This window comes from Gracilinanus agilis, chromosome 1 (genome assembly GCF_016433145.1).
Source record: "Gracilinanus agilis isolate LMUSP501 chromosome 1, AgileGrace, whole genome shotgun sequence".
Taxonomy (NCBI): domain Eukaryota; kingdom Metazoa; phylum Chordata; class Mammalia; order Didelphimorphia; family Didelphidae; genus Gracilinanus; species Gracilinanus agilis.
The window spans coordinates 769,220,810-769,292,223 of record NC_058130.1 but is presented as its reverse complement, the minus strand read 5'-3'; the positions used below and the strand labels follow the sequence as shown (position 1 = coordinate 769,292,223).

The 71,414-nt window shown below is 44.4% G+C and overlaps 1 protein-coding gene across 1 annotated transcript; it reads left to right on the top strand.

Annotated features, from left to right (window-relative positions):
• Nucleotides 1–15,364: 15,364 nt before the first annotated feature.
• On the top strand, nucleotides 15,365–63,836 carry CORO1C (coronin 1C). The gene is made up of 10 exons (XM_044673988.1): nucleotides 15,365–15,559; nucleotides 42,256–42,378; nucleotides 51,221–51,350; nucleotides 54,259–54,440; nucleotides 57,289–57,408; nucleotides 57,859–57,963; nucleotides 58,753–58,898; nucleotides 59,975–60,032; nucleotides 60,116–60,364; nucleotides 61,625–63,836. The coding sequence occupies exons 1-10, from the start codon at nucleotides 15,365–15,367 to the stop codon at nucleotides 61,742–61,744; spliced, it is 1,428 nt and encodes a 475-aa protein (XP_044529923.1). The 3' UTR covers nucleotides 61,745–63,836.
• Nucleotides 63,837–71,414: the final 7,578 nt, after the last annotated feature.

The following is a 71,414-nucleotide window of genomic DNA, read 5'->3' as shown; positions in this document are numbered from 1 at the left end:
AAGGGAGTTTGGGGTAGGGGGCACAATAAAGTCCAAAGGAGTTCAACCAAGTGGATCCTTTTAGATTCTTTTCGGAGCTCTTCCTCCTGAAGAGGAGCTTTATTCCTTTTTATTACTAAAGTTGCTTCCCTTGATTGTAAGCCCTTTGAGGACAGATAGATTCCTGGAAGATACCTAGGAATGCCTGTTTCTAGCCCTTGCCCTTCTTCTGTCTGTTTTTTCCCTAATGCTTCATGATTGTAGTAAAAGAGGGGAGGGATGACAAGGTGGCTAGAACTGACCCCTGGATAAATTGGGATGATTGGTTGTCATCTGCTAAGACAGGAGTTTCAAAAATTAGGAAAAGGAGACCAGGAAGGAGCAGTAGAAAGGCCTGTGGTTGGAGTCTCAGAACTAGAACTACTTCTGGGCCCCTTACTTGTTGATTGGAGACAGCCATTTAATCTGGGATCCCTCCTGTCTAAACTAGATGAAGTATTGGAACTTGGATCCCAAGTGAGCAGGTTGGAGAGTCAGAGAAAAACTGAAGGAAGCTTCTCTGATTCTGTGACTTAACCAGCATGTCATTGCTGGCTCAAGAGTATGTGGTGGGGTCACTAAAGGCCCTATTTTTTGGTTTTGAAATTTATTTGGATACTTTTGGCTCTGTCCAGGATCTCTCCTTATTCCTAGATGTGAAATGAGAGTTTTGACTGAATATCTCAGTGGCTTCATTTCACTGCAGAAAAAAGACTAGCCAAGAGTCATTATGATTTCATTCAGGAAGAAACAGCTGCCTTTGAGCCAGGCAAACAAACAGTGATGAGAACTGTAAGTTCTAGTTGAGTTATACACTGTAATCTTCACTTAACTGGTGATAAGGAAAGTAGGTCATCAGTAGAGATAGAGGGTTTTCTCTCCACATTGTGGGAGAAGTCAGTGAGATTTTGGGGGTGTTCATGCCCGTGAATATTTGCTGTGAGGATTCTTTGGGTATTTGCTGGGGGTTCTGAAGAGACTTTTTTTCCCCATTAAGTAGAATTAATTAGTTGAGGCTTTGAGCAGAGATCCATGAGGGAGGAGGCAGTCCTATAAGGAGAGCACTGCCACTCACTACAGGCCCTTTCCCTTGGTTTGGCAATGTTGGTAGTTTCCCTGGAGCCATCTGGAGCAATTTTCTCCTGAGAATTCTTGAAGAAGCTTCTTTAGTGCAGAAATCGAGGGTTAGGGAATGAATTGAGGCTTCCTTGTAAAAGCATACTGCTGTTAAGTTGAAGGAGTAGCTGTTAACTTGAATTTAACATTTATTAGAGTCATACTGTATGCAAGATAACTACTTTCTATGTGCCCCCCAAAAAAACTTCCTTTCCTGCCATTTGTATGTAAATGTGTGTCAGCCCATGTATAATATTGAAGTAACTTGTTAGTATAAATATTTGTTAAATTATATTTATGAGTCAACAGATATTTATGTTGTGTACCAGCCAACTTTTTGCCAGGGTGCAAATATGCATTTTAAGAAGATAATTACAATCATTGGAGAACGTGTTTTGTTTTTTTTTTTAATTTTATTTCATTTATTTATTTTTTTTTAAACCCTTAACTTCTGTGTATTAGCTCATAGGTGGAAGAATGGTAAGGGTGGGCAATGGGGGTCAAGTGACTTGCCCAGGGTCACACAGCTGGGAAGAGAACATGTTTTCAATGCTTGGGAACAATGATTAGACTTTCTATGACGCCATTAAACTTTTTTTATTTTTAGTTGTGACCCATTGCAAGTCACTTCATTCTGTTTGTCTGCCAGTGATGTTGACCATTTTTGAGATTGCACATCCATAGTGCAACTTTAGGCTGTCTGTGAGCCCTCACATTACCCCAGACAGCAGAGGGAAGAAGGGCTCTTAAAGGGCGACTGGACAGAGGGACCAGGCATGCAAAAAGTGTCCTTGGGTGTTCTGGAGAGAGGGAATGCAGTAGCCTTCTGTGCTGCCCTGGCATCCATGTCATGGCTTTGCCAGCATGGGCCTAGACCTTGTCCTGTCTTACAGTTGTTACTGGGGCAAAAAATTGTTTATTTCTATTTTTTTTCATCTATCTCCTGCAATTTATTCTTCACTTTCTCTGATAACAAAAAATAAAGAAGAGAGGATGCAAACAGCCCAGGAAAAATGAATTCACCCCTCCCCACAGTCTTATGTGATTAAGTGCAGAACTGAGGCAAGTTGGGGTGAGAATTCTGCACCATCTGGTTTCCATTGTTTTACTGCTTTTTTTCCACTTACCTCATTGTCATTGTGGATATTTTCACTTAGGTTCTACTTATTTCACTTTGCATCAGATCAGACAAGTTTTCTCATGCTTGGCTGCATTTATCATGCATATGCCATTCCTTATTTTTTATTCTTTTTGAGAACTCTTAGTCCTATGAGTAGTTGACAACTCATCTGGCCCATTGACAATTCATCAGGACTACTTTCTCAGACTGGGGCACATTTTTCAGTTTGCCATCCTTTTCTCCTCCCTTGTTTGGAGTAGTTCCTTGCCCCACCTTTTTTTTGTTTGTTTGTTTTTTTTAAACCCTTAACTTCTTTGACTTATAGGTGGAAGATTGGTAAGGGTAGGCAATGGGGGTCAAGTGAGCCCAGGGTCACACAGCTGGGAAGTGTCTGAGGCCGGATTTGAACCTAGGACCTCCTGTCTCTAGGCCTGGCTCTCAATCCACTGAGCTACCCACCTGCCCCACCCCACCTTTTTTTAATACAGGTGAAAGAGTTAATGATTTTATGAAGTGAAACTTTTGTCTTTTAGCATTCATGTCACATTTGTTTAAATGACTGTTAGGGTGTCCAGAGTTGTTTCTTTCATGATTTCTTTGCATGTTAGCTTGGCTTCCTTCACTCAGGAATTCTGACTGTAAGATCACCATAGGGAAAGCATGCTCTTTTCCTACTCTGCCCAAAATCCTGCTATCACAGGATCCCAGATAGAGCAAGAAAGGGAAGCCAACCCAGGTCCTTTTCCTTTTTCTTTAATCTCTTTGGGATACAGACTTAGTAGTGGTATTGTTAGGTAAAAGGTTTTATAACCCAGACAGTGCATTAGTGTCCAGTTTTTCCACATCCTCTCCAGCTTTTGTCATTTTCCTTTTTCTATCTTGTCAGCTAATCTAATGGGTATGAGGTGGTACTTCAGAAGTTGTTTTAATTTGCATTTCTGTTATCAATGGAGATTTAGAACATTTTTCATATGACTATTGATAGCTTTAATTTCTTTTTTTTTTCTTTATTTTTTTAAACCCTTACCTTCGGTCTTGGAGTCAATACTGTGTATTGGCTCCAAGGCTGAAGAGTGGTAAGGGTAGGCAATGGGGGTCAAGTGACTTGCCCAGGGTCACACAACTGGGAAGTGCCTGAGGCCAGATTTGAACCTAGGACCTCCTGGCTCTAAATCCACTAAGCAAGCTGCCCAGCTGCTCCCAATTTCTTCTTCTGAAAACTGCCCCTTCATATCCTATGATGATTTGTCACTTGTGGAATGGCTTTTCTTTTATAAATTTGGCCTAATTCCCTATATATTTGATAAATGCAGCCTTCATCAGAAACTTGCTTTAAAAATTCTCACTTTCCTGTTTTTCTTCTAATTTTGGCTGAATTGGTTTTGTTTGTGCAAAACCATTTTAATTTCCTATAATCAAAATTATTCAGTATACTTTGTGATTCTCCCTATCTCGGTTTGGTTTATAAACTCTTCCTTTATCAATAGAGCTGCCCTATAAAGTCTTCACTTTGATGCTTATCTTAATATTCATCTGATATTAAGATTGAAAAAGATGAGGTAACAGTGGGATGATTGTGAGGATAGCCAGGGGATGATCCTTGTGCCTCAGAGAAAGGGAGGCAGTCCCTCAGCATAGTGAAGGTCCCTGGGGGGTAGCCCTGATCTGGAGGTCCAGGCTGCAACTTGAATTGTGGGATGAACCATTCTTCTGAGCCTTGTTTGATATCATCTTTGCATGTGGTGGGATCAATACCTTGGACTCACTCTGCTTTTATAGTGCCTAGGTCAGCTCTCACCTCTCTGATCCTCACCCAGCTACTTGTAGAATAAAATACTTTGGTTAGAAGGAAATTTTTTTTCAGCAAGAAACAAATCTAGAATCCTAATTGGAAAATGACTATCTTTGGGATGGTGATGCTCTTTGTAAAGTTTTTGGTTTTAAAATGATAAGAAAGCACTCACTATGTACTACACATTAACCCAGAAGTACCATCTGTAGACATATGCCCCATAGAGGGCAAGGAGGAAAGTGCTCAGGTCAGAATTTTTGGTCTGAAAGAATTGGAAAGCATCATTTGGTGAATGAATGACTAAACAGACTAGACCAGTGATGGCAGACCGTTTAGAGATGGAGAGCTGGGCCCCACCCCTACCCCACTCACCAGACCGAATGCCATGCCCGCCTCCCCCCAGATTTCTCCCGAACTTCTCCTTCCCCAACATGCTGGGGGTGCCCTTAGTTCACATAGGGGAGGTAGGAAGTGCTCCCATTGGGCTGCTGGGTGGAAGGGCCGGTGAAGTGAGGAGTGTCCTCAGCCCTGGTGAAGGGAGGGAGGGGAGTGGCCTCAGTGCTCTGCTCCCCTCCAGCTCTGCTGCCTGTGAGCTGCTCACCTTACCCTCTGTGTGTTCCCATTGTACTGCTGAGCAGAGGGGCGGAGGATGGGAAAAATGTCAGGTCCCCTGGAGAAGGGGAGGGGAGCAGCTCCACCCAAGGCCTTCTGCCTTTCTAGCAACAAAGAGGGGGGGCATCACTGGACTAGGCTATTACATGTGTATACAAAATGAAGAATAAAAGGGAATTCAAAGGAACTCATGTTGTGTTTAAAGGAAGTAGAGCCAGGAGAACAACAATTCCTAACCTTTTGTGTATTGTGGACTCCATTGGCAGACTGGTGGCTCATAACTAGAAATAGTTATCAAAGTATTTAAGATAAGTTCTCTGTCACCAGGTTAAGAACCGGAACCCAGATTTACCTGATGAGCACAATAATGGAGAGGAGAGCAACACTGAAAATTTCACAGCTCAAATGAATTTGACTGACTAAAGATGCTTCTAGGCCCCTCTCTAGAGATGGGGAAAGAGAGGTTCTGAAGGAAGAATACTACACTTTCAGAAATGATGGTTGCATTGATTTGCTTTGCTGGACTAGCAAGATTTATTACTAGGTAAAGGTCCTAGGTTATTGGGAAGAACCAGTAATGGTTTAAAAAAATTAAAAAAAAAGTTTTGTCACCATATGTGAATTTCTTTTCTTAAGATTGAGTCTCATGAAGTGCAGGTGACACCTCACAGGGCAGAGCAGTGGTCCCACTAATTGGCTTGAAGAACTCTGATTTTGACCTGGGTCACCCCCACAACTCCTGAGCCTCTAGCAGGGGATTACAGTCCTTCAACACCACACCCAGCAACCCTGATTAGTCTTAACATATTTAAAATTCCAACTTTGGAAATAAATGTTTCTTTGACTTTGTTGTTTACATTTAATGAACATGGTTTAAGAGATTTGCATTCTAGGCTTTATCAGCTCTTAATTTTGAATCCCTTTGCTGTCCCCTGCCTAAGTAGTCAGACATTCAGCCTCTGCTTCCACACTTCATATAGCCCAGAAGTCTGTCTGCCTGGCCCTCACTCCCTCCTGGCAGCAATGCCTCATGCTTCATTCCATTGTTGTCCAACCCTGACAGCCCTGACTGCCCCTACCTGTACCTCCTCTCTGTTCTGGGAAGACTGGTAGTCTGGACAGTGTGAGGAAAGTAACCACCATGGAAACCCCTTGAGAACAGGGTTTGTAGGGGCTTTTTTTGTCTTTAGATATCTCTCCTGTCTGTGGTTTAATTTTAAAAGTTTGCAGAATTGAAGGGTTGAAGTCGGTGTTGGATGAGAATCTGCTGAATGGTCTAGAGCTCTTTAGAGAGAACTTGAGGTACCAGAAATGCCTTTAAATATTTGGAGGACCAGGGGGTTAGATTTGTTGTTTCTCCCATCCCCTTTAAGTCCCGGCCTTCTCTTTTGACTATTTCCAGCTTGTCCTGTCTATCTCTTGTTTGTACAGAGTTGCCAGTCATCTCTTCTATTAGGTTGTGAGCTCCTTGAGGGCTGGCACTGTTTTTCTCTCTCTTGTTTTACCAGACACTTACAACGGTGTCTGGATTCACTTGGTTTGCCATCAAGATTACCATATTCTGTGTGCCTGGCACTAGGCAAAATAAGAAAAAGACCCCTCTGAACTCATGGAAAAGACTTAAGCCACACACAAAAGGGAGACTTCAAGGGAGTATTACTGATGGGAGGTGGGAATACCAAGGCTGATTGAATCTTACAAGATGATGAGATTTCCCAGTTTACTTATTTGGGGCCTACAATCAAACCAGACCTTTATACTTTCAAGCTGTGGTGAGGTGAAGTGGACTGCCCCTGGAAGCAGTGAGTGCCTCTTTCAAAGATAGTGTCATTGGATTTCTTTTTTAGCTCTACTAGATCTACTAGATCTCTGGCCCCTGAGATCTTCCAAATCTGATGTTCTGGGATTCTGTGTGATTCCTGGTTGAGTCAAAATCTGCCTTCTTGGAACTTTCAGATATTGGCTCTAGTTCTGCCCTTTGGAGCCAAGAACTCTTGGGTTTCACTGCAGTTCTGTGTGGTAGTTTATTTGAATAATGGGGATCAGGACATTGACTACCAGACTGGGTTCTCAGGCTCAAATGTGGTAATAGAGTAACAGCTCTCTCACATTTCCTTAGCAATTTAAAGTTTGTGAGGCATCTTCCATACATTAACTCACTTGAGCCTCCTTACAATCCAGTAAAGTCTGTGCCATTATTGTCCTCATTTTACCAATGAGGGGACCGGGGCATGGAAAAGTTAAAGGATGGATTTGCGTAGGGCCTGGCCATATAGATGTCTGAGGTAGAATTCAAACCAGGGCTTACTGACTATTCTCTTGTGAAAATACTCTAAAATATCACAGTATGCCACCCCAGGGTGTTCTTTGCTTCTCAACTAAATAACATCCAACTTTCAGATCAGTTTTTCAGTGTACATATGACTTATTCTGAGATGTACAAATGAGTCTTGATTTTTAACATGTTTTATAATCTGATGGTTGTCTTGCTTGCCTTTTTTTTTTTTTTTTTTTTTTAACCCTCACCTTCCGTCTTGGAGTCAATACTGTGTATTGGCTCCAAGGCAGAAGAGCGGTAAGTGCAGGCAATGTGACTTGCACAGGGTCACACAGCTGGGAAGTGTCTGAGGCTAGATTTGAACCTAGGACCTCCTATCTCTAGGTCTGGCTCTCAATCCACTGAGCTACCCAGCTGCCCCCTTGCTTGTCTTCTAAGAAGGGAATATATATGTTTCCTCTTGTTTATCTAATGTAATTATTTGGCCATGTCATTTCTTCTAGCTTTTTGCTGTGTGCTTATGAATAATTGAATCCTTGGAAGAGTCACAATAATGTCAAGCAAGATTTTGCTGTTTAGTGGAGGGGGCTTCCTGTATGTTTTCCTAGCAGGATGCATTTCCTCTACATTTCATAAATAGACTAAAAGTTCTCTAAGCCATAGAAGTAAATGCTGGAATCTTTAAATAGATAAATTTTTGTTACCAAAAAATTGGCAAAACTGGCTATTTTTCTGATGATTGATGGAAGTTAGGCAGGTGTTTTCAGTTTATTTGGTGCCATTTAAAAGAAAATAAACTAGCTCTTGTCCATATTTATTCTCATAAAGCTGTCTTAACCTCTTTTCCTGTGTCTTGAAGCCTATCTAAGAATTGTTCTTCAAGGCACAGAATAAAATACATGGGATTGCAGAGGAAATTAAATGCACTGAAATGCAATCATCAAGGTATTTAAAAAACAACAACCTAAGTTCATAGACCCCAGTATATAAGAAGGAAGGGCTCAACATCCACCTTGTCTTGGCACTGGAAAGACCAGTTTAGGAAGAAGTGGAGTCCTCCTGGTTGGGCACCATTTAGTGACTGTAGGCAGGTCTATGCCCATTGGTAGGCCTCAGGGAATTGAGATGGACACAAACCATCTCTAAGGTCTCTTAGAGTGCCACTGATATTCCATGATTGGGCAATAGGGACTGTCTTTCCTGGATCTCCTAAAGGACATGTAAGCACTGAAAACTGTGCCTGCAATTCAAAAGTCTGACCCTGAGACATTTTCTGAAATATAAATCTACTGTAAGAAGACCTTAAATCATGGATAGTAGGATCCTTTTATCCAAGATCTACTGAGGGTGACTGAAATTGCAGATTATGGGGAACATCTGCTCACTTCCATATATACTCAGCTTTTCTCCCCCTACTCTTGCCCTTCAGGTTATTGCTCCAGGGCCTCCACCCCTTCCCCCAAAGTGTCAGTGGCAGCAGAAGAGAACCCTGGCCTCCTAAGCTTTCCCACAAACCTCCAGTGCTTCAGGCTGATTGTGGATAATTGAAACCTGGGAAAGTGAAAAGAGGCCTTAATGTAGTTTTGTTTTAGTGTATGAAGGTAGAATCCTTTGTTATTTGGACATAGTGGCTATTCCCCCATGTCATAAAAAAATGGGTTAATCCTTTTCAGTCTGTTTTTGTACATAATTCCTCATCACTAAGGAGACTTGATAATTTTTTTAAAAAATTAGTTATGAGACTGGAAACTAGAGAAAGATTATCTGTTGATTTGAAATGGGTAATTCCTGAATACTCAGTACTAATCTCTTTCTTGGCTTTCAGCATCACCTTAAATAACACTCAAACTCCTTTTTAAAAGAAGACAGTTTTGTTTGAGTTATCTTGACCACCATATTAATGACCTTTCATTAATGATTTTATTAGAACTTGCTTCAAGTCTTCTTTTCTTTTTGTCTGGAGAGGAGCCAAATCAAGATGGCCTTGATCCAAAGCCAAGTATCATTCTCTTTGATATGGAAATTAGCATCAGTAAATCTCTTCAGCTGGCATTTAATGTACAGGATTCCTGTAGAGAACTGTAAGTGGGGGTAGGTGACCCTAGTGTGTACTCTGTACCATTCCTTAGATTGAATTAGGAGTCTTAATTTTAATTAATTGGCAAAATGAAGGCGATCTTTTTCAATTTCTTTTCTAAAAAGAAAACAGAAATCGACTGGAAAGACATAGAAAGAATGAGTTGGGCAATTTGAAGTTTGGGGCGGTGTCTGGAAAATTGTGCATTGGAAGTGCTATTATACTCTCCCACAACATAGGCCGAGTGGATGGAATGCATCCCCAGGTTTGTTTGCTTTCTGTCTTCAGAATTTTTTGTTTGCCATTTATAGCACATTCTTTAAAAATTAGGTTTAAGTTTGAGAAAACAAACAGGTTTTCCTAGTTCATAGCATAGCCCTGCAGGGTTAGGGGGAATTTTTAACTGGACTCTTCTGAAGCCTCCTGATAAGCTAGCCCTTGCAATTGAAGATTTCTAACTGGGTGTTTTTAAAAATGGGGGGGCTCCAATATGAGCTGCTAGATGGGGACAGCTCCCTAGGAAAGGGATTGGAGAATATTCCTTTTCTCTAAATGCTCACTCATATTGCTTTTCTTTAGCTGAGAAAGGAGTTTTCAATTTGAAATGGTTTCTTTGCTTTAAAAGTTACCAGAGGGCTGTTTTATTTTATTTTTAAAAATGAATTTATTTAGAATATTTTCATGATTACATGATTCATGTTCTTTTCCTCCCCTCTTCCCTCCCCCCTCCCGGAGCTGACAAGAACTTCTTTCATGGGGTTATACATGTATTTCCATATTATTCATATTTGCAGTAGAGTGAAATTTTAACATGAAAATCCTAATTATATCCCCATCAAACTATGTGATCGATCCTATGGTGTTTTTTTTTTTCCTGTTTCTTCTCCTTTTTTTTCTCTGGATATGGATACATTCTTTCTCATAAGTTCTGGATTTCCTGGGTCGTTGCATCTCTGCTAGTAGAGAAGTCTCTTGCATTCAGTTGTGCCACAGTGTATCTGCCTCTGTGTATAAGGTTCTCCTGGTTCTGCTCCTTTCGCTCTGCATCAATTCCTGGAGGTCATTCCAGCTCACATGTGAAATAATGTGGATATTCTGATGGTTGAAGTTGGTTGTGAAGATTAAAATTAATATGCAAAATACTAATTATGAATATTTTATTAATAGCAAATTAACAAAAGAGACTAACTAAAAGGTACTAACCAACTTGCTCCCAGGAACCAAAGAGAGAGGGAGGAGTTATAGCCAACTATAAAACAATAACATGACCATGTAAATGTGGAGGCGCAGGAGAGATTAAAGGGGATTTTGGGAAAACTAAGGGACTTAATGGGGGATGAAGTCCAAGGTTCAAAATTTCCACATACACGGTAATGGTAAGATACCAAGGTTTAGTTGGTTCCTTAGTAACCCACAGTGAAGGGTCTTCTCCCAGCGGCCAGTGTGCTCAGACAACCAGAGTTCAAAACAGGTCAGCGGTTTGATGGGGGGGAGGATTAAGGAATTAGGTTTCCTTAACTCTAAGGGGGTCTAGCTAAATTCCCACCTTCTACACCCCCTGCATGGACGTTTCTTCGTTTCCTTCAAAGCTCATTAAAATCCTTACTCTGTCTGAATTCTCCGGCTATCTGACTACACAACACTATTAATTCTCCAAATTACTTTGGCAAGATATACAGTTCTTTAGAGTAGTTTAGGGCGAACCCTTTATGGTAGGGTTCAACCCTAGCAGGGTTAGGCCTAAGATGGCTTCAGGCCTTCCCACCACAAATCTTCAGAGGTACTTCCAGATTGCAGGAACACTGATAATATCAAGTCAATGAGGTTTTTCTAGTCAGGAACAGCAGGGATCAAAGTATTCAGGCTCCAGTGGAAACCAAATCCTTCTCTTCAGAGAGATGGAGAGGAAATAGAAAGCTGCAGACTGTCTCAGAAACAGGAAGTCTTAACAGCCCCCCAGTAATTGCTGGTGTCCACCTTTATCTGTTCTCAGTGTTCCAGAATTCACATCACCAGTTCCACAGCATGCAGTCAGATCCAGCACGTTGCTCTCTGCAACCCATTTCTGTTCTTCCCTCATTACACATGGAATTCCTCTAGTTCATCATTCCTTGGAGCACAATAGTATTCCATCTCCAACAGATACCACACTTTGTTCAGCCATTCTCCAATCGAAGGGCACCCTCTCATTTTTCAATGTTTTGTTACTTCAACGAATGCGGTTATAAATATTTTTGTGCAAGTCTTTCCCCTTATCTCTTTGGGGTACAAACTCAGCAGTGGTATGGCTGTTTTTAAGAAGGGCAGGCAGTCTTTTAAAGGAGAGCTACATTTTAATGCTTAATTGCTTCAAATATGAGCCAGACCCAAAGTTTAGTGAAGGGTCCATCATGACCCAGTACACCCCCATTTCTGCGTAGACAAGCTGGTGTTGACCCATCAGCGCAGACCATTTCTCTTTTACATTTTCCCCCAATATTTCCTTTAAATGATCTAGTCACTCTGGTAGTTTTTTTTTTTCCCCTGGTAGTTCTTAATGGCCCAAGCCATCTAATTGTGCCCTCAATTATGGGCTATGCTGAATCCTTCTGAGACCACAGGGCTCTTTGAACATTAAGACATGGTGCTGGCAGATAACTGAAAACTGGCACTTGCATTTGCCTTGTTTGTCCTTGGGGAGAGGACCTGTCATTTCTGGCTTGTCATTGTGTGATGGGACAGTGCCTCTTCTTAACAGCTGTTAAGCAGCAAATAAGACAGAATGCCAGTAAAACTTGACAAAAGCTAATATTCATCGAGCATCTCAGCTCAAACATTTAGATGGCCACAAGAATCCTGGCGTGATTTAAGTTCTTTAATACCGTATCTGTTAATTCTGCCTTTGTTTTGAAAAGGACCAATTATGCCACGGTATGTTATCTAGACTCCAGTGTGAATTGGGATTTAGGAGACAGAGAGTTGCACAGACACATCAACTTCATTCTCTTTTCCAAAGTCATCCAAGTCCAGTGGCAAGACCAAAGTCGGGACTATTGGCAATGGCCCAGGATGCAGTGGATGACTTCAAGCTCTCAGTGCTCCACAGAGCCGGCTTCCATTGCCTTCTTGGCTATTGGAACAAATTGTTCTCTTCCAACCATTCCACTGGAGGAAGTCTTCACATAGTTGGGAATAGACATTTCCTCAACTCACTGATGGGTTTGAGGCCTGTTGGTTACTATCTAGTGAACGAGTTTTACCTGGGGTTTGCCTATAAATAGCTTGTTGGAGCCACAGGAGAGTTTGGTGAGCAGCCCTGAAAAGGGTTTGGCAAGCCCTTGTAATAATTAAAATTATGAGGCTAGTTGTATGCAGCTTAATAACTTTATTAAATCAAAGTAGTGGTAGTAGGAAAGAGGGAAAAATAGGAGAGAGGTAGATACTTAGCTTTCTAATCAGTGGCCGCCATTATGGGGCTCCGTACTACACTCCACCACGTGTCTAATTTGCTGCTCCACAAGTACACCCAAGACCCCCACTTCCTCCTTGGGTTGGTTTATAAACTTTTTTCTCCATCCTCTCACTTTTACAGGCCACATCTCAGGAACCAACCATAGTTTCTTAATTTGCCTGGGCCGCTCAGAGGGGCAGTGCCTGTGGCTGGCTCTTGATATTTTTTGGCTCTCATTGCTTCCTGTCTCCTTGGTTCTTAATTTCCCTTTTTCCAGTGACCCATTTATCTCAACTCACTTGCTGGTATTTTGCCTCCAGATGACTTCAGGTGAGAGACAAGAGGGAAAAAGGAGAAATTTACTTTAGACACCCTCCCACCAGAGGTGCTAGTCCTCCCTGCACATCTCATTACACCCCTGATTTGTTAATTAGCCCTTTTTGGAAGGCTTTCTGTATGTGAGAAACTTGAGGATGGTGGTGAAAGGGGAATAAAATCTGTGAGTGTCTGTGTATATAGATTATAGAATGGGAAATTAGGAGGGGACAAAAGACATCCTTCTGTCTAATGCATTTCTATATTTAGGTCTTATAGCAGCTAGAACTGACTTTTGCCCTGCTCCACCTACAGTTGAAGCACATAGATCCACCAAACTTTGGCTTCCTGGAAGCCTATTTCACTCATTTAATCATATTTTTTTATTTTTTTATTTGAAGTGATTTTTAGCCTTATTTAAGCCTACCATTTACTATTATCTCTGTTCAGTTATTTTTCAGTTGTATCCAGTGCTTTGTGACCCGACTTGGTTGTCTTTTTTCTATTTTTTAAAAGTTCATTTATTTAATTTAGATTTTATTTTTCTATGGTACCAAGATTCATGTTCTTTCCTTCCCCTCCTCCCAACCCCCTCCTGTAGCTGACCAGCAATTCCACTGGGTTTTTTTTTTTTTTTTTTAAACCCTTAACTTCTGTGTATTGACTTATAGGTGGAAGAGTGGTAAGGGTAGGCAATGGGGATCAAGTGACTTGCCCAGGGTCACACAGCTGGGAAGTGTCTGAGGCCAGATTTGAACCTAGGACCTCCTATCTCTAGGCCTGGCTCTCAATCCACTGAGCTACCCAGCTACCCCCTGCACTGGGTTTTAAAACATGCGTCATTGATCAAGACCTATTTCCATAGTATTGATATTTACACTAGGGTGATCGTTTAGAGTCTACATCCCATTTCCTTCTTTAGTTCATTTGACAGATGAAGAAACTGAGACTTACAGAATGAAATGACTTGGTGAGGATCACACAGCTAGTGTTTGAGGTCTAATTTCAATTCAGGTCTTCCTGACTCTACTACTAGTACACTATCCCACTGTGCCACCTAGCTACCCTATCATCTCTACCAAATACTTAAAATGTTTGGTCATCAAAGGCAACTGGAAAGTCCTGGCAGTGAGTCAACTGGAAAAAAAAAACAAAAAACAAACATAAAAACAGCTGTTTGGCTCCCTGCCCACATGTCTGTGGTTGTAACCCAGCCACATGCCACCTGAGCTGGAGAGGGCCTGCTTTTGCCTATGACTCTGAACCAAGGCATTGAGACTTGAGTGGAAGTGTCCACTCTCCTTTGGGGGGGGGGCGTGCGAGGGGTTCATGGCAATCAACTGAAAGATCTAGGAAGAGAATCAAAAGACCTATTTCTGTGTAAGAAGCCTGGATTGCTGGAGTGGGGAGGGAAGAAGGGAAGAAGACACATGAATCATATAATTTTGTAAAACTTATGTGTAAATTTGTTAAGATAAAATAAAGATAAAACATCTAAACGAAAAGCCTAGATTGCATGTGCATGTATGTGTGTGTGTGTGTTTTAGCCCTTACCGCCTTAGTATTGATAGAGGATCAGTAGGGGCTGGGCATTAGGGGTTAAATGATTTGCCCAAGGTTATACACTGCTAGGAAGTATCTGAGGCCACATTTGAACTCAGGACCTCTGGGTCCTTAGGCCTCGCTCTATCTACTGAGCTCTCTAATTGCCCCTTGTGTATGTTTTAAAAGTCCACCATTGTCTTTTCTTTCTCTTATTTATAGGCAAATGTTTCCCTTTGTTCCTTCATGGTGGTGAGGGAGGGATGGAAGTGACTAGATTGAGGATTTTAAATTTTATACATTTAAAAAATAGTTTCTATTTGGTTTCTCCCAAACCCAGCTCCTTTCCTCTTCATTTTAGTCTAGCCAGAAAAGGAGGAATGACTTATTTTGCACTTGATCTTAGCCAAAAGGCCAAGAAGTGATGGAATGACTTATTTTGGTCAATGGTTAGAAAAGTGAAATTCAAACTAGGTCCTTTTTAGTCAAGTCATTCACAACTTAGCTGCAGTCCTCTGGTTTCCAAAACCTTATGAGAGTATTCAAGGCCCCCAAACTTCCTAGAGCCTCCATAGCCCCATTTTGGTCTTAGTTGTATCATGCTTTAGTTGCTCTTTAGAGCAGGGAAACGACTTATGCTTGTCCTTATCCCTGAACATTTATAGTGCTCAGAAACTTGGGGGGAAGAGTCCTGGTGTTCTTTCTAGCAGTGAAGATTGCTCAGTGGGAGGGTTGTTGTTTTATAAGGATGTAATGGAAGGCAAAGCCACAAACCTCAACTTTCTTGTTTTCAGGTTCCCCAGGCTTTCTGTCCTCTCTTTGATGTTCTCTAGGGAATTGTTGCTGTTGAGGTTTTTGGATGCCGATTTAGAAGTGTTCCTTTTTAAATGACGTCCCCAGCTTATTCTTTCTCTGTTCAACTGAAGGAAGATTTGTTTGGCAAGTTGAGCAGTTTGTGAGAGTAAGCCAAGAATCAGACCTTCCCTTCTCTTTCCTCTCCTTTCCCTGGCATTCCAGGAGTGCCCACTGCCTGATGCCTGCCTTGTTCTTCCTCTGCAGACACCATGAGGCGAGTGGTACGGCAGAGCAAGTTCAGACACGTGTTTGGCCAGGCTGTGAAGAATGACCAGTGCTATGATGACATCCGGGTCTCCCGAGTCACCTGGGATAGTTCCTTTTGTGCGGTCAACCCCCGATTTGTCGCCATCATTGTGGAAGCCAGTGGGGGCGGGGCGTTCCTCGTGCTGCCCTTGCACAAGGTAGGTGCTCCTTGGGCTATCTCTCATCCTCCCTCCACAAGGTTGGTCTGGGGGATTATGTTGGAAGTTGTTTGAACACTGAGAACCCTAGGCCAGAAGCTGATGCACTTATGGTCAAGGTCCATGTACTTTTTGGCAGTTCTCTTTCCTCTGACAGAACTATTAAATGGTTTGTTAAACTCTGTTCTAGAGATGAAAACGGTCTCATTATTGAAGTAATGCTTGAGCCCTGGAAGGCTGAGGAATCCCAGATTCTGGTTTGGTTACTTCTGTTCTTGACAAATGTTTTCCTTTTGGACTTAAATCTAAAACATTTGGACATAATTAAATTGGGTCAGACTCAGACACTATAGTATCTTCTTAGGGAGTTCCACAAAGGACAAAGGATGGGATGTTTTTTGGAGAAGATGAGCCAAATCTTTAGTTTTTTAAATATTAAAACCTTTTTGGGGTTGTGGTTTTTCTCCTTGTCTGTTGCTATAAGGCAGTAAGGATCTACATTGAGCAAGAATCCCTGGTACTTCTGCTACTCCCAGTTTGCTTTGCTACTTTGCAAACTCTACCCATTCTTTTCTTTCCTAGAGCCAAGAGAGATTTAAGAAAGGGCTTACCACCTAGTTGAGTTTATTTGCCATTATTTGGCATTATTCCCAAGTCACCAACCAGTTGATAACATTTATAATAATAATAAGATTTAGTATAGCTCCCAGACTTAAACAATGAGAACATTCAAGGATGGAAGAATTAATGATGGAAAGGAGAGCCTAGAATGATCTCTTCCTGATTTTAGAGTTCTCTGGAGGAAACATGAATTTACTTTGTAGTCAGTGTGGCTTTTTTGTGCGGTTGGGCTTGAGAAATACCTACTTGTATCATGAAGTCTTAATAGTCTTCTGAAAGTGGGAAAGTGGGTTTTAATCTAGCTATCTTGGAGCTTTTGAAGGGTTGTCTGGTGAAAGAATGAAGAATTAGGCCTAGTTTTGTTTTGCTGCCGTAGGCAGAACCAGGAGCAGAGAACCAACCCTGAGTGGAAGGACCTAACTCAGAAAGAGCAGATTCCCCAGCCCTGGAGAGCCACGGCTGGGGGACCATTTGTTGGAAGTTTACAGAACAAATCCTACGTGTTCCTGGTCCTCTTCCTTCTAGCAGACAGGCTGGCTCATCTGTTGACATCTTGTGTGTCTGGTATGGCAGTTGTACTCTGTGTGACGCTGGTTCTGTCTTGTGTTAGAACCAGAAGCTACCTCAGTGCTGGCTGACTTCAGCTTTTCTAAGGTGAGAAGAGCAGAAGAAACACCTACTGTTGTGCATTTCTTCTGAGTGAAGGGTAACTAAAAGCATCTAGGGGGTAGGTGGTTACATTTGTCCTCAGTCCGTGAGCTGGTACTACTATGAGGAATGTCTGCCAGTTTAGAAGCAGGTGGGGACACTACAGTGCCCAGAGTGTCCAGTCTAGAGTCAGAAGACCCGAGTTCATATCCATCCTCAGGCACTGACTTGCTGTGTGACCTTGGGCAAGTCACTTAACCTTGTTTGCCTCAGTTTCCTCATCTCTCAAATGAGCTGGTGAAGGAAATGGCAAACCACTCCAGGATCTTTGCTGAGAAAAAATGGGAAGGGTTTGGACATGATTGAAATCACTGAACAAAACAATGATAGAGGGGAAGATAGAAAGACAAGAATAATTATTACTTCCCAGGGAGTTTCAACTTTATCATCATGTAACAGATTTTTCTCAGAGCTATGGCTTATATGTGTTACCCAATTGGGAATAGCATTTGAATGCTCGGTCTTTATTTAGCCAGTTAGCCCTTCTTTCACAGAGAAGTTTAAAACGAGATGCAGGAGTATGAGCAGAAGCCCCAGGAAGGGCCCTTTGAGATGAGTGAGAAATTAAGGACAACACTGAGATTGTGAGCTAGAGTGGTCTCCACTGTAATAGGAAGCGTAAGGAACTGGGAGTTCTGCTGGGGATGAGGTGAGTATGAGACACCTGTACAATATCCACGTGAAGTCCCAAAGTGCAGGACCAAGGCTCCCCAGAGACTAGAGCCACATTTAGAGATCTAGAAATCATCTTCATAGAGATGATGATTAACCTCATAGTAGCTGTTAGTATGAAGATAAAAGAAAACGGGGCCCAGAACAAAGTCTTCAAGAGCTGATTCGGGGAGAAGGTCCCAGTTTTGCCCTGGAAGAGTGAGACCAGGGGGAGCATTGAAAACTTGCAGCTCTCTATTTTATCTCTGAACTCTTAGAATAGCATAAATACCAAGTCCTCCAAAGAAGCCCTGAATCTTTCCTTCATGAGTGTGGCTGAACTAAGCTCAGCAGCTCTAACATCAAGTCTGGAGTCAGGTAATTGGTTGGGAAAATGGAGCAAAGAGCCTCCTGAAATGTTCTTTCACAGCAGCAGAAGTGCTCAAGGTACAAACCCAGAAGAAGAGAAAGATTCCACAATGGCTACGAGCAGAGCCTCAGAGGAAGACCCAGCTGGGGTACACAAACTCACTAGAATTCTTGGGAGGAGGAAGGAAGCAAGAATCTTTTTTAAGAGTTTAAAAATGTTTTTATAAACTGATGAGAGCCCTTGAGGAAAATTCTGGAAAAGAAATGAGAGCTATGGAAGAAAGAATTGGCGGGAGAAATGAGAGCTTGGCCCAAAACTTTGCCCAATAGAAGGCAGTGGACTTCATAAGGTAAAAGAAATGTTTAAGTCAAAAGGCTGAAAAAGTGGAGGAAAATGTGAGGTTGTCATAACAGAAAAAGATTGAGGAGACAATAAAAGCAATGGACTATCACACTATCATGATAAAATAAAAAGCCTAGATACCTACCATGTTTCAAGAAATCTCAAAAAACAAAAGCAAGAGGCAGCCAGGTGGCTCAGTGGATAGAGAGCCAGGCCTAGAGATAAGAGGTCCTGGGTTCTGATGTGATGTCAGACACTTCCTAGCTAGGCAAGTCAATTAAAGCCCATTACCTAGCCCTTACTTCTCTTCTGCCCCAGAAATGATGTTTAGTATTGATTTTACAACAGAAAGTAAACATTTCAAAAAGAGGCAACACCCCCTCAAAAAAAAAAAAAAAGAAAAAAAGAAAAAACCCTGCTTAGATCTCTTAGAACCAGAGGGCAAAGCGGATTTAGAAAGAATTCGGTCATTTCCTGAATGACATCCTAAAATGTAAACTTCTGGAAACATCATAGGCAAAATCCAAAGCTTCCAAGTCAAAGAAAGCATTGCAAGCAGATAGAAAAAATTTGAGCCTGAGAAGCCACCAACATGGATCAAGCATGATATAGTAGCCACCACCTTAAAGAAGAGGAAAGTTTGGAATAAAACCCGTACCACCTAACTTGGAATCACTACTATGTATTGGTTCTAAGGCAGAAGAGCAGTAAGGGCTAGGTAATGGGGGTTAAGTGACTTGCCCAGGGTCACACAGCTAGGAAGTGTCTGAGGCCAGATTGGAACCCAGGACCTTCTATCTTTAGGCTTGGCTCTCAATTCACTGAGCCACCCAGGGCTCCCACTCTTGGACTGTATTATTGTCCAGTGGTCACAAATACTGAAAAGTAGATAGTGGAACTGTTAGCATATTCATCTTTTAGACTTTGTAAATCATTATTGACATTTTTTCTCCCTTTCCTTCCCACCCCTCCACTCCCACCCTACCCCAAATGAGAGAAAGTGAGAGTTCAGGAGAGGCTGAATGGGTCTCATTAATGGACCCATCTGCCATGCTGCCAAATGGTGCTGGAGGAAGTCACACTCCCATGGTGACTGAGTATATCACAATTCAGGTGATACACAATTCATCTCCACTTGGCTTTCAATTTGATACAGCAGAACTATAAAATGTAATTATATAAAATATAATAACATAATAAATTATATAAAATATATAAAATAAAAAATGGCTCTTCTAAATCCTTCTCTCCACAGACTCCCAAGCATCTCTTAGCAGATGGCCTGATTGGAGAAAAAAGAAGCCATGCTCCATACCCTCCTAACCCCCAGCCTCCCTCTCCTAACCCTCTACCTTCCGATAGTAATCTTACTAGCTCTACTTAGTCCAATGCCTCCCATCTCCTCTAGGGGCTTAACATGGCACTGGCCATTCCTTTTCTGCCATCTTCAGTTTCTTTATCTAGTGGCTCTTCTCCCCCCATCTGAATTGCTCCCCCCTAAAAAGACCAGAACATCTTCATTTGATCCTACCGTTCTTTTTAGTTCTCATCTTAGATCTCTCCTTTTACTACCAAACTCCTAGGCAGAGTTGACTGCTTTTTCCTTACCATCCATTCTCTTCTCAGGCAGTTGCAGTATGACCAGTTCTGACCTGACCACTTTGCTGACCCGCCACATTACTCCCTTCACAGTAATGAGTGATCCTGTTAATGGCTAAACATTAAGACTGTCCCTCAGTGCACACTCTCCTTGAATTCTATTACTTTTGAAACTCTTGAGCACCTCTTCTGTGCAAACAACTCCCAGATGTTTATAGACTCAAGTTCAGTAATTTAACAAACATTTATGCAATGAGTAGGATACAATACAATGAAACTTCAAAAGAGTTGCCTTAGAAACAGACTGACAGATGAGCATTTCCTTTCCTTTGGCCCATCACTATCCTAAAGGATGCTAGTCATGAGTCATGAGCTACCAGCTGAGTATCCCTTCAGCATTTCAGAGTTAACTGTCCAAAACCTAATCCTTTATTTTACTCTTCTCTAACCTGCCCTTTACCCATTTCTCTTGACTTGATCACCATATTGGCACCAGAAGATCAGTAATCTTGGGGCTGGAAGAGACCTTAGAGGCTATCAAATCCAAATTTCCTCATTTTACAGATGAGGCAACTGAGGCACACAGAGAAGTGACTTGCTATATAAGTGTTTGAGGCATGATCTGAAGCGGGGTCTTCCAGACTCCCACATTCAGTCTGCTTTGTGGCTTTTCATCCTTTTATCAGTTATCTTTGACTTCTCCCACTCTCCATCTCCTCTTAGCCACTTCTTGCATCCATCCCTTTCTCTGCACCCTCTAATTGGAGCTCTTACCACTGCTTGTCTGGACTGCTATTATGACCTCAATGCCTGCATTTTTCCTGTTTGCCTTCCACATAACATCCAAAACAATCTTCCTAAGGTGTGACCCCAACTAGGTCATTTCCCTACTTGAAGATCTCCTGTGGCTTCCCTTGCCTGACACTGAAGGATCTTCCCAGTCTATTCCAAAATCAGAGATTCCCTGTCACCAACTCTTTATGAATTCTAGTATCCCATTGCCATGCAGTTAGTTCTCCATGCCTGGAAGGTACCCCTTCCTCATCTTTGCCTCCTATAAACTGTTTAGCTTTGTGGCTCAGCTTGAGTGCCTCCTTCTCTATGAAGCACTACCTCCTGGCCATAGTTGATAGTTTTCTCTGACTCAAGAATCTTCCGCGATTCCTGTTTGTCACTGTGGGAAAATACAAACCCTGGCCTGCCTTTCTAGATTGGTTTTGCATTATTGCTCTTCATACATGTTGTACATGTTGTGTTTCAGCCAAACTGGTTTACTTGCTATACCCCAGACTCCACATTCTACCTCCCATAGCCATGCTCGTTGTTAAGTGCTTCCTCATACAAATGAGCTTGTATGGACTTGTTTAGGTATTGCTTCAGTAGAGTTTAAGCTTCTTGAGGAGAGGAGGGGGCAGGTTTTTGATTATTGTATCTCCTGTACCCAGGACGACACTTTTCCAAGTTTGGGAGAGAGGAGGGGTTACTCTTGCCTTTGTGTTTGTGAAACTTTACTCATACTGACTTGCAACTTGGTCATTAACATATAACTTACTGTCTTTTAAAGTTGCCTGGCATTAAGTGACTTGTCCATAGCCATGCCACACAGGTTGTTTTCTTTTCCTTGCACATAGTAAATGTGGTAAGTAAAATGCTTGTTGAGGTAGTTTTCGGAAAAAATTAAAGCTATCTTAGTCATGTGAAAAAATGCTCTAAATCATTATTGAGAAATGCAAATTAAAACATCGCTTAGAACCACCCCCATGCCCATCAGATTGGCTAACATGAAAGATTAGGAAAACAAAAAATACCAGAGGGTATGTGGAGAAATGGGGATGGATGCTAATGTGCTGTTCCGTGGAGTATAAACTGATCCAGCCATTCTAGAGAGCAATTTGGAACTATGCCCGAAAGACTCCAAAACTGTACATAGCCTTTGACCCAGCAATACCACAGTTAGGTCTATATCCCAAAGAGATCAAAGGAAAAGGAAAAGGAACTATAAATGTTCAGAAATATTTGTAGCAGTTCTTTTTGAGGTGGCAAAGATTGGAAAATTGAGGGAACACTCATCAATGGGTAATGGCTGAACAAACTGGTTTATGATTGTGATGGAACACTTTTGTGTTGTAAAAAAATGAGTAGTTTTTAAATATAACGGGAAAATTTTTATTTTTTATTTGTTTTTTGGTTTTTATTCAATTTTTATTTTGAATATTTTCCCATAGTTAAATGTTTCATGTTCTTTCCCTCTCCCCCCCCATCTTCCCCCCCCCCTAGCCAATGCATAATTTCACTGGGTTAAAAATTTCTTTTTAATGATGAGCAGAATGATTTCAGAAAAAAACCTAGGAAGACTTACATGAACTAATGCAACGCGAAGTAAGCAGAACCAGGAGAACATTGTACAAAGTTAAAAAGTAAAAGCAACATTATAACAGTGATCAGCTGCAAGACTTAGCAGTTATTTTAATCAAGTCAACGATCCACGACGATCCCAAAGGACTGGAGGGGAAATTCTCTCCACCTCCCCAAAGGGATCGGATGAACTTTGAGTGCAAATTGAAGTATATTTTCACTTCATTCCTCCCCTCTTTTCCTCAACATGGCTAATATGATTTTCCATGTATAACTGATATCATATTGCTTGCCTCCTCAGTGAATAGGGGAGGCCTGTGAAAGGAGGAAGACTGTTTGGAACTAAAAAATGCTAAAACTTTAGAAAATAGAAATGTTAAGAACAACTTATTAAATTAATTTTTTGCCAACTGCATGTAAAAACAATTTTTAACAATTTTTAAATGACATTTTGCAATTCCTATTCTTTCCCTCCCATCTTTCTGAAGTGGTAAATAGTCTTATTGGTTATGCCAGTGCTGGCATGCAATGCATATTTCCATATTCCTCATGCTGTGAAAAACATACATGTATCACACAAAACAATAACTTGTTGGATGGAATCAATTATGATAAATCCCCCTCCCCTAGTAGAATGGCAGCTTTCTTTAAAAATATTTATTTATTTAGAAGTATTTTTCCATGGTTACATGAGTCTTGCTGTCTCTCCTCTCTTCCCTTCCCCCTCCTGGAGCTGATAAGCAATCTCACTGGGTTATACATGTGTTATCACTGGATACCCATTTCCATATTGTTAATTTTTGTAATAGAGTAATCTTTTAAAACCAAAACCCCAAGCCTTGTACTTCTATGAACAGATGATGAATCATGTTTCCCCCCCCCCCCTTTAAATTTAGAATATTTTTCCATGATTCGTGATTCCCCCTACCCTTGCTCTTTCCTCCCCCCTCCCGGGTCTGACAAGCAGTTCCACTGGGTTATACCTGTATCATTGCTCAAAACCACATTCATATCTGCAGTAGAGCTATCCTTAAACATCAAAACCCTAAGCATATCCCTATTGCACTACGTGATCATAACATTTTTCTAATGCATTTCCTTTTCCACAGTTCTTTCTCTGGATGTGGATAGCATTCTTTCTCCCTCAGAACTGTCCTGGATCATTGCATTGCTGCTAATATAGAAGTCTGTTATCTTTGATTGTACCACAGTGTATCAGTTTCTGTGTACATCGTTCTCCTGCTTCTTCTCCTTTCATTCTGCATCAATTCCTGGAGGTCATTCCAGTTCACATGGAATCCCTCCAGTTCATTATTCCTTTTTAGTATTCAATACCAACAGATGCTACAAATTGTTCAGCCATTCCCCAATCAAGGGACACTCCCTCATTTTCCAATTTTTTTTGCCACCACTAAGAGTGTGGCTATAAATATTTCTATACAAACTTTTTATTATTTTTTGGGGAGAACGTCAGCTTTTTGAACATTGGATTTTCTTTTCTTTGTCTAGGATCTGGTATAGTAACTTTAAGAGAGAATTTATTATGTTGCCAGATGCTTTCATAGGTAGTTATGGGGGCTGGAGAAGTGGTTCCTAGGCATAAAATATAAAGCAGAAGAATTTAGACAAATACACTAAATATGACAGGAGACCCAACATTGTAAATGAGCGATTCTCTACAGCTGTGGTCTTCTTGGTGTGGGTTTTCCTACCTTTGGTAAAGATCATCCCTTTCTCTTGGGTAGCTTTGGATCATGCTCATTGTTGACTCCTACCCAAAGTAATGGACCAGGCAGGCCCTTCTCTTATAGATCAGTACAGGACACCTTGTGAATGCATGAGTCTATGTGTATTTATACACATAACATACACAGCCTTGCACATTGGATTAACAAAAGATGATGCTTTCAGAGGGGAAGAAGGGATCTTAGAGGTCTAGGCTCTTAATCACTTCATAAATGTTGAATTGAGTTCCCTCCCCCATCCACTAGGGTTTTAGTAGAGAGGAGATTTTGAGAGGTCTTTGAATAAGCAAAGCGCTCAGTCATTTCTTGAGGTGGGCCTAAAGCTATCAGTAAATGATCTCTTTTTAGTAGTTGCTTGTTAGGCTTCAGCAATGAGCTGAGGGTTGCCATCTACACTTTCTTATTAAAGCTTTATCTGAAAGCGATCATAATTCTGAGCTATCAGGGTTGTTTCTTTTTCTCCTGAAATACGAATTTCTACTAAAATGGCAGAAGCCTAGTCTTCTGGAGAACAAACAGGTTTTCAGCCCCCGATGGACTCTTCCTCGTTTGACTGAAAGCATGTCTCTTCCTGTATGGAAGGTAGCCCACAGGGATGATACAGGACTGACTCATCAGTGGGGAGAACAGATAGCACGCCGATACCTCCACACCCTCACACCCAAGGAGAGGGCTGGCTGGTACTGCCTGCCCCAGAGCAGCCCCTGGGAATGCATTAGCATGGCTGGGGGGCTCCCGACACTGCTCCTCAGCATTTCCTAGGTCCCCCACCTGGGATGTGACAATAGGAGGCCCAAATGAGTTCAGATTCTTAAGCTGCATGGATAAAAATCCCTGTTAGTCATTGGGAAGACTGCTCCCTTCTGGTAATTGTGGGTGTGGTGTTGCCCCATCACATGTTCTCAGACAGATCTGTGCCAGTGTGAAGAGCAGTCTGGATCCTCATTGCCGTCGTTCCTTTTTAAGGTTGTCTGTTGGAATAATTGGAACCTGTTTTACTGGTCCCTTTCTGCTGCTCCTCAGAGATCCTCATTTCTGAGTGGGCTGGGGAGGAGAGGCTTGGAAGCGGCTTCCAGGGAGCTCCGGGAACCCCTGCCTGGGATGGGCTCTGCCTGCCACCCCTCCTTTGAAGGAACATCTTCCAGGGATGGTGTTGTAAGGAAGCAGAGGGCGCTGCTCGATGGCCTGAGAGAACCCTGTGCTCATGGGACAAGGCTGCCCCAGGATTCTCACCCTCATCTTTCACTTGGGTTTTTTAAAACCTCTGCCTTCCATCTATACTAAGTAATGGTTTCAAGGCAGAAGAGCCGCAAGTGTTTGAGGTCAAACTTGAACCCAGGATCTCCAGGCTCTGGGAATGGCTCTTATCCACTGAGCCATCTAGCTGCCCTCATGACTTGAGTTTTAAACCTTTGTTGGAAAGTTGCAGTTGTAACCATGCCTCGTTTTTTTGGGCTTACTGTTACTGTGAGTGTCACCAGGCCCTCAGTGAAGTGTTTGTTTTGTAGGTACATCCAGAAACACACATAAAATGAAAACAGAGACTGCCTTCTTTTCCCCTAGCACTGCTCTACCGGGCCCAAAGGAGAGCTTGAACTAAGTGCTTGTTGACTGTCGGCCCACATGCTGATAAATAAGGGTTCAGCACCCAGAGGGAGGAGTGCGCCTGGGATGTCTTGGGTGGGTGGTTGGGAAGCTCAGGGAATTGTCTTTTCTGGCGCTTCTCTTTGGGGTGTTGGAGGTGGAAAGGGTTGGGAGGAGTTGAAGGGTAATTGTTGTTTGACTGGTCATGAGGGTTGTGCAGGGCCCGAGCGGAGGCCCGTGTCCGCCCTGACTGGCAGAGTAAACCTCCTCTTTGGGGATCTGTTTGTCTGGCTTTGTTATAGGACCGACCGGGGCATAGTGCTTCATCACTTTAGGGTTATAACCCTGCAAGCTGGAGCTGCCCTTCTGAAGTGGGGAGCCTGAGGTCACCCTGTGGGGGTGTCTGATCTAAACCCTGTACATAGCCTGGGCCCCCTCCCCCTCCTGGTTACCCCTCAGAGGTCAGGGCAGGCAGCCCGAGGGTCATGGACCATCTGCCTCCGCTCAGTTCATTCATTTAGAGCTCCTTTTGCCTCCTGATCCTGTGAGGAAGGCAGGGGGGCGGGCTGGATGCTCTGTCTGCCCCGCTTCTGGAGGGGCTTCTTCATAGAATGGACCAACCTCGAGGGAGGCTCCTTCCATGCCACCAACACTTTGCGAGCTTTGGGAGCCTTAAAGATTAGTCCGAGACTGCTTGTGTTTACTAGTAACCGTAGAAAGCCTAACATTTGACTGCTTGAGGAAACCGAGGCAAATGGGTCAAGTGCCTTGTCTGAGGCCTCATTTCTTGGGCTCCAGCCCCTGCGCCGCAGAGCCCGTCCTGGTTTCTATGTATTTTATTTGGTGCATCCAAAAACTATTGTGAAAAGTGGCCCCTGGCCCGGCGGGGGAGGAGAAGGCACAAGGCTGGGACCCCAAGAAGCCCTTTTCCCGGCTCCTTTGTGGCGGCTCTCGCGGGGGCTGGAGAGGCCTTTGTGGGAGGGGGTTGGCCCGGAGCAGATGGCCGGCGGGGGAGGGAGGGCGCTGCCCACGTGCGCTGTGGCACCTTGAACTAGAAAATGGCTGGGGCGTGCGGGGGTGGGGGGGGCGGCCGCCAGGTGCACCTCGGGGACTGCTGAATGCGGACCCTCCGCGCCCCGCCCCCTCCCGCTGCACTGCGGCTCCGGCCTGCCCCGCCCGCCTTTCCGTGGCGCTCCGGCTTCGGCTGCGGCAGCTGCAGCTGCGTTTCCCTGATTGTCTCCCAGCCCTGCTGCGGGCTTCTGGCAGTGGTTTTTACCTTATATGGGCATCAGGGCTCCGAGGCTGTCAGCCGCCCCAGTCGGCCCCTCCCATTGCTTTGATTGGCCACTCTTGGCCGGGCCCAAAGGACGGAGATCTGGGGGGCGACTAGAAGGCAAGTGCAGGCAGCGCTTAACCCTTTCCTGCTTTGGCTCTCCGAGGAACCCATCTCGGGCTCAGAGGACCCCCTTGCACGCGCCTTTTGGCCCCACAACCAGTAGTGGAACCCCTCCACTGTGAGGGGGGGCATTTATTTCCTTCTTAGCAAGTCCACGGGAAGTTGGGCCAGAAGGCCAGGACCCCCGAGGAGAGGCGACTTCTCTTGCTCCGGGCCCAGCGCCGCCCGGCTGGGCTCCTGTTGTTGGGCACGAGGCCAGCTGTTAGTAAGAAGCAGCTGCTGCCCCACGCAGGGCCAGGAAACTGGCCTGGAATTCCTGCTGGCCGGAGTTAGCTCTGGAGTAGATGCTTGGGCCTGAGCAGCCCCAGCGCAGTCTCCTTCTCTTCTCTGTAAAGGGCTCTCCAACACCTTGAGCCAGGCTGGCTCTCTGCTGCCTTTCCCTTCCTCAAGGAGTGTGTCTAAGGCTTGTGGCTGCCAAAAGCCCGAAGGAGCTCTTCATTCACAGGGTGCTCCCAGCAAAAGCCATCCCGAGTGCTAGTGCAGTTGTAGGCCTCGCTTGGCTTTCTTTTCCTGGCTTCATAGCGAAAGCTTTGTCTTAATTTCCTGTTTTTGCTCTCCAGTCTGTAGATCTGTGGCCAAAAGTTGGCTTCAAGGGCTTTGAGAGCAGGAAGATTCTATTTTGACTAGGCTCCTACTTTTGGATTCCCTGTTTTTGTTTGGCTTTGCTACAAAGGCATTCTATGGGGGGGGGGGGTCTGTGTCTGTCTGTCTGTGTGTATGTCTGCCCAAAGAGGGTAGGCAGTATCTCTCAGTGAGAGTCGGGGGGTACTTGAGTAGGGAAAACTTAGCCTGATAGAAGGCAACCTTATAAAAGTGTTACCCACACTTAACTTTAACCACTTTGTGACCTGTCGAAGCAGTAGGAATCCTCTTTTTTCCCAGAGGAACAGCAATGCTGTTCTCAAAGTGACTCACCTGACACCTGACAATTCACACCAGTGTGCCCAGCACCACCTCCTTGCCTGCAGACTTGGGGCCTCATTTTTATATGCTGATATATTGACACTTTCTTTCCTTAGTTCTCCAAACCTCCTAGAACATGTTTCATGCCACCTCTCACCATGTAGTCCTGTGGCATGTGCCACTGCTTCCAAAGCTCCTATTCCAGGAGAGTGGGGGGGGTATGTCTTAGGGAAGTGGCATTGGATTTGTAGGCACTTACTAGCACGTAACATTGCCAGTGGGTCACTTCCCTTTCCTAGGCTTTGTTGTCCTCATAATATTGGAATCTTCTCTGATTTAATCATTGGGCACGACTCCTCCATCGATGGCAGATGGCGGCTCTTTTCTATAGGTTGATAGATGCTCTTTAGGAAGGTTCATTTTTATGTGCTTATTTTGGTATTGTACTTTCCTGAAGGTGATTAGAGCCTGGAAGATAGGCTCCTGTGTATTAGGGCCTGTGAGTGTTTGTGCTGTGACTGCAGAACCTTCAAGAATTTCAGACTCACCTGACCTGATTGCCACAAAGAGATGATGCAGCTGGATTTCAGGGCCCTCTCTCTCTCTCTCTCTCCCTCTCTACCTTTCTTCTCTCTCTCTTCTTCCCTCCTAGGACTTGGCCACCATCTTTCAAAGGCTCCCAGAGGCCTCAAATGAGGCAGCTGTAGACTGAGCATTTGTAAATTGTAGAGGCATTCACGTAGACGTCAGCTAACAGTTTGGTCTTTCTTCAGGGTCACACACTGGGCAGCCAACCTGGATTTACTCAGCTGCTAATTTGTGGGTGGAGTCTCTGGTTCCTTGAGCTGGACCAGAGATTCTGCCTTACTGCAATTGAGCTCGACCTTTGTAAGAAGAAAAAGGATGCTGGAGAAGGAGGAAAATTGACTTCAATAGACATCCTTTTGACTTCTTTGAACTTGCTACAGCGTGAATGGAGCCCTTATGCTTGAGCAGAAATTTTCTCCTTATTTCCGCAGCACATGTTGGCTTACCATTCTCTTTGCTAAGACTTGAACAATTCTATACAATTTATGGCCCCAAACTGGCAAAGGGTTTATTGTTGATGCTTAACAAAAGACCCCAGTTGGTGTATAGACTAACAAAGTTAAATTGAAATTTGGTCTGTCTCAGGGTGACTGGAACAGTCAGCTGCCCTAAGCATCAGAATTTGTACGAAAATGGATCTAATGTAGACCACCAGTTATGAGATTCTCTAAATGTAACATATTTCTGGAGTTGGATACTACAAGATGACCAGGAAGCTGTCAAACCTGAGGGAACTGGAATAACATGGAGTTTAGAAGCAGCTTTGAGAGGTTCAGGTGGCTCATAACTTGGAAAAACATTGGAAGAAGAGAGTGGAATTGTAATGGGCTATGGAAAAGGATTCCAATCTTTTGTCTACTTTGTGCTACTGAACTCTGCAGGAGACAATAAGAACAAGTGCTGAAGCACTTGAAAGCTTGAATGCTCTTGGTCTCATCAGGCTTGCCTGATTACTTTAGAAAATAGATTTTTATTGATAATTTTTATTTTTATATTGCCTAGATATCCCCTTACATCCTCCAGAATATGAAAAAAAATCAATAAAATCTCCTCTTAAAGGAATTTGTAATTGGATCAGTGTAAATGTATTCCTGAACCACAATCTGGCAATGTTTTCAAGCTGACTAGCCTGTGGATAGAGAAGAGTTACCATGTGGCTTGTCACTCAGCACCCTGGCTTCTTCTTCATCCACTTTTGGAATGATTTGCCATGCCCTCCGAGGAATACTTTCCCAGCATCTCCGTGTTCTGTCATGAAGATTGGCTTGGAACAGTGATCATTTCTGTGGCTACATGTGTAAGTTATTGAAGACCTCAGCAGTGTTTTTACAAAGCAGATCCCAGCAGACCTTCCAGCAAAAGAAACTCATGGGAAATGACAATTGCTCCATGTTTGCACATTTTGGACTTTAAAGATGAATGGTTGCTGGTTCAGCACAGGACTCAAGTACAGCTCTTCAAGCTGCTGAGGCTGTACTGATTCATGAATGTAAAAGAAAACAGCTGGAACCTTTCTTTGAAACATGGTGTTTTGAGTCTTCTACCAGTGTGACTTCTTCCTTCCTTAACTCCTGGTGCTCTGCTTCATTTCTAGCTTGTGTCCTAGGCTTGGCTAGTCCTTCCCTCACCACCAGGTGAAAGCCTGTCTTACTTTTTTTTTTAAACCCTCACCTTCTGTCTTGGAGTCAATACTGTGTATTGGTTCCAAGGCCAAAGAACAGTAAGAGCTAGGCAATGGGGGTCAAGTGACTTGCCCAGGGTCATACAGCTGGGAAGTATCTGAGGCTAGATTTGAACCTAGGACCTTCCATCTCTAGGCCCAGCTCTCAATCCACTGAGACACCCAGCTGCCCCTGTCTACTTTTACATGATCATTTCCACTGTTAAAATAATTTCTGAAGTTGAAATATGTCTATAGTTCTGAGGACTTTGGGTTAGCGAACTTTATAGGGACTGACAGCTGAAGACCTAATGTCAAGGACATAATGCCAATTTGCCTGCATACGTGGGGAAGGGAAGTAGGAAGACTGCACAGGACACATGGGGCTAGGGACAGAACTAAAGACAGACACATGAGTCTTGACATGCAGGTGGGGAGGTGGGTGGAGTGGCTAAATTCTCCTTTATGGAGTTGAGAAATCCCAAGCCAAGTCCCTGAGCCACCAGGTTGTTGATTCTTCTGTTTTCATTTGGAAGGTTTTGTGTGTCGTTCTCCCCCCTTTTCTGTGGTGGGATGGGAAGCCATGGAGCCCGAGTGAGGGGTAGGAGCAGAGAGAGAGAGAGAGAGAGAACATAGTACTATACAGTGAAGTTACAGTAACATTAACATGGGTGTGGATTATACAGGGTACTTTATTTTGGATTTCATGTGGATTTCTTTTAGAGTTCTTACACAATTGAACTTACCTGAAGTAGTGGTAGGTGCTAAGAAGGCCCAGGCTACAGCAGGTGCTGAATAGCACAAATAACCATTTAGCTGGCAGTAAGCTGGGGCTAGTGGTCCAGACTCTTCTGATGCCAGTAGTGCTGGCCATGAACTTGTAGTTCTGTCCTTGGCATTTGAACAAAGTTGTAAATACTCTCTCCTCTGGGTAGCTTCCTTCCCTTCTCCCAATTCCAAAGTAAACCCCAACTCCTGTTCACTGCTTCAGCATTGTGAGACTCTCATTTATTTTCCCCTACGCCTTGTATCAAGTTTATTCTCAAGTCTGTCTTCTTTCTCTCTTGGGTCTTCAGATTTTTAACTACTTTTTTACCTCAGATGTTAGAATTGAACAGCAGAGACCTTTCCCTCCTTCATGGACTTGGGGGTAACTGAAGAATTGGCCCCCTTTTAGGTAACATGCCATTTTTGTGGGCATTTTTTGAATGAACTTTTTTTTGGTGGGAGCTGAAGATGTTTCTGTCTTTGAAAATATCTTTCTCTGACAAAGTTGCTGAGTAAGATTTGGGTGTTTTGTTTTTGGTGCCTGGGTTTTTGAGAACTTTATTTGAATACCTAGGAGATGGCTACAAGATCTGAGGAAAGGTTTCTGCTCTTAAGGGATTGTCGGCACTAGAGTGGCCCCCACCGTTGGTCCCAGCTTCCAGCCAGCTAAGCGGTCATTTTTGTCATGCGACACCTGGCTTCACAGCTGCCAGAGCTACCAAAGACCCAGAAAATAGAATGATTGATAACCTAGTCCTTGGCGATGAGAAGTGGGTCAAATTCAGATTTCTGTCAGTGGAATTGACATTCAGGGGAGCCTCCTAGCTTGAGGTGGGAAGACTTTTGGGCTTCCTGGATATCATCCACTGTGTCTCTACCCACAGTGCTTTGCATACACTAAGCGCTTAGTAAATGCCTTTTTATTATACACTGGCATTTCCCTGGCTTTAGCTACCTGTGGTCACAGCCCTGGAGAGCTAGAAGCAATCTCCACAGCAGATTGGCTTCCTTCTTGATGGCGTGAGAGCATAAAACTGCGCTCTCTCTCTCGCTCTCTCTTTCTCTCTCTCTCTTTCTCTCCCATCCCCCTCCACATACATATATACCTATGCGACAAGGCCACTCATCCACAGTTCCACAAGTGGAACCAGTAACTGTGAGCTCTGTGTGGTTGGGCCCCTGTGTCTCCTGCATCACCAGCTATGTTCTTTGCATCTGAGATGCTGCATGATCTGACCCCCCCGAGATCAGGTTGCGCTGTTGCACCAGCTAGGCCACTGGATCTCTCTGATACTTTTTACAAGCCTGTGTGACTGACCTTATTTCCATTCAGTCTTGAACTTCTTGTAGGCAGTTCTTGACTCGGGGCCATATTTGTTTACTTCCCTCTCCCTTTCGGTGGAGTGTCTATGCGGTAAAGGCTTGAAATAACTTGAATATCTTAGTGAAGCCCCTTTTTTCCACCAAGTGTGATTTTAGCTAAGAAGTAAAGTTGAGCTTGGGCAAGTATTGCCATGCCACCTACATATCATCTATTAGTGATGCTGCTGGAAAGGGTAGCAGTTGGCTTAGATCACCTTGTAAGGCCTCTGATAGATTATGGCATTTGATTCCTATTTGGAATTAGAATCTTAAAGGTACTGTCCTGCCTATCTTTGTGAGAAACTGACTTGAGCTTCCATTCCAGGCATTTCACTTGGCATTTCATTCTCCTAAAAACAACATCGGTCATGTGGGGTTCTTTGGATCTACGACTTATCCCTTGCCTTTTTAGGTCAACGGTAAATACATGGCTGAGATGCTGAAGTCATTCGACTCCTATAATTGTTTTGTCTCCCAGGAGTCTTTACATAAACCTTGCTGTCGAAAGGACTTTGGTCAATGCAAGTATAGTTCTCCAAACCCTTCTAACACTGAGATTAATCTAAAGGCTGGATCTTGGCCTCTTTGTTACCTGACTTGTTTACATTGAATGTTCAGTTGGGAGGGAGCTTTGCTCTTGAGTAATCAGACTCACCAGATCACCAGAGATCTACCACTTAGTAGTTGGATGATCTTAGGGTTAGTCGCTGAAGTTGTAAAATGAGGATGATACATCTTCGGCTACCTCTATCAGGATCCTTTGAGAGAATTATGAAAAATAAAGCACTGTGTATAAGCAAGCTGTCATCGTGTTACTATTAATATTTAAAATAGTAAAATCATCTCTTGGCAATGGGTAAGAGTACTGGACTTGGAGTTAGAAAGACCCGAGTTCAAATCTTGTTTCTGACATGTACTGCTGCATGATACTGGGCAAGATATTTAGCTTTCTCCAGCTCTGTTTCCACATTTATAAATGGGCATGATGATGCTAGCACCTACCTCCCAGGGTGGTTGTGATAATCAGATGAGATAACATGGAAAGCATTTTCCAAAAAGAAGGTGCAATATAAACCCTAGCTGGGATTATCATGATTATTATCTAGTTGATGTAATTTAAAGAATGTTTTCTTAATAAAATTGATCCGGTTTGGAAGTACAGTACAATGGAATTACCCTGTACATAATTGACCCTAAAATAAGTTTCTTTTGGGGGGGTGACGGGGAAACAAGCCATTGTCAAGCACTCTATAAATATTCCTTATGAGCTAAATCTTAATTTGCACTTGCTATTTTTAGCCAAGCTGAGGTTTCAAGTAAATGGTATGGTTATCCCAACATATGTCCATGGCTGTTTCAGAAGATAGCCCTTCGGAATCTTGAGAATTAGTCATGGATACCTCTTTTGGTCATTACTGACGTGGGAGATAGGCAACTTCCATAGGGCCAGCTGTGTAACATCATAGAAATGATAGTGTTTCTAGGCTGTGCCCATATAGAGTGTTTTCCTTTAGCTTGAGAGCGTCCTAAGCAGCTCATTTGTCCTGTTCTATATTTTCAGTTTATTTTTGACTTCATGAAATGAAACGTGGCATGGTAGAGAGAAGTAGCAGCTACACGGGCCAGTGGGGTCCAGGAATCAGGAAGACCAGAGTCCAAATCTGACCTCAAACACTTATTAGTTATGTGACCTGAGGCAAGCCGCTTAACCCTCTGTCAGATGAACTGGAGAAGGAAATGGCAAACCGCTCCAATATCTTGGCCAAGAAAACCCTAAATGGGGTGACCAGGAGTTGGACATGACTGAAAACAACTGAGCGACAACAAAAGTAGAGAGGACAGTGATGGGTAAAAGAACATTTTACATCAAGTTAGGGAATCTAGTTCCTGACTGGACCATGTATTTATTAGAGAGAAGTAGAGTATTTGGACTTGCCAGAGTCTCAGTTTCATCATTTGTAAAATGGGAATCATAGAACTGAGTGCTGGCAGGAACCTTACTCTTTCCCCTTCCTAATTGATCTTAATTGATCTTCCCCTTTATTTGTGAGGAAACTTGAGCCCATAAAAGAGGAAATTTGAAAGAAATAACATAGGTAGAAAGTAGTAGAATGTGGATTTGAAAAACACCAGTCATGAGCTCCTAGATGTGGGGCTGGGAAGGATCACAGAGGTCATTCATTAAGTTACCCTCCTTCGTTTTCCATTGAGGACACTGAATCTGCCAAAGGACACCCCAGCTTACATCTCATAGGCAGGAGGGTACTTGGCTTCTGGTTCTCCAGCTCCTCCTCATAATACTTGCCTTATCCGTATAATAATTAGCCTTATTATTTTTGTCTTTATGATTGAGCCATTGACTACCATTTTGTGCCTTTATTTTTATCTGTAGAATGGATGGATGCTCCATTAAGAATACCACACGTAGGGGGACAACTAGGTGGTTCAGTGGATATTTCCTACCTGGGCAAGTCACTTTCTCCCCCCCCCCCCCCCCCCCCCCCCCCCACGCCTAGCCCCNTAGGTGGTTCAGTGGATATTTCCTACCTGGGCAAGTCACTTTCTCCCACCCCACTCCCCCACCCCCCCAAATTGCTTAGCCCTTACTACTCTGCAGAACCGATACAAAGAATCGATTCTAAGACTGAAGGTAAAGGTTTAAAAAAATGCCACCCATAAAAGTTGCTCCTTTATGGAAGGAACTGTGAAGTGCCATATAAAGATGAGTTCTAGCTGACATTTCTGTGGGAACTTTTCCTTGCTAGGGGAGATTGGGGACTATGAGAAATAATCAGATCAATTCATTTACTCCATCAAACCCTGCAGGCTGGTGCTGTCATTTTGCATTTCAGACTCTCCTTTGGTGTTTTTTCCCCCTCTACATGCTTTTGGAAACCTACTTGTGCGATATCCTGTTTCATTTGTTTGAAGAATTTCTGAGGATATCTTTGCAGCCAGAGGAAGCAGCCTGCTTTGGGTTTCAGATGGCTGGCTCTCTTTCCTTTCTTACCTCCCCATTTCCTGGGCTTTTTCTCCAACCCTCAGATGCCCCAGAGACTTTTCTTCCTTATACAGCCTGGTTAGACGGTCCATTCCACTTCAGAACTTGGCATTTGTCCCACTGCGCTGGTGATTAATGGGAGGAGGGGAACAGGTGTCACTTACTAAGGCCCCTAGGAACACTTCTGGAGCCCTATGACTTTTTATGGTCTCTTTTCCCAAATAATAACTCTTGTTTATAGTCCTTTATGTTTGCAAAACACTTTCAATGTATTTCAGCAGAGGAAGGAGCCTTACTGGGAGCTGGAAGACCTAAGTAAGCCCTATCATTTCCTTGCAACTCTGTGGTCTTGGGCAAATGACTTCTCTTCTTTCCATCTCAGTTTCCTTCATAAAATGAGGGATTCGAGGAAATGGCCTCTCATCATCTTTATCTGCTGCCTTTGACTCTTGCCCACCCTTTTCTATCCTCCTGTACTTTTCTGGGTTTTCCTAGTTCCCCTCTCTGTCTAACAGCTCCTGGAGCACCTTGGCTGGCTCTTCCTGCGGATGCTCCCTCAGATTGTTTGAGGTCATCTTTTCCATTCTCTTGATGAACTCCTAGGCTGCATGAGCTTAATTTTCATCGTCTACAAGAGATTCACAGATAACTATTCGGTTCCAGTCCTGCATCACCAACTCCTGAACATTGGATTGAATTGGATTTCTTGGAGTTATCTCAGACTCTTTAATTCCCCCTCCCCCCCCCCCCCCCCAACCCACTTCTCTACTGAACTCAACCTGTTTAAACTGTCTCAGTTTCCTGGGTGTGTAAACTTAACATTGTCCTCTAGCCTCCCAATGCAGCCGACTCCGTGTCACATCCAATCATTCAGCAGCTCTTGGCCATTTTAACTCCCTCATCACCTCTTAAATCTGACCCTTTCCTCTCAACTTGCACATCCCCTACCCTAGTTTTGGCTCTCATCCCCTCTTAGCTTGATTCATTGCCGAGGACTCCCAGATGGTGTTTATGCCCCATCTCTTCCATACTATTCTCCTCAGTGGAACTGACCATAACACTCTCAGTGAACTCTAGTGACTTCCAAACAAATAGAAACGTTGGCTTTTACAGCCCTTTGGGATTTGGCCCCTACCCAGCTTTCCAGCCTCCTCTTCCCACACATCATGGTCTATGTGCTTTTGCCCTGGTTGGCTGTCCACCATGTTTGCATCCTTTACGGTGCTTCCCAAGCATCAGTCATCCTTTATCCAACTGCTTCTGCCTTCTCTCACTAACTACCTGGAAGTTGTTTTGTATTTATTATGGATGTCCTTAGGTGCCTTGTCTTGTGTTGGACTTGCCAGAGCAAAATAGGACTCAGAGGGCCTAAGTGCTGGCCAGGAACTTAACCTTTCCCCTTCCTTTTATAGATGAGGAGAACAATAACTTTTTTGGTATTTGTATATCTAACACCTAGTACAGTGCCTGACTCTTATATGTTTGCTGATTGATTAACCTTAGAGATCCCTTTCCAGCAACTTGATTTTCTGATTCTCTGATTCTCTTCTTAAAACCTTGTAAAATAATTTGTCTAGATATTTCCCCCATTTTTTCGTGAGAAATGAGGGCCTTTGCTCTGCAGTTAGTGGCAGAGCCAGAACTAGCAAGCACTCTTGGGTTGTGACTCCCTGGTCAGTTCTCATCCTGTTACACTTATCTTCAAACAGTTGGCAGCACAGTGGATAGAGTGCCATGCCTGGCATCAGGAGGACCTGGGTTCAGATATGGCCCCAGGCACATCCTAGCTGTATGACCTTGGGCAAGTCACTTGACCCCAATTTCCTAAATCTTGCTGTTAGTTTTAACTAAGACCAAAGGCAAGGGTTTAAAACAAACATTTACAGTGTAACTGTTTACAGCAAACTTACTTTGGGAAATAAGTGATTTATTTTGAAACATAGTTGTCATCTAGTTTTGTGCAGTGGAAGCTGCCTGTGAACCTGCTCTCTGCTGTTGTAGTAAAAAAATGGAGCAGGTCAGCAGTGGGATCAGCTTGTTAGGGACCCCCTGCATTTCTAGCTAACTGGGAACTTATGTGAGTCTGGTAAGTGTCTGGCCTCTGACATCCTGTGTATGACCCTGGGTGAGTCACTTCACAGTTGCCTAGTTCTTATGGCTCTTCTGTCTTGGCACTGATAAAAAATAATCTTAAAAGTGGTATTTCCTCTTGTGCTGCATTTCTGCTTATTTCTAAATGAAAACACCTTATTCATGCTCCATTTGTTTAAGAAAATCAGGCAATTTCTGTTTGGCGAGAGGTTCTTGTTTTTGAGGTGCGGTTCCTCTCCCCCCCCCCCCCCCCCAGCAGATTTGCTCCTGAGGATAAATTCCCTTTTAATACCAGCCGGTCATCTTTGCCTATGTGCAGAGGCCACAGCTGGGAGTGTGGCCACCCAGAACAAACCACCTCCAGCTTAGGAATGGGGGGGCAGAGGCCTTTGCTGTGCTATTTCTGCTACTTTGAAAGATGGCCCTAGTATTGAGCCCCAAAGTCCAAGATGTACTGTTTTCTGTCTGAATAGTAGCATCCAAATATAAATGACCACCATCAAGAGGCACTTAGTAAGGCTTTGCTCCATGCCCGAGTACCATCCTGAGAAAGAGGAAAAGGTTGCTAGGTGGGGCGGACCTTGTTTGGGAGAAGGTACTAAAGAAGAGCCCAAGGAAATGGCTAAAGGGGAGAGGAGGAGAGCATCTCTGGGGAGGAGTCGCTGATGGTGTGTGTGTGTGTGTGTGTGTGTGTGTGTGTGTGTGTGTGTGTGAGACAGAGAGAGAGAGAAAGATTGAGCCAATGCCATGATAAGGGGTAGAGAACTTTCCAGTTTGGAAAGTGAGCGAGCAGTTTAGGCCATTGGGTGTCTCCCAAGAGAGTGCTGATGAGCATATTTTGAAAGGGGAGGATACCAGGGTTGCTTTTGTGCCACTAGTGACTGTCAGTGCTAAGGCCAGAGAGAATGCCTGCTCTCCCTTAGTGCTTTCAGGGGTGTTAAATAGGATTGAGGATTGGAAGGGACACAGAGGCTGTCAAGGCCAGGCACTCCTTTTATACATCAGGAAGCTGAAGAACCTGCTCCGTGTCTCAGCAGAATTAAAATGTGTCAGAATCCAGGGACTTCCCAGCACACCAGGCCATCTGGCAGTTGGAGAAATAAGGGAAGTGGTCTGAAATGAACTGAATTTCACACTGAATTGTGAAATGTTCTTTTGAGAGACAGTCCCCTTGTCATGGAAAGATCCCACTGGCTGGGGGGGCGGGGGACCAAGCCCTTGTTTTGTTCTTCTGTGAATTGAGGGCTTGTAGGAGATGAGTCCTAGATGAGTGTTCTAGGAGAATGCAAGTCATGCTTCCACTTGGGAAACTTTCCAAGCACCCATTTCAAGTGGATTCTATAGATGATGTAGTTCTTATAACTTTAAAGCTGTAGTGACTGGGGAGGGGGAGGAGTAAATAACAGTTTTAACTTTAGTTACAATTACCGGTTTGTAATCTCTAATTCCTGTTGGTTCCAATGCATCTGTAATGTTAGAAGAAGACATTGTGCCTCAGGGCCCCTTCTAGTTCTCTTCTGGACTTAAAATCTCATGGTCTTGCTTCATGGTTCACTGATCTGACCCGACAATGAATATGCAAGTTTAGGATGTATTTCCCTAAGAGGAGATGGATAGGCTAGCTGGGCCTGATCATTCCCCTTTTGAGTTAGCCACTCTACCCCCTTTTCTCAAACACTCAATTTACCTGGGCTCAAATTTACATTCCTTCACCTTCCAATTGCTCCATATGCCCTAGGTATCAGGCTCATAAGAAGGGAGAGCTTTAAGGAGATCAGTCTCGGCCTTTAAGGTGTTTAGAGTAACTTGGGCTAAGTACGGTTACAGATCTTTTTAAAAGATACAAAGAATTGTAGGGAATATTATGTCATTAACATACATAACTTAATGTGAATTCCTTTGTTAAATCTTTTACAAGGCTAAAGATAGTATTTGGGGGAGGGAGGAGAGAGAGACCCAGAAGTCTCACTGACCCAGCCATCAACATCATAAGTCTGCCCAGGCAGGCCAAAGAGAGAGATGGAATTGGGGGTAAAGTTGTCCTGGACTAGGACAGATTAGAGACAGTTGTGGCTTAGTAGCTAAGAGCACTGGGCCCGGAATCAGGAGGATCTGAGTTCAGTTTGGATCTCAGACACTTCCTAGCAGTGTGATCCTGGGCATGCCCCGTCATGTCTTTCAGGATCGTCCCAGACCACTGCATTGCTGAGAGTAGCCAAGTTTTCACAGATAATCATCATCCTGTATTGTTGTTATTGTGTACAATGTTCTCCAGGTTCTGCCTATTTCACTCTGCATCAGTTCCTGCAGATCTTTCCAATTTTTTTAAATCCTCCTGCTTATTATTTCTTATAGCACAATAGTATTCTGTCACCAACATGTACCACAGCTTGTTCTGCCATTCCCCAATGGATGGACAAGTCTTCACTTTCCAATTCCTACAAAACGAGCAGCTATAAATAGGCCAGTCCTTATAATCTGGTTTTAAAAATTAATTGCTACCAGTCTTATGATCATCCCTCTTCCATGACAGTGTTCCTATAGATGTCAGTAATTAAAACTGGAAAATCGACTTCATGTGACAAGTTGCCTTTTTGAGAATCCAGTGTTTAAATTACGTGGAAGTGGTGGAGCTCATTGTTTAGAAACAAAAGAATTTCAGTCTTGATGAAATTGGACATTAAGTAATGGAGGACATCTTAAGTAGATCACAGCTGGCATCATCTACTTAAGCTCATCTAATTGGCATTTTTACTGGTTTAATTAAGAGAATAGAATAAGACACTTTTCCACTCCTAATCTAAGCTTTGTATGTTTTTATTTTGTTTTAAAATAGCTTCAAGTGTTGTTCTTAAAAGCAAGGGCCATTGGTTTCCAGAATCTTTCAGTCTAAAATGTAATCCATTGCAGGTCCTGCTTTATAACTTGTTACTTGAACTTGTTAGTTGTTAGACTTAGAAAAGCAGTCTCTAATGGTTTAGTGTCATTGTGGCAGGAGTCTCCAGTGAGTACCTCAGGGATCTGTCCTTGATTTTGCGCCTTTTAAAACTTTTTATTAGTAATTTAAGTAAGAGCTCATCAGATTTGTGGGTGACATCAGGCTATGTGGTAGGGAAGAGGAGAGTGAGTTGGAGGCAGCAGGAGCTGGCTCAGAATCCCAGAAGATCTTGGTAGGCTTTGGCAGCAGTTCTCCATCCTCTTGGTATCAAAATCCTCAAAGACACCAAGGGCGTAACAAGGGCATAAGGGTTCTATGTCCATTGATATCTACAGTTGTGCCCACTCTTTGTGATGCCATTTGAGGGTTTTCTTGGCATAGGTACTAGAGTGGCTGGCCATTTTTTTCTTCTCTAGTTCAGTTTACAGATGAGGAAATGGAGTCAAATAGGGTGAAGTGACTTGCCCAGAATCACACAGCTAGTAAATTTCTATGGCTTGATTTGAACATAGGAAGGAGTCTTAGTCCTCCTGAGTCTAGCCTGGTGCACATCTATCCACAGAGCCAACTAGCGGCCACTGTATTCAACATCAAAAGTGATACTATTACATTTTAGCATAAAAACATTTTTATGATAAAATTTTTTCCCAAACACAAAGATGAAATGATCGGCATTGTTTTACATCTTTTTTGCAGTTTGAATGCCTGGCTTCTTAGAAGACAACAGGTTTCTCACATCTGCTTCTACTTTTGTTCTGTTGTGATATGTTGTTGATGAAAGATAGCCTTACCCAGATATGGGAGGAGGGGGGAGATATTAGTAAGCAAATAATATCTTGTCCTAGGTTCAACTCTGGCCTCAGATACTGGGCAAGTCACTTAATTCCTATTGCCTAACCCTCGTATTGATTCTAAGATGGAAGGTGAGGATTTAAAAAATAACAATAAAAATTAAAAAAAATTTTAAAGTCATCAGTCTGGAGGACTTTTTTTTTTTTTTTTTAAACTCTTGCTTTCTGTCTTAGTAACAACTCTTTTAAGACAGAAGGGCATGGTCTAGGCAAATGGGGTTAAGTGACTTTGGCCAGGGTCACATAGCTAAGACATATCTGAGGCCACATTTAAATCCATGTGCTCCCAACTCCAGGTCTGCTGCTCATTCCATTGAGTTTCTCTCTGCCCGTTGATTGGCTCATTTTTGTGTCTTATAATAAGGATTTCCTTTTGTGTGTGAGTTGGATTGGGTGACTGAAGCCCCTAGAGCAGTGGTTCCCAAACTTTTTTGGCCTACTGCCCCCTTTTCAGAAAAAATATTACTTAGCCCCCTGGAAATTAATTTTTTTTTTAAGTTTTAATAGCAATTAATAGGAAAGACATGCACCATCTCCCTGGATCACTGCAGCACCCACCAGAGTCAAATTCTGTGAATCTGATTTTTGATATGTACTTGGAATTTGTAGTTAGATTTCTTGAACTGTTGCCATTATTACCTATTATGTGAGGTATTTGGTTTAATGGTAAGTGCAGTGCCATATGGTGCACTCTGAGGACTTTGGTTGAGCCATTTGACCCAAGAAAAGTAGACCCATCCATCTTTGTAAAATAGGGCTTGATGCCACTCCCCCCCTACCCCCAGGGCACTGTTGTCCTTGGAGTGGAAACTTTGGGGACATTATTTGGGGTCTGTGACAGCCTCTGCTTTTTGTTGTCTTCATAGGAGGTCTTATGAGCTGAGGCCTTTGTGAGGGTGGCAGTAGTTACTCAGAGTGGGTTTTGGAAACACTCACCTGTTCACATTTGCCATAGCTAAATACCAACACTGCCTCAGGTGTTATCCCTGGTGTACCCCCTTTAGCTGTAATCTTGCTGGGGTGGGGACGGTGTGTGTGTGTGTGTGTGTGACAGGAATCCAGACTAGAAGGTTTAATAGAATGTTTTTTCTCTTTTTCTGTAGACTGGCCGAATCGACAAGTCCTACCCAACAGTATGTGGCCACACAGGCCCCGTGCTCGACATCGACTGGTGTCCACACAATGACCAGGTCATTGCCAGTGGTTCAGAAGATTGCACAGTGATGGTGAGTGGGAAAGCTGATTGGGGAGGGTGGTTGTGCCGGCTGAGGAAGCCCCTCAAGTATCTGTACTTCCTATTTCCATTGAGCTGAAAGACTATCTGTCTATCTTAGAATGATGCAAATGCAGTTAGGGATATGCAGGCCCTCCCAGGAACTCTCCATACTCAGTGCTGATGGCAGAGAAGGACATCCAGAGATTTCCTTTGGCTAGAAGAGAAAACTGGCCTTCAGTATCTTTTGGTTCAGTATCTCCGAGAAAGAGGAAGAAATACAGGGCTGTGGTCCCAGAGTTTCACTTAGAGAAAGAGAGGATTCAGAGATTGTTGTGCCTGGCAAAGAAAGAGATTGGATTCAGTTCAGCAAAGCAAACCTTTCTTTTGCTAGGAACAAGACCACAGTCCTCGGCACAGGAGACACAAAACCAAACCTGCTTCTTTATTGTTATTAAGCCAGGTTATTGCTTCTTTATAGCCAGTTACCCACTGTCTTGGGGTGTTGGCTGTTTTATTTGAGGGCTCTGCATGGATTTTTGATTTTGACCTTTCCAAAACCCCTCTTTTCCCCCACAAGTCCTTAAAGTTAGGGTTCAGAAAAGGTTAGTTAAGAGCAGAGGTTAGATAGAGCCAGTCAGTACCTGTGCTGGGCCAAATGGTACTTCTGGGAAGAGGTGTTGGTGTGGGCTGATTTCCTACTCCCATCCCCACCTCTCCTTGAAATAAGTTGTGAATGTGGGGACATTTGTAGAAGAGGAAAGGTGAGTGTCAAGTGTGGTGGGAAGGGCAGAAGGCCTGAATTAGAATGTCAGGTTTGATCCTTAACTTGTTGTGGGACCTTGAACAAGTCATTTTCTCAGGCTAGATAGGATTCAGTCCTCTTTCCCCCAAATATAGCATATTTTACAGCGTTTTCTCAGAATTCAGCAAGCAATGTTGCGGCTATTGATGTTTTTCTTTCTAAAATAGCATAGTAGGGGCAGCTGGGTAGCTCAGTGGAGTGAGAGTCAGGCCTAGAGACAGGAGGTCCTAGGTTCAAACCCGGCCTCAGACACTTCCCAGCTGTGTGACCCTGGGCAAGTCACTTGATCCCCATTGCCCACCCTTACCAGTCTTCCACCTATGAGACAATACACAGAAGTACAAGGGTTTAAAAAAAAAAAAAGAAAGAATAAAATAGCATAGTAAAGGCTTTAGGTCTAGAAAAGGCCTTTAGAAATCATTTAGGGGCAACTTGGTGGCTCAGTGGATAAAGTGCCAGTTGTAGAGATGGGAAAGGCCTGGGTTCAAATCTGGCCTCAGATACTGCCTAGCTATGCGACCCTGGACAGGTCACTTAACCCCCATTGCTTAACCCTTACCCTCTGTTTTGTCGTGGAACTGATATGTATTGATTCTAAGACAAAAGTAAGAGTTTGAAAAATAAGAAAGAAAAAGAAATCATTTAGTTCATTTCCTCTGTTGTGGGGAGAAAGAAACTGGAGCAAGGATGTTGGGAGACTTGGCCAGAGTCCTCTTCACTAGTAACTAGAAGGATTGGGTCTGCCTGAGGCCTTCTGACTTCCCACCTGTTTGATGGTGAAAATGCTTCTCAGTAAGTCAGATTGAGGGTCTCTTGACTGCAAATGTCCCCATTTCCCATAGAAGGGTTCTGGGAGGTGATCTAGTGCAAGTCACTCATTTTATGGATGAAGAGCCTGAGGCTTAGCTGGTGACAAAGACCAGCATTAGCTGACTAGTTGATGGCCAGATCCCGTAGGAACTTTTTCACTCAGTCCTCTCATTTCTTATCCAAGGCAAAAGCTAAATTAAAAATCCCCCAACTGTCCTGTGCTTTTTTCCTAAGGGCATTTCCCACCCTCCTTGGAAGAAGGAATGTGCTTGTGGAAGTTCCAGCAGTTGATTTCAAGCTAACCAGAGCTCTGGGCTGGGATTCCCAGACTCTTCCATTGGTTGGGCTTTAATTATTTTAAAAGCCCTTACCTTGTGTCTTAGCATCAATGCTGTATATTGGTTTCAAGAGAGAAAAGGAGTAAGGGCTAGACCACAGGGGTTAAATGATCTAGCCAGGGTCACACAGCTAGGAAGTGTCTGAGGCCAGATTTCATCCCAGGACTTTCCATTTCCCAGCTCTGACTCTGAACCCATTGTGCCACCTGGCTGCCCCCAGTTTGCATTAGTTTTAAAAAATACTTGTGGGACTTATTCAGAGTGAGTAGTAGCAGACGAAGAGCCCTAAAAATTGCCAGAGAAAGAAATGTGGCCAGTCCTCAACAGCTCCGTATAGACAGACACATAAGGATTCCGGCGGTTGTGGAGTCTTGGCTGCCCTGGGGACTGGGAGGAAGGAAAGCCTGTGTTCTCATCTCCCCTCTGGTGCCCTAGGAACGGGCTGAGGCCACTTCACCATATCTGTCCAACAGGGATCCTAATCCCCTTAGCCCCCACTTGCCTCACAAGAGTGCTGTGGAGAGGATTTTGTACACCTCGAAGTGTTAGAGAAGTCGTGATTCTGTGTGCATGGACCCCTGCCTAGTTGATATTCTGTAGGCTTTCTTCACTGAAATTCTGTTGTTCCTTTGTTCTTGCATCTCTCCATTTTACTACATGTAGTATTTCCCAGGATCACTCCACCTGTGATCCTCCTATCTCATGCTATTGCCAGCGGCGCTGTGTGGAAGGACGCTCCCACTTTATGTGGGTTCTTTAAGTCAGGGTTCTGCTGGCTGCAGAAGAGGTCTGTGAAGAGGAGAGGGTAGATGGAGCCAGTCATTGCCTTTGCCCAGTCAAACTGAAGAGAAAAATTCCATTATCCAGAGGTCGGTGCTCCTACCACCATCATCTTCACTTCCTCCCATGGAGGATTGATGGGGCCATTGTTTTGCTTTTATTTGGCTTTTCAGGGAATTCCATTTATTTTTATCTAAAAAGGGTTTTGTTCTTGTCTTTTTTAGCCATCACACTGAATTCCCTGGCTTAATTACTTAAGATATGACATCACTGCTGTGACCATGAAAAAGGCAGTTTGTTTATTACTACTGGAAAGGAATACTTTTTAAAGTAGAGTCCTTTGATGTTCCCTCTCTGCCCCTCAAGAGTCTAGAATGCCACTAGAGATGTGTCCTTGGGGCTGCAATTGGTATTCTTTACTTGCTGCCTTCTAAGTCTGTGCTTTTTAGCTTTGTTTTAATGAAATGGGAAAAACAAGGCATCACTTTGAAAGACGGTCAGTCAAAAAGCATTTATTAAATACCTCCTGTGCCAGGTGGGCAGCTGGATGGTGCCATGGTACCAGAGCACCAGACCTGGAGTCAAGAAGACTGAGTTCAAATCTGGCCTCAAATCCTAGCTTTGTCACCCTGAAGAAGTCATTTAACTGTTTGCCTCTGTTTCCTCATCTGTAGAATGAGCTGGAGAAGGAAATGGCAAACCACTCTAGTCTCTGCCAAGAAAACCCAAATGGGGGCACGAAGAGTCAGACACAACTGAAATCTATAGAACAATTTGCCTCAGGCACTGTGCTGAGCACTGGGGATTTGGAAGAAAATGAGAGAGTCCCTGATGGTGCAGCAGGCATGTGTGGCCTGACAAGGAGGCTCATGAGCTCTATCTGACTAATGGTCAGTTGCCTTGACACGGTTAAAGCTCTCAGCATATTCTAGCCAACTGAAAGGGCTTTCCTTGGCAATGGTGTTCATGATAGTCCTTGCATTAAAGCCCTGTCCTGCTGCCTCCTGGGACCCAGAGGTGATCTCAGGCTATCGGAGGATCCTCTGTGGAGTACAAGCCCATGGAACACAAGCTCAGGCTACGCTTGGCCAGTCCTTCTAGCACCCACCAACCTTTCTGGTCCATAGTTTGCAGAAACTCACTCCTGTTTGTTGCAGAGTCTCATCACTGCAGGACTTCACAATTGATCAAAAGCTTTCCTCACATTCTTAGGGGGTTTTAACATTTATTTGACTGTTTCCAATACAGCCCGTTGACATAGATAGTACAGGTAGATGACTGGTCGCTGTTCAGGAGTGGGTATGGGCAGAGTGGGCATCCCTGAATTAGGTAACACTTGTTTAAGACTCGGGCTGCTGAGGCGGTAGGGGGCATCCAGGTCGGGAGAACTTGTGGGTGATGGGGAGCTGGGCAGTGCATCTCACTAAATGGATCCAGCTTTTTCTGTGAGATTGTCTTGTGGCAGGGAGACCCAGTTGTCATTATCAACATCAGTTTAGCCCAGAATAATTTTCCTTTATCACAAACTTCATACATTTGTGGGAATAGGGAGAGGCACAGAATATATGTAGATGGCATTTCTGTTCTGCTTATTTGCCATTGGAAGTTCTCATGCCAAGAAATCCCAGTCTAGTGTTATGACTTTTGATTTTCCAGATTCAGAGTTTGAGACCCACCATTTGGAGGGAGAAATCTTTGGGTTGCTTCAGGAATGCCCTGATTTCTTAACACTTCAAGTTTCTGATTGGCCACTGCTACAAGATGTGGTCCATCCCTCTTCCAGTGGAGCTACCATCTTTCAGGACTTCTCTTTCTTTATACTTTAGCTCTTTTGGGGAAGGGGGTGGGCAAGATCAGCGTGAAGTCCAGTGGCAAGTTCTTAATGTTCCTCTGACCCAAGTGGATAAAAACAATGATAGTGACTGGCTTTGTGTCTAGAACATCATCTTAGGGTCGTGTTTTTCCTAAGACAAAAGTAGATTTCTTTTTTTAACCCTTATCTTTGGTCTTAGAATCAATACTAAGTATTGATTCTAAGGTAGAAGACTTGCCCAGGGGCACTCAGCTAGAAAGTCTCCGAGGCCAGATTTGGACCCAGGACTTCCCATCTCCAAGATATGGCTCTGTATCCATCGAGCAGCCTAACAAAACGTATTTATTCTTTCATTTCTTTTCCTCCAGTTCTCTATTCTGCCACTTAGGACTGTCCACGTGTGTTTTTTAAGATGTTGGATGGGATGTGGGTGCACAGATCTACGTGGTCATCAGAGCCATGAGGATCAGGCCCTCTGCCTCAGAGGCATCAGGATTAGGCCTCCAGAAATGCTAAATACTTGTTGAGCATGTGCCCTAGTGAGTAGAATGATGGGCTCCCAGGCAGGAAGGCAGGTTCAGATACCACTTCTGGCATGTACTCTAGGCAGTCATTTGCTCTCCTCCTCTCTACCTCAGTTTCCTTAGCTGAGTCGTTCTGTGACACAAACTTGTTGAGTCTGGTATATCCTTGAGGCTCCTCCCTGGACAAGCTTAGCTTTGGGAAGAGAAGTCTTCCATAGACAGTGTGTCCTCAGAGCCCTCTGCAGCACCCCCATTGCAACGCTCCCCTAAGCTGCCCTTCTTCAGATAAGCAGGGCATTCCTCAGAGAAGGGTTTGGTTGACCTGAGTGAGAAGGGAAGAGCCCAGTCTGGCATGGTGGGGGATGGTCTGCAAAAGCCTCTTGAGCTCTTCTCAGGAGAAGGAGAAACCCATTTAAAAAATGGATAAACGTGAATATAGAAGATTGCAGAGAACCCAGTGTGCCGAAAGGCACCCAGGCAGGCTATTGAAGCCGCGAGGATTTTCGCCCACACAGGCGGCTTGTTTTTAAGGGCCTTTCCTTGGGCCTTCGTAGGACCTTGCTGTGGAAGTGCTCTCGCTTCCTCCCTGGCCCTTTGTGAAGCCACAGTGCGGAAGGAGCCTGCTTTGTAGGCATGACCCTGCTGCCCCCTGGAGGGGGCTGACTGCCACGACAATTCCAGTCTAGTGCTGGCTTCATGCTTTGATAAAAGGCCCCATTGCTGCTCAGTTGCATCTGGCTCTCCGTGACCTCTTTTGAGGCTTTCTTGGCAGATACTGGAGTGGTTTGCCCTTTCCTTCTCCAGCTCATTTTACAGAGGAGGAAACTGAGGCAAATGGATTGAGTGACTTGTCTAGGGTCACACAGCTGGTATCTGAGGCTAGATTCAGTCATGAAAAAGAAAAAAAGTCAGTCTTCCTGACTCCAGACATTCACTGCATCACCTGCTGCCTATACAGTTGTTTTCTTCCCAATTTCACCCTGGCTTTCAGAAGAGCCCTATGACCGGTCTCACTGGGCACCGAGTCTCAGAGCTGTGTCTGCAGGGGCTGTACCCCAGACCCCTCGCCCCCATGAAACGATGGAATTGTTCTGAACACATGGACACACGTGCTCTGGGAGACTGAGGGACTCCTTTGAGATGGAGAAATGTTGGCTATGCTCTGGTCAGTTCATGAGATTGTTGCCCTGCCACAGCCCCATGCTGTCAGCCAGAGCACGTGTTCTTTCCATTTTTCAGATGAGGACACAGAGTCTTTGAGACTTGGCCAGGGTCTCACAGCTCATGAGCCCCAGGAACAGAATTTGAACACAAGTCTTCTGACCTCCAGAGGTGCTGCTCTTAGACCTTGACTTTTAGTCCCACCTCAGCCACTTGGTAGCCCTGGGCCCATCATTCACTTTAGCTTCTTAAAAGTTTCCTTAATTGTTCATCTAACCTGTGAGAGGCCTATTATCTTGGCCGGGCTCCAAAAAAACTTTCCTGCGGTATGTCAGTGCAAAGGAGCTGAGCCAGGGCAGAGACCTTGCAAGGATAGAGGCAAAAACTGAAGGCCTGCACAGCACTGGGTGGCACAGAAGATGCTGAGACCAAAGTGGAGTGGATGAGGAGGTCACAGAAGAGGTTCGTGCTGGGTGGTGAGAGAGGGAGAGGTAAAGGGAACCCTATTTGGTCACGGAAATTAGCGAGGAGGAAGCACGTTCTTTGGGTCACCGATGGCAACTACAGCCTGTTTTGTAGCATAGCCAGAATCTAGCGCCTCATTAAGCCTAGACTTTTCCAACATGTTAGAGTGATGGACTTTTTAGTTTAAGGTTTCAGAAGGGACATTAGAACTCATCCCACCCAAACACCTGTCTGCTGGGGATTGTCGTCATTTTTACTAGTTCTAGTTTTGAACAAGCCTTCATTATGAGCAGGTTCTTCTTTGTGCCTGGACCAAATTTGTCACGACTAGAACTGTTTCTTCTTTTATTCCATGGAGCCCATAGAATCTGGGATGAGCAAACTTGGAAGGGCCTTAGATGTGATCTTTCCCAACTCTCCCCTTTTGATACCCATGAGAAGGATTCAGTCCAGAGAAGGATGAGTGAATGGCAGAATTAGAATCGAAACCCAAGTTCCAAGCTTTGTGGCCTATTGTGAACAATAATAGGATGGCTTTCTTCTCTTTTATGGACTCATAGTGCTTTGTGGTGGTGGCAGTGCTCCTTGGAGATTCTTGAAGGTTGGGCCCACCTATCAGCAAGCTTAGAAAACTTTAGCAGTCCAGTCTGTCCATTCAGTCAGCTGAGATTTATTAAACCTACTATGTGCTAGCCTGAACTCCTCTACCTCAGGGGTTGTATATTCTCTTGAGGACTTTAGGGGTTACTCTCCCAGGACTAGACTGGCTGTATGATGAACAACTGCCCTCACCACCTAAGGCGTTAATGGGGATCATGACCTGTATCAGTGGCACAGAGGCCTACTCCTAGCATCTCAAGCACAGCAGGGCCCCCTTATCCATGGTTTCTTTATGTAGAGTCAACCAAAGTGCCCACCCACCTGCGAAATGCTAGAAGTCCACTTGCTGCAGTGGAGGTGATGGGATCTCTTCTATTTCCACTTTTACTTTTGGGGGGGTAGCAGGAGGTCCTGTATGAGCACATATATGGGGGTCAATCAGTGTTTCAGGTTTTCAGCCATCTATGATGAGTCTTAGAATATTTCCTCCAAGGATAAGGTCCTCTGTATTAGATTATAAGCTCCTTGAGGGTAGTGTAATGCAGGATTTATGCAAGTTTTCTTGCATTGGCAATATTACCCTAGGCAATCCTGTCAGTTAGGAGAATGGAACTCTGGCCCGGCAAGTGCCAGTCCCAGGAGCTGACAGTTGAGCTGGGACTATAAAAACCCCTGCAAAACCAACCTGGGGGTCCTGATTTCCTTGATCACACCGAGACACCCAGCTACCCCTTGAATTCCCCTTGGGAATCCTGGGAGGTTGAAGGGAGGTTTGGGTTGTGAAAAGCGGGCAGGATTTATCTTAGAGTAACCTAGCAACAGCGACACCCCTAAACCAATTCATCAACTATATCTGTTTAGCTGGTGCATCATACAACATCAGGGAAGTGTCAGATTATCTCTGGCTATGGGCTGGTTCCCTCAGCCTGACCTTACCTTCTAGATCCATAGCCAACACTTGCCAGTCACCCCTAGCATCAGCTTCTCAAGTCCCTAAATCCTCTTACCTCAGTTTCCCTTTCATGTTAAAATAAACCCTTAGCCTGCAACTGAGAGTTCCTGTAGTTATTATAACATCGTCTTGGGCTAAGGGTTTTATCTTGTTTTTACCCTAATTGTACAATAATTTCTCATCCTTGTATTGCAGTCCTTTTGTTTAACATTAACATTAATTCAGAATGTCACTTACATGTTCCCACCCACCCCACCCCCAGCCCCAACTACTCTTTCATGAGAACAAGCCATATTTTGTGGTGCTTTATTTGTTGTCTTCCTGGACCTATCCATATGGAGCCCTTAGTTGGACAGAATCCTCTCAACCAGTTACTGAAGTAGAAAGGCCACATTCCAATTGAGGTATTCCAGTACCATGATGGTATATGTTAAAGAGCATAGTAACTGTACCATATTGGCTGTGGCAGCCCATCACGGCCTTTCTGAGATGGCTGTCTTCTTGTGTTTGCAGCTTCTGAAATGGAATAATCGGGTCAACAGACTAGCCCCGTTGCCAGGAGATGACATTCAGTGTGCTTCTTTCTGTTCCTTTTTCCCTTGCACAGGTATGGCAGATTCCAGAAAATGGCCTCACTCTTTCCCTGACTGAACCCGTGGTGATTTTGGAAGGCCATTCCAAGAGAGTTGGCATAGTGGCCTGGCATCCAACCGCACGCAATGTTCTGCTCAGTGCAGGTAAGAGCAGTCCTTGCCTCCAGCTCTCCCGGCTGACCTCGGTGGACCTCAGCATGCTGTGTGCTTGCTGTTCTCACAGGCACAGATAGAAGGCTCCCCTCCCCTTCTGGCCCTGGGCCACTCTCAGCCATGATTTTCTGTAGCACCTGGAGACAGTCCTCTGTTGAGACCCCTAGTCTAGGAGGACGCACTAAGTTTCTGGTCACTGAGGAGCGACTCAGGGCTCATCCCCTTGCATTCTCCTTTTCTTTCATCATGCCTGCAGCAGGAGGCAGCACAGAGTTGAGGTTCTTGGCCTGGTGGTCTGCAGGCCACGATTTGGAACTTGTGCCTCTCACATTGACCCAGCCCACCCTGAGGCATTAGAAGAAAGGCCTTTTGATCATGGTGAGGGAGACCTCTGCACCCTGGACAGTGTGCATAGGATGTTGGAGGGACCAACAGGCAGTTATGGGGTCCTTGTCATGTGCCAAGTACTGTGCTTAGCTCTGAGAGATGAGGAAAGGCAAACAAGCCCCTCCCTTCGGGGCACTCCCAAAGGGGCAGACATCGCACTGGAGGCGCTTATGGTCTCTCAGGAGACAGTTTGGACATCAGAGGAGATAAAAAAGCTCAGCACAAGGAAGTTGTGGGAGGACCAGGAAAGCCTGGGGTAGAAAGTGGTATTCCAGATACCTTTTTTAACCCTTTCTTTCTGTTTTAGAATTGATAACAAGTATCATTTCCAAGGCAGAAGAGCAGTAAGGGTTAGGCAGTTAGGTTTAAGTGACTTGTCCAGGGTCACACAATTAGGAGCGTCTGAACCCAGGACCTCCCATCTTCAGGCCTGGCACTCTTATCTACTGAGCCACCTAGCTGCTCCTCAAAATAAATGCATCTTGAAGAAAGAGGGATTTGGGGAAGCAAAGAGGAGGAGAGAATGCCTGCAGCCACTTGTGGGCACAAACTGCCCAGCTCTCTCCAGTGGAGGCAGCCTTGGTGTTGTTAACACAATGTCAAGTGGCACATCTGGCTTCTCATCCTAGTGCTGCATACCGGAAGGCACCTGATGTACGAGTGATCCCCAAATTATACTCTTGTCCACAGCTATAAGAAATGAGGCCAGTGAGTCAGCATCTGTTTAGTTTGCATGTTCTGTCACAATGAGGCCAGGAAAACTCGTCTGTGTTTGCGACCGTTGCTCCTTGTTTTTTGTTGTTTTTTTTTTTTAAACTCCAGCCCTTTCAGCCTTTGTGCCCTATTGCATAATATCCTGCATTAATTTTTGTTCGAATTTTTTTGTCATCTTTGAGGGGAAAATAGAACAGTAGAAAAGCATTTTCACTAATGTAAGAAATAATTGCTTATATTCTTATGGCACTTGCTATGTGCCAGGCACTTTGTGAAATACTTTATAAATATTATTTCATTTGATTCTCACAACAATCCTGGGAGGTAGGAGCTACAGATGAGGACACTGGGGTGCTGGTGAAGTGACTTAGCCAGGGTCCCACAGCTAAAAAAGTATCTGAGGCCACATCTGAACTCGGGACTTCTAACTCCAGGTCTAGCATTCTATCCACCATGCCACCTATCCATCTAACCACACAGCCGAGTTGTTATGGAGCCTTGGGGATTTGCTCTTTTTTAGCTAGATAATCCAGACCTGGGCAGGCTTTTCTGTTCCTTTTTGGTTTTACATTCTGTTACTTAACCTGTTTTGAGAAGAACACATTAAGTTATGAGATGTTGAAGAGTTTCTCGATTCATACTTGGCATGGTACATACCCTTCCTGGGCTGGGCCCAGACACAAGAAGAGATGGGCCATCCCTCCTGGACACTGCCCTGTCCTTCATGGCCATTTAGGCCAAACAGCTTCACCCCCTCAGATGGGCACCTCCACCCATTAGAAGTGAGCAGCAGAAGGCCATGGTCAGCTCTTTGTCTGTCCATTAGCCCCAGCCTTGAACCCAGTCGCTCTTTCTCCTTCGGGGCAGAATTTCTTTTACTTCCAGCCTCTTGTTCCATAAGGCACATAGAGTCAGGCCCAAGTGAGTAACTCCAGTTCAGAGCTGGTGGAATGCACAATGAGGATTTCCCTTCTGGAAATACTTTCTTTGTCGTTGCTCCCCTTACATGTACTTGTTTCCTGACATGGACAGACTCCCTAAGCTCTTTGGCACAACTACAAAGGTTCCCGGGCACTCTCTCAATAGTTGTCAGTCAAGTAAGGCTACTCAGGGATGCCTTGGGAGGGCCAAGGGGCCACCTGTGCCAGTAGTTCCCAACTTACCTTAATTTGGTAAATTACTTTGGGGGTTCTTGTCCATTGTTAGTCTTTTCTCTCTCATCACTAGCCTACTCCCTTGTTTGAAGAGAAAGATCAGTTGTGAATTGAAGATCAGAGATGGTTGCATAGATTTTGCCTTGCATTCCTCCTGAGTAACTGGTCCAAGGCCTTATCTGAGAGCAACATCATTCTCCTTTCATTGAGTGTCTTCTTATGGTTCTTTAGCTTCTATTCTGTTTCACACATCCTCTTTCTCCCCCTCCTTCCCTCCCTCCCACTCACTCACTCACCATTCCAACTTTTTTTTTTTATTCTGAAAATTGCTTTGTCAGGGAAAACTCCTTTAATCATTCAAGATAGATCTGAGTTAATAAAAAAAAAACTGGGTGATTCGAGGGTTGGTGGCTTCTCCTTCACAAGGATTGTTGTTTATCAGTCAGTTTTGAACCCTTAATATAACTAGAACTGCAGAATTAGAAGAGATGGGAGAGGACCTTGGGAGTAATTGCACTCTTCGTTTTTCAGATGAGGAAATGAACGCACAGAGTTGGTGATGGAGCCGGCTTTGGTCCTCCCCTAGCTCCCTCCATCATCTCAATTTCTCTAATTATTCTTGTTTGGTTTGTGGCTTCATTCAGGTTGTGATAATGCCATCATCATTTGGAACGTGGGAACAGGGGAAGCCCTCATCAACCTGGAGGACATGCATTCAGACATGATCTATAATGTCAGCTGGAATAGAAATGGCAGTCTGATATGTACGGCCTCCAAAGACAAAAAAGTGAGAGTCATTGATCCTCGGAAGCAAGAGATCGTGGCTGTGAGTATTGTGGAGGCTCGGGGGGCTGGAACATTAGGGTATAGTTTCACTGTTCTGGAGCTCAGGGAGAAGCATTCGTGGCGGCCTCTGTTCTTTCTTGCCATTTGTAGTGGATACATTCTGTTGTAACATTCATTTGATACTAATCACTTTCTGGTAAACAAACTCCTTATAGTGCATTCCCATTTAAATATATATATATTAAATATGTCTCATAGTGATCACATCTATCATACTACTACTAATAATACAAATGGAAACAACCCTAAAGGACAGCTGAGCTCTCCACAGTTGTTCTGAACAGTCTTGATCCCAAGGAAATAATGATGCCTCCTGGCTTCCTCTGCACTTGGCTGGCAGATCTGGGCACTCTCCTCTCTTACAGGTTCTGAAAATCTTTTTAAGGTTTTATTTGTGTTCTTTATTTTTTTCTCTCTGATTTTTGACCCATACTTCTTAATGAACCTGCTCTCCAGATTGCCAAAGATATGTTTGTCCCATGTGACGGCCTTTTCTCAATCCTTATTCTTTCCTACCTGTCTGTGACACTTTACACTATTGACCACCTTCCAAATGCACTTTCTCCACTTCAGATTTAGTTCTTTGGATGTCAAGGCTCTTCTTTGGTTTTCCTCTTCCCTGTTGGATCGCTTCTTGGTTTCCTTTGCTGGATGGCCATCCGTATGAAGCCTGTGAGCCTCTGTAAGACTGTCCCAGGCCCTTTTTATTCACTTTTCTCTCTTTGGTAGGTCATCAGATCATGACTTGAATTATCAGACTCACTATTCCATGTCCCACCTCTCCCCTGAGGTTCTTCCCTCTTCACTAGCTACTGACTGGTCCGACAAGATGTCTCCTACATATCTCAAACCCAGTATGTCAGAACTGAAGTCATTATCTTTCCCTACCAGAGCCTCTATTGAGGGCACTACCATCACTTTGGTGTTGTCTCAGCTCTTCACTGCCCTTTACACCACGGAATCGCTCAGCTGTCATTTCTATGCCCATAGCATCTCTCGAATCTTGTCTTTTTTTCTCTGCTCACACAGCTGCCACCCTCTGGCCATCTAAATGTCCAGCCAGCTGCTGAAATGATTTTCCCAAAGGATGTCTGGCTGGGTTGGCTCCCTTTTGCCTTTAGAATCCCCGCCACTTAGAATCCCTTGTGTCCTTGGAGGCGCCAACCTTTCCAAATCCATCATGTGCTGGTGCCTTCCTTCCAGGTATACACGTGGTCCCCAGCCATAGTATAAACCCTTGTGTATTTTGGTCTTTGTCTCCTCTGCTCCTTGTGGAGTGCCTGTTAACAAGGAAGGTCTTGTAGATTGGTGGATTGACCAAGCCAAGGCTTCCTAATATTCCTGTTTGTTAGTGACATTGATTGGATTATGAAGCCCCATACTGCTCTGGGGTCTTCTCAACTGAGGTCTTTGACTTCAATTCTCCTAATTTTTTTTTTATAAAATCAAAAGCTCCTGAAAACCTTTGAAAACATTATTGTGTAAGGATTAGGTAGGATGGGTAATATCCTGATGAGGAAACAGTTCCAGAGGGACTTATACAGTGTCATGCTGGGACTAGAATTTGGGCAGGGATGTGCTAGGAAATGTTTTAACACTTGGCTCTCTGCGGAGATTATCACTGAAGACACGATTTTAAGCACAATCTACATTAGTAACATCATCTCTTTCTTAGGTTTAGGCAATCAGCAAAATACTAAAGCAGGCCCTGATTTTTAGCTTTTGCTATTTTCAGAAGCAGCAGTCTGCCCCTTGACAGTGTCACAGTCAGTGCCAACATCGTTTGAATTGGCTCCAGCACACCCCTGTGGTTCAGAATTGCCAGGCACATCAGAAGGCTCTGACAAGAGGTCATCTTGTTTTCCCTTGTAAGCAAGCCTCTCATGAAATAGTCACGTCCCTCTGCTGACACCTACTGACTTGTGGACCGGGACGAGTCACTCACTCAGTGCTCTAGGCATCTCTTTTAAGACTAGAAGGTGCAGAGAAGGGGCTTAGCTGCATTGGCAGACATTTTTGTCATGTTCCCTCTTACATGTCCCTATCTAAATGTTATATGACCACTAGCACCTCTGGTGGGCTTGCTGAGCCCTTTCCAGCACTGCTCATCTACCATTGGGGTCCATCCTTGCTTACTCCATCCTATCCCAGTTTATCCAGAATGTCCCATGCGATCCTCATTGATACCTTTATATGTATTATATCACAGTGTGCTCAGACAATCCCTGATGGGTGACCACCTGCTTAGGCGGCACTGTAAGTGCTGCTATGAATATCTTGGTCTGTATGGGGCCATCTTCTTTTGCCTTTCTGCCTTAGACATCCTGGGGTCATGTTAGCCCAGCAGGGGGATCCCTAGCTCAAGGGTGTCAGTGCCTTTGTGACATTTCAGCATAATTCCAGATAGTTTTCCAACATGGTTAGACTAATTAGCAGCTTCTTATTCCTACAGCCTTTGCAGTGTTGACTTTGCTACATTGTCGGGTAAAGTTGTCCCAAACAAAATGGAACAGCACCACCTGTGGAGAAGTGGTCAGTAGTGCTTTTGGCCCCCTCCAGAGTTCACCAATGGCCCCCAGCTGTACAGTGTTGGGTAGTCTCTGTCCTGTGTACTTTGGCTGCTTTGCTTTCATTAGACTTGAAAAGGCTGCTCCTTCAGAATTGTCAACTTTTTTAGCTGGATTGTGCTCGGTTGAATTTCTCTCCCCCATCACACTCTCTTTTATTTTTTTATGGGGCTTGGCAGAGTCCTTTTCTGCTGATCTCACATTCTCTGGTGCAGCTGTTAAAGGGGGTGTCATGATTTTTCTTTGGTGAATGTGTTTCAGGAAAAGGAAAAGGCACATGAAGGAGCCCGGCCCATGCGAGCCATCTTTTTGGCAGATGGCAATGTCTTCACCACTGGTTTCAGTCGAATGAGTGAGCGGCAACTGGCCCTCTGGAATCCGGTAGGGGTCATTCCCCCCAGGAGTCACGCAGGTGTCCCTAACCCTTTGTATGTGTGTATATCTAGTCATGGGATCTGGGCTATTAGACTCTGCTTTCCACCATTGACTAGGTCCAGCCCCATGACATCTCCAGGAAAACACAAATGCTGGGATAATTTGGTCTTTATCCTTTTGCACCTAGAGCAAAAACCTTCAGTGAGACCTTACTGTCCCAAGGCCAAGCCAGCCTCCTTGTAACTCAGATGATCAGAATTTTCAAGGCTATCATTGGGTCCATCCTGCTCATTTTAAGAACAAAAGGTTCCACAGCCAGGACAGTGGTTCCACTCCTCCCCTATAGACCCCACAGACCTAGGTCTATCTGCTCCCATACTTCCCCCAAAGTCTCCTCTAGTTAGGAATGCAGCAGCTTTCATATCAACTCTTAACCTTCTTTATACTTCTTTGCAGAAAAATATGCAAGAACCTATCGCCCTTCATGAAATGGACACCAGCAATGGAGTGTTACTGCCATTCTATGACCCCGATACCAGCATCATCTATTTATGTGGGAAGGTATTGGCAGAGCTGAGCCAGTTTTGGGGAGAAATGGGCTCTCTTCCTAAGGGGGAAAGTGGGTTAGACAAGTGAGCTTTGATGATGGTGGAGGATATTCTGGCCCTTTGAATTTTGCTTTGTATGTTGCTATTTCATCTTTTCTTTTGGAAGCAACAGCTGAGAATTGAACCCTAATACAAAACTGTTTTGTTGGACTCAGCTTGTGTCACATGGTAGTCATCCCATGATTCCCTGAAGTTTAGCTGGCTAAATTGATCTGGGGAAGGAAACAGCCTTTCTTCTTTGGCCAGTACCTGGGGTCCTAAGGAAAACCTCTTTCCAAAATATTGCTGTTGTAGATAATCCTAGAGCCTCCAATGGCTGGAATGTCAGCACTTGTCCAGTTTAGCACCACCCTGAAGCTTGAATCCCTGTCTAGTGCCCCACACAGGTGGTCAGCCTCTGACTTTTCCCCTTTGAGATTTGGAGGTGGGGAATCTCACCGCCTGAGCCATGGGATTCCTGTAGTATCTCCCTTCCATCTTCAGCCCAGCAGAACAATGCCCTTCCATGGGACAAGCCTTCATTGTCCTTAACTTTTTTCTATCCTGAAGGCTGAAAGTCTGGTGGCTGCTTCCAGCCAGTTCTTGCGTGGCCTAGCTCTGAGCCTCCTCCCAGAGGACTAGTCTGCTCACCGGCAAGGCCTCTGAAGACGTGCCTGGGCTGACACGGAGCTGTTGGACAGGAGACACGGGTGCCCACGCTAACTTGCCGGCTCTTAAAATGACTGTTCTTGCCTTCTTGCAGGGTGACAGCAGCATCCGCTACTTTGAGATCACAGACGAATCCCCCTATGTCCACTACCTCAACACTTTCAGCAGCAAGGAGCCTCAGAGGGGAATGGGCTACATGCCCAAGAGAGGGCTCGATGTTAACAAATGTGAGATTGCCAGGTAAAGAGCTCGCTGAGCGTGGGACGCCACCACACACCCGTCCTGGGGATGCTCCCCAAAGGTTTTTGCGTACCACGCGCTTGGGGTTTCCTTGCTTGGATGAGTTCGGCTCATCCCTTAGGAAGGCGTTACAGTACGTCATCGTTCTCACGTAGGGATTCAGTAGATGTCAAGCACTCGAGGCATGCACGGCGTACTGTGCTAGCTCTTCAGGTTCAGGGGGAGATGCCCTCTCAAGGCTTATGATCAATAGCCAGCACCTACAGTGTGCCAGGCATTGGATTAAGCAATTTACAATAATCATCTCATTGGATCCCCAACAATTCTGGGAGGTAATGCTGGTATTCTCTCCATTTTACAGATGAGGACACTGAGGCAGACAGGTGAAATGACTTGACCAGGGTCACTCAGTAAGTGTCTAGGGCTAGATTTGCACTTAAATCTTCTTGACCTCAGTGCACTGTTCTCCAGCTGCCCTTTTATAATCTAGCGGGTCAGATAAAATAGGGACACTGATAAATGTGATACCTATTCAGCAGAGGGTGCAATAGATAGACAACAGGGCTTGTAGTGCAGAGGACTGAGTTCAGCTGTGGCCTCAGACACTCGGCGTGTGATCCTATATGCCATTGAATCTCTCTCTGCCTCCATTTCCTCATTTGTAGATGGGGCTAATGACAATGCCTGCCTTGCAGTGAGGGGTTAACATATGTAAGGGCTCTGCCAGCGTTCAAGCTCTAGACAAATAGGAGCAATTTTTATATTTGACTAGAAAGAAAGAGTGAAGGAACTAGGAGGCACAGGCCAGCGGGGAGCATGTTCACCATTCAGAGTCCATGTAAATGAGCTGAGGCCTTGGGTCTCTGGGCTGCCCAGAGAGTGAGAGCTGTTTAACTGTGCCAACCCTCCTACCGTGCCCCACCAAGACTTCCTCCCGGTGATTCGCCTCACGGAATCAGCTAGTGGGAGCAGCTGGGCCCTGAGCGCCCCAGAACAGCTTTGGTATGGGATTGAAAGGATGCTCTGGATGGATCAGCCTGCATTCTTTAGCAGCTTTCTTTTTCTTTTCTTTGAAGATTCTTCAAACTCCATGAGAGGAAGTGTGAGCCCATTATCATGACTGTTCCAAGGAAGGTAAGGGCACTGTTTTCTAGGCTGTGTGTTTTCTAGGCTACCTGCCTGGCCTCTCTGACTTACTCGCTTTGCCTCTCTTGCAGTCTGACCTTTTCCAGGATGACCTGTATCCAGACACAGCAGGACCAGAGGCCTCCCTGGAGGCAGAGGAGTGGTTTGAGGGGAAGAATGCTGACCCACTCCTCATTTCCCTGAAACATGGCTATGTTCCTGGCAAGAATCGTGACCTCAAGGTGGTCAAGAAGAACCTACTGGACAACAAGCCCTCGGCCAACAAGAAAGTTGGCCTGATAGGCCCTGCCAAGGGGGTGGCTGATGGAGTGGGCACCATGGTGAGTGGTGGGGCTAATTGGCCCTGCCAAGGGAGTGGCTGATGGTGCTATGCCATGGTGAGCAGTGGGCAAAGGGAACAGCCAATGGTGTTGGCACCTTAGTGAGTGAGGAAGCTGATTGGCCCTGCCAAGGGACTAGCCTATGGTGTGGGCACCATACTGGAGGAAATTTTGCTGTTGGCCACTTCCCACCCTCTTAGACCATGAGAGCTGGAGGGGACCTTGGGCAGGCCATCATTTTATAGATGAGGAAATAGAGGCAGGCAACGATGAAATGAGATATTGGGTCTTCCTGACAGCAGGCCTGGTGCTCTGTGCAACACGGAGTCCCCACAGCTGCAGAAAGAAATACTGTCTCCCCCCCAAAATCCCTCTGACATCTGAAGAGAACCTCACAGAAGGACCTCTCCCTAGTAGACATGCTTCCTGGCTCTTGGTTAAACTGAGCCAGTCAGTCAGCTGGCCAGGAGGGTCCAAAATTATCTCAGGCCGAGGAAGCACCTTAGGATGGCAGTGTTCCCTCAGCTCATTAGAGGTCCCAGGATTTTTATCAGTCGTGGCACTGGGAAGGAGCCCACCACCTACTTCTGCTCCATTCCACCTCTGGTCATGATGTGAGGAGACAGGGCTTGGTCACACCTGCTCTGAGCTGGGCCCTGGCGTAATGGTGGGAGCCATAGGAGTTGTCATTGCTACAAGTCCTACCCAGGGTCTCTCTTCACCCCAGGGACTTTGCTCTCTCCTATCTGCCAGCCCCCTCCAAGAGTTTAGGCATTGAGACAGTCATCCAGCATGGTTGTGGCCAAATGCCTTGAGCCCCTGCAGCACCCTGGGGAGGAGCCTAAGTGAGCAGTGGGGTTTGGGGGGGAGGGGATTCCTCTTCTTGAGAACCACCTCATCCTAAAGGAGACTGTCCGGATAGAGCCTCGGAGGACACATCTTAGAGGACAATTTGGGTGCCGGAGGAGGATGAGGAATAAGAAGGAGCTTAGAGCTTAGGTCCCCGGGTCTGCCAGCCAGACTGGGGACTCTTAGTTAGAAACCCAGATACTTCATTTGGATTTAATCCTAAATTCTAAAAACACATCTTCCTGTGGATTTCCAACATCACCTTTAAGGGCCTTTATTAACTCAGTCATCCAGTTTCCACAAGGCCCTATAGACCATATTTTCATTTCTCTCGTGCATTTCCAGAGTGGGGCTCCTTCTTTCTTCATTCGAATTCTTCCAAGCTTTCCTTTTTTTCTTCTCTTTCCTTAGCAAAACGAAGCCAAGCTGGATGAGATCTTAAAAGAGATTAAATCCATCAAAGACACTATCTGCAATCAAGATGAGCGCATTTCCAAGTTGGAGCAGCAGATGGCCAAGATAGCCGCGTGAAAGGTGGGGACGCAGGCAGGAGAGCCGGGGCTGGCTGTGCCAGGGAGGGACTGCCAACTGGCCCCCGTGTCCCGGCCAGCCGCCATCGAAAAAGTGGAGCTTCTTAGCAAAGCCTTTCCCATGTTTTAAGTGTTCTGTGACTCTTTGTTGAACTTGAAAGAAACAAAAACAAGTGCTCCTTTTAAAGTTCCCGACGTTCTGACTTTGGAAACCAAACCATTCAGATCCAGTGTTGTGCCCAAGCCTCCTTGACCATTATTGTTGTTGTTGTTGTTGCAAAATAGGGACCAATGGATGCCACGTCGCTCTGTAGAGTTCATTTTTTTAAACTTGCCAAAACCCAAAGTAGCTTTTTTCCCTCTGTATTTGCTACTTTGCAGTATTTGTGTGTGTGTATTTTTCCTTAATTTGAAAGGGACAGCACTGTGTATGTTTATAAAATGAAGATAAAATATTATTTTATATAAACATTCATCTTAGAACAATCAGAGCAGTAGCCACATTGTGCTGCCTCATCTGTGGCATGAAGGGAGTCAGGGGAACGACGTGGCCAAAGGAAGCCTTGAACAATCCCCAGGGTGGCGCTGCCCTGCCCTCCTGCCCTCCCGCCTTGGGATTTTGGACCTGCCTCTTCTCATTGCCCTTAGTGTGAAGCCAGGCACCCCGTCTCCCCTTCTCCTCCCTCCTTCTCTAGATGGTGGGCAGTCACATCATCATGCAGTCGAAATTGCCCTTCAGTCATCGCGGGCTTCCTTCCGGCTCTCAGGAGGCAGCTCAGTCTAGACTGGCATGGGTGCTGGCGTCTTGGCCATTTCTTACTTGAAGCATCATGTTTTCAGGTTCTGGGCTAGTGCCTGGCAGGCATGGATGCCCTAGGACAAGGAAGTGGGCATGTAGTGACTTTCTCTGTGCTGCCTGCCCAGCGCTTGGGTACCAACCACATGAAACTCAGAAGGGGAACGAGCATGTATCCTGCAGTCTTGCCTTTTCTATTACGTTTTCCAGTCTTGCTCTGATGCCATGCCAGAGGAAAAAAATATTCTCTTTCCACTAACAAAGCGCCCTTCCCTTTGCTAAGTCCACACATACAACATTACTGTACTCAGGGCCCCCCCTCCCCTGCATTTTGTTCTCCCTCCCTCCCTTTTTTCAACCATACTTCCCATTAAGCTTCTGAGACTCGTGGACAGAAATTGCCTGGTGCATGTTGAAGCGAGTGGTCTGTGACAAAGACACGAGTGATAAAGTACCTGGAGTCCAATTGGGCCCCTCCTTTGGCCCTCATCCCCTTGCCCAGGGCTGCCCCTTTAGTACCCATAGCCCCGCATGTGCTGGCATGCTCAGCCTTTCCCAGCGGGCAAGCGCCAGGCTCACTGAGCCTCAGGGCAGCGGAGGCCTGGCCTCTGTTCATCTGTCTCTTTGGTGTGTGTAGATTAAGACTTCTATGGAAGGACTGAGTGTCTTGGTTTGAATGTGGAAAGTCTGATGGTGGGATGGGGAAGGGAGATTCTGTGGCCATTAGTGTTGTGAGGAGAGGAGAGGAGAGGAGCGTGGGAAGGCCAGGCTGGCCTTGTGGCTTTGGCTTGGGATCTGAGACAACAGCCGACACTGGGACGGCTGGCCCCAAGAGTGGAGAGCATCCAGATGTTTGGTGTTTGCCCCTTTTGTGCGGAAGTAAAAGACAGACGGTGACCAGAGAGGTGTGTGTTGTTCGGAGCCACCCAGTCTTCCAAGACCCTTCCATTGGCAGATTGGGACACAGAAGAGAAACAGATCAGACCAGATTGCTAGTGGTGGCAGGATGCTAGAAGGAATGTGGTTCTGAGGTGGGAAGAGGGCAAGGAAAAGTCCTTTTGATTTTCGTGTGTAGCTTGTGTCTTATTTAAGTGAATGAATGCCTAACTAGGCACAAACAGCGTCGGTGCCTGAAGCTGAGGGGGTGGAGGGGGTTGGTTGTTTTTTTTTTTTTAAAGCCGTGATACCCCAGAGGAGAACCAGTGAATTATTACAAGATCGGCTCTTATAGAGCGGCCATAGTATTCTGTCAAAATATTTGCTTCCATTTTCAACGATAAAATCATTGATTACAAAATTGTCTCCGTGTTTATTTTCTACCCCAAACACTGGCTGCATTTCTTCTCTGGTGGGTGGATGGGTGAGTGGGTGGGTGGGTGAGTGAGAGTGTAAACCAGCAAAGCCAAGCAAAATACACATGAGAAATGGTGTCCCTTTGGCTGTCTTTGAGAGCCCCAGCCTGGAAATCCCAAAGACCCAGTGTGGAGAGAAGGAAGGCTTGCTCTGTCTCTCCGACCTTGGACCTCCGTTTCCTCATCCATCAAACGAGGGGTCTGGACTAGGCCTCTAAGGTAATGGGAGAAGTAGCCTTGGGCCACTGCTTCATTTACCTCAGGAGATTTCGACCTAGGTTGGGTGGGCTTTTCCCCCTTGGACAGCCAGGGCTTTCCATGGACTCTTTCAGGAAAGGATTTACCAGAATGCCTTCTTCCCACTGCCCAGCATTATTTTTTGATAGGATGAATATCAGTCCAAATGACTACTTTCTGACATACCTTCTCAGGAAAACATTTTCACATTTGGTAGTCTCGGGGCCAGTGTGACCATGAGGGAAGAGTTGGATAGGGCCCACCGTGACACTGGTAAGCTATGAGTATGTGAAAATTGGGCCTGTTTTTGAACCCAACTGGGTTTGTGCCAATCGGTAGTGCCTGATGGGAGCCAGCTCAGGATTTGCTCCAGACAGTCAGGCAGACATTGTCTGAAGAACACTTCCCTTGCCTTTTTTAAAATCCTCATCTATTAAAAGGCGACTCAGGATCTGTGACGTCCCTCCAGTTGGGCTCTGTCCCGATAAGGGCAGTGAGTGTTCTTGACTCTTTTAAATCATTTCCCACCCAAATTGCTCATTGTCATAGGATCAATCATAGGTTCACAGAACTTAGGAGTAGAAGAGACTGCAGGAGTCAGCGAGAGAGCTTTGAGATGGGGAATCTGGGGCCCAGAAACATGAGTTGAAGTAACTTGGGCAACCAAGGTCACACAAATTATAGTAGGTGGAAGGGTCAAGAGTTGAATTCACAAGGCTTCTGGCTCTTCCCTTTGAACCTGGACCCCTAACAAAGGAAATGCCATGAGGTGAGGCGTGGAAGTGAACCTCGAAATCCAGTGTGAGGAATTCCATTTTGTGGCGTTGTGACTTTGGGAAGCTTGAGAATTTTGAAGGAGGAGTTACGGTTCAAGAGTTACGGAAGAGGAACAACTTTAAAAGAGGCTGTGTGGTTTAACATAAGTGCTGGATTTCGAATCAGAACCTTTTTATCTGTGTGACCGTGGGCAAGTCATTTTAAGATTTTTTTTTTTTGGCAGTTATCAACATTTTTTGAAAATTTTTCCCTAATTACACATAAAGACAATTTTTAACATCATTTTTCGAAATTTCGAGTTCCAAATTCTCTTTCTCCACAGATGGCAATTTTATATAGGTTACATGTGTAGTCATATGCAAGTTTCAAAAAGTATTCTTTCATCTGCATTCAGTTCTTTCTCTAGAAGCAGATGGCATTTTCCGTCTTTTGGAAATTCTTTTGGAACTGTCTTGGATCATTGTATTGTTGAGAAGAGCCAAGTCATTCACAGTTGATCATCATATGGTATTGCTCTGACTGTGTACAATGATCCCTTGATTCTCTGCTCATTATAATTCTGCATCAGTTCATGTAAGTCTTTCCAGGTCTTCCCGAGAGCATCTTCTTGTTCTTTCTTATAGCCCAAGAGCTTCCCATCATAATCATGCCACAACTTTTTCAGCCATTCCTCAGTGGATGGGCATATCCCCTCAGTTTCCAATTCTTTGCCCCCACAAAAAGAGCTGCTGCACAGATTTATGCACAAAGTGGTCCTTTTCCTCCACCTTTTTTATTTTTTAAAATCTCTTTGGGATACAGACCTAGTAAGTCTTGCTGGATCAAAGAGTATGCAGTTTTATGGCCCTTTGGACATAGCTCCAAATTGTTCTCCAGAATGTTCGGACTGTTTCACAACTTCACCGAGAGTCCACATCTCCAACATTTGTCATTTTTTTTTTTTCACATTAGCCAATCTGATAGGTGTGAGGTAGTACCTGAGAGTTGTTTTAATTTGCTTTTATCTAATCATTAGCGATTTAGAGTATTTTTTTCAAATGACTTTTTTTTTTCTTCTAAAAACTGTTGATATCCTTTGACCATTTATCAATTGGGGAATGACTTGTAGTCTTATACATTTGACTCAGTTCTCTATATATTTGAGAAATGAGGCCTTTATCAGAGAAACCTTGCTATGATTTTTTCCCCCATAGTTATGATTCTGTGTATTTCTCTCTCCATCCTATTCCTGCCCCACCCCTCCACCCCCATTTATTCTACTTGCTTCTTTTATCCTGTCCATTCCCAAGTGTTTTGCTACGGCCTTTCCCAATCCATACTCCTTTCTGTCATTCCCCCCACCCCACCTTTACCCTCCTACTTTTCTGTAGGGTATGATAAGATTTCTGTACCCAGCTGATTGTATAGGTTACTCCTTTGAGCCAATTCTGATGAGGTAAGGTTCACGTGCTCTCCTACCCATGTCTGTCCCCCTTGCCCCACTTCCTTTCCAGTATAAAAACTTTCACACCTTTTTTATGTGAAATAATTTGCCCCATTCTTTCCCCCTTCTCCCAGTGCATTCCTATTTTTCATTCTTTAATTTTATTTCTTAGATATCATCCCATCATATTCAACTCATACACATGTCTTCTATGTATACTCCTAACTGTTCTAATAATGATAAAATTCTTATGAATTAAATGTCATCTTCCCATGTAGGAATGTAAACAGTTTAACCTTATTGAATACTTTTTTTTTTTTTAAACCCTTGTACTTCGGTGTATTGTCTCATAGGTAGAGTGGTAAGGGTGGGCAATGGGGGTCAAGTGACTTGCCTAGGGTCACACAGCTGGGAAGTGGCTGCTTATTGAATACTTTATGCTTTCTCATTCTTATGTACCTTTTTTATAATTCTTGTATTCGAATGTTAAATTTTCTATTCAGTCTTTTCATCAGGAATGCTTGAAAGTCCTCCTAGTTCATCAAATATCCCATGTCCCTCCACCCCCAAAGAGTTAATCTGCTTGTTTATTTGTTCTTTTTTCTGGGTAGGTGATTTTTGGATGTGATATTAGCCTTTGTCCCCTCTGAAATATCCTATTCAAATCCTCCAGTCCTTTAATGTAGAAGCTGCTTGTGTTATCCTGACTGCCTCCATGATATTTGAATTGCTTCTTTTTGGCCACTTGCAATGTTTCTATTTTCTACTTGACCTGGGAACTCTGAAATTTCACTATCATATTCCTGGAAATTTTCATTTTGGCATCTCTTTCAGGAGATGATTAATGGATTCTTTCCATTTATATTTTGCCTTCTGGTTCTAGAATATGAGGTCAGATTTCCTTGATAATTCTTGAAAGGTGATATCTAGGCCCTCTTCTGGTCATGGCTTTCAGTAAGTCCAATAATTCTTAAATTATCTCCCCTTGACCTTTTTTTCCAGGTCAGTTGTTTTTTCTAGTGAGATATTTCACATTTTCTTGTGTTTTTTTTCATTCTCTTTAATTTTTTCTTCATGTCTCATGGAATCATTAACTGACACTTGCCCAATTCTAATTTTTAAGGAATTATTTTCTTCAGTGAGCTTTTTTTAAATCTCCCTTAACGTTTTAACTAGTTCTTCTTTGTAAGAAATTCTTTTCAGTGGATTTTTGCATACCTTTTCCCATTTGGTCAATAATATTTCTTAAGGAGTTCTATTCAATGGATTTTTGTGCCTTTCTTTTAAATGTACCATTTGGTCTATTCTATTTTTTGAAGGTAACATTTTCTTCAGTATGTTTGTGCCTTCTTTACCACACTGCTGACTCTTTTTTTCGTAATTGTCTTGCATCATTATTTCTTTTTCTTCCTCTCTCATTTAATTTTTTAAATCCTTTTTGAACTCTTGCAGAAACTATTTTGGGGCCTGAGAGTAATTCATGTTTTTCTTGTTAGTCTTCGTATGTACTTTCTTTGATTTCACTGTCTTTTGAACTTCTCTGAAATCCATAGTAACATTCTGTGGTTAGGCTTTGTTGTTGTTTGCTCATTTTTTTTCACACTATTTCTTAACTTTTAACTTTATACCAAAATTGGGCTCTGTTCCTGGGTTGGAGAGGGCAGGGTTTTTGTGCTACTTTTTTTCAGGGCTATTTCTGGGAGTTTGTAAGTTTTCAGTTCTTCCAAGGTGGTCTGATCCAAGAAGAGGTGTGTTTCCTATTCTCCTGATCTGTGCTCTGGTCTGTGAGCAACCACAAAGCATTCTTTCCCCCCCCCCCCTGGAAAGGTGACCAGAGTCCCCCCTCTCCTGGGCCCACAAGTTCTGGTATGCTAGTGCTCCTCCATGTCCTGGGACTTCAGCCTGAATCCATGCCAGCAAAGGGAATCCCGCAGTCTTCTGACCAGTGTCTGACCCTCTTACTTCGGTGGGCTAAGAGCTCTCAAAGCTGCTGTCGCCATTCCAGTGGTCCCCAAAGTCTGCCGTTGGCTTGCCAAAGGAAGTCTTGCTGGGACTTGACCTGAGCCTGGCCTGTACTTCACTCACCCAGTTATGACAGATTTTTGTTGGTGACCCTCTTCATTGTCTTGGGATTGGAAAACTGTTTCACCCCGTCCTCTTGTGGGCTCTGCTGCTCCCAGGATTCATTTCAAGGTATTTTTGAGTTGTAGGAATGGAATTTGGGTAGGTCCCTGCCTTTTCTTTGGCGTCTTGCCTTCCCTCCCCAGTGATTGATGACACATGTTAAAACCAGTGGAAATGTGTGTCGGATATGGGGGGGGGGGGTGAAGGGGAAAGTAAAAACATGAATCATGGAACCATGGAAAATTTTTTTTAAAAAAATAAAATATTTAAACCAAGTAATTGACTTAGGCCAGTTTCTCCATCCAAAATTGGGGGGGGGGGGCGCTGGAGATGGGCAAGGTGGTTTCTAAGGCCTCCTCCAGCTCACCCTGAAAACCTTATGAAAACGAAGTCAAGCCGAAGCCTAGATCCCAGATCAGGTCTTAACTGTGGGACTAGGAGAGTCTCCAGATGTCTTGGTCCAACCTTCACATTTCGGAGGGGAAGTCGAACCCATGCAAAGAAGGGAAATGATTTACCCAAGGTCATGCCATCACCCACTTGACTCAACCGTCAGAGTTTGGAATGGAGAAAGGACTTTCAATGCTGGCATATGGAAAATAGGTGGAAGAGAATAGCAAATGTCTGGTGCAACTGACATTTTGGGGGGAGACTAAAGAGAACAGGATTATTATCCATTGTGCTGGGGAGCAAAAAAAAAAAATGGATTTGCTGGAGGGATGCTGTTGCCATCTTTACACTAATTTGCAGAGGGAAAAAATTGATCCAGTTCAGATGGCTGGTGCCGAAAGAGGTCAGTAAAGTTCCTTAACTTAAGAAACATCTCCCACAAAGTTCATCCAAATCAACCACAGTGCAGAAAATGATCGAGGTAAAACTTGTGTTTTATTAGCTTAAAAAGCACAGGCCCAGCATTCAGAAATATAATCCTGGACCGAGAGAGAAGCCTTCTGAGAAAATGACATCAGGAAGAAAAATAAATTGTGTGGAACAAACTAAGAATAAATTGTTATTCATTCATTTTACTTGTATGAATTATGGGACCCCATTCAGGATTTTCTTGGCAAGGATACTGAAGTGGTTTGCTTTGTTCTCCAGCCTATTTTATGGGGGTGGAAGCTGAGGCAAACAGGGTTAAGTGACTTGCCCAGGGTCACACGTCTGTTAAGTGTCTGGGGTTAAATCTGAGCTCCTATCTTCCTGACTCCGTGTCTGGTGTTCTATCCACTGTGTTGCCTAGTGGTTTCCTAAAAGCAGCCTGGCCCATTTTTCTTACATAAATGTCTGACTCCTCTGTTCAATCTCCTCTTGTATGCTCCTCCTCCACGAGACCTTTCCTGACTCAATAGAGCTCAATTTCCTGAGTGTTTCTAAAGCACTTACTCTGTTTCTGTGCCAAGTGCTATCCTAGGTGCTGAGTTTACAACAATAAAAAGCTTATGCCTTGGAAGAGTTTATATTCTCTTGGTGGGGAAATAGGTAAATTTTTTTTTTTTAAATCAGCTGCACAGGTTCAGGATGGCGGAGTGCGGGGGGAGACCTAACTAATCAGTATATTACTTGAAAAGGGTCTGGGGGTTTTAGTGGGCCACATGTTCAATGAGTTAAAACTGGTATCCTCCATATGGACAAGTTGAGTCTCCTCAATACTCCCAGATTGCCTTGATCTTGTTTTCTACCTAGTTTTTATTAGTAGTATAGCAGAAAGAGGACCTGGATTCAAATCTTACTGCTGATGTTTGTCCCATTTATGATCTTTAGTGATTCTTTTAATTTCCTTGGGACCCTAATTTCTTCCCCTAGAAAATGAGGGAGTTGGAGAGAGAGAGCCTCTCATGTCCTTTCCAAGTCTTAAGTCTGGTGGCAGTGAGGTGAAGCAGGACTTGGAATCCAGATCTGAATTCAAGTCTTGCGTGAGCCTAGAAAAATCTCTCAGTTTTCTTGACTACAATAAACAATAGCACCAACTTTCCAGTGTTATTGTGAGGATCAGATGAGACGATACTTGTCAAGCGCTTAGCATAGTCCCTGGCACCTGGTAGGAGCTTCCCGTGTTCTGTAATTCTCTTCATCTTCCTGGGCCTCAGTTTCCTCATCTATAAAATGACAGCCATGGACTAGAGGCTTCTGAGGGCCCTTTTAAATCTGTGACTGGTCTACGTCCCTCCACCTCCTTGGATCTCATTTTTCTCATCTATAAAATAAAGGAGGCTGGACCCTTTGGGGGTACCTTCCAGTTCTGGATCTCGGAACTAGGAACTGTTGTTTCTACCAAAAGAGACTCTAAGCTTCTTGAGGGCAGGGATTTTTTTTTTTCTCTTTTTGTCTATAGGCCCCGGCTAGATGCTGGTTGGTGGGCCGATTGATGGGTCAATGAAGCGAAATGCATTAACGTGACATCCAGCCTGGCTCTGTTCCAGTAGGAGATTGTGTCAGTTTTACGGGATGATGTTCTGAAAGCTCTTTCCCAGCCCAGAAGAGCTCTTGATGTCATAACAGGAAACCCAGTGGTAGCCATTCGCTTCATGTGGGGCTGTTTCATGGCCTGGATGGGTTGCTTTTCCCACAAAAAGCTCTGAGAACCATTTTTCCCAGAGAGGAAATTACACAGTAGCTTCCTGGGTGCTTTCATATCAGAGAAGCCGACTAGTCCGCCCAGACTGGGATGAGAATTCCCTCAAGAAAATCCTTGCCATGTGAGCCACTTGAGGATCTCCAATGAGGGGGACCCAATTACCTCCCAAGGTAGCTCGATCCCCTTTTGGATGGCAGGACATTTCTCCTCAGATGGTCTCTCTGTGCTCCCTGTCCCAACTTCCACTGGCACTGATGAGTCCTCTGGGGGGTTGCCTGGCTGCACCTCTCAGGGTTCTAGGCTAAGCCTTAGGGCATAAAAGATTTTCTGGAGGAACTGCCTTGAGTCTACATTCCCATGTAAATGGCCATCAGAGGAAAGGAGAAA

Coding starts and splice junctions, on each gene's coding strand:
- CORO1C (XM_044673988.1), top strand. CDS start 15,365: ATGAGGCGAGTGGTACGGCAGAGCAAGTTCAGACACGTGTTTGGCCAG. Junction 42,379..51,220: donor CAGAAGATTGCACAGTGATG/GTGAGTGGGAAA, acceptor TCCCTTGCACAG/GTATGGCAGATTCCAGAAAA. Junction 54,441..57,288: donor GGAAGCAAGAGATCGTGGCT/GTGAGTATTGTG, acceptor AATGTGTTTCAG/GAAAAGGAAAAGGCACATGA.